At 32.1% G+C, this 70,015-nt stretch overlaps 9 protein-coding genes across 17 annotated transcripts in view; 4 read left to right on the plus strand and 5 right to left on the minus strand.

Moving 5' to 3' along the window:
• The first annotated feature begins 1,345 nt into the window (after positions 1 to 1,345).
• LOC114177143 lies at positions 1,346 to 4,006 on the plus strand. Its single transcript, XM_028062397.1, has 2 exons — positions 1,346 to 1,513; positions 2,062 to 4,006. Exon 2 carries the CDS (start codon positions 2,100 to 2,102, stop codon positions 3,774 to 3,776), a length of 1,677 nt encoding a protein of 558 aa, XP_027918198.1. The 5' UTR covers positions 1,346 to 1,513; positions 2,062 to 2,099; the 3' UTR covers positions 3,777 to 4,006.
• Positions 4,007 to 4,477: 471 nt separating this feature from the next.
• LOC114177008 lies at positions 4,478 to 6,303 on the minus strand. Of its 2 annotated transcripts, none has more exons than XM_028062224.1 (5): positions 5,802 to 6,303; positions 5,337 to 5,611; positions 5,048 to 5,258; positions 4,842 to 4,908; positions 4,478 to 4,756 (listed from the first exon to the last, which is right to left on the minus strand). In XM_028062224.1, exons 1-5 carry the CDS (start codon positions 5,825 to 5,827, stop codon positions 4,580 to 4,582), a joined length of 756 nt encoding a protein of 251 aa, XP_027918025.1. In that variant the 5' UTR covers positions 5,828 to 6,303; the 3' UTR covers positions 4,478 to 4,579. The 2 variants fall into 2 exon arrangements, with proteins under 2 accessions (XP_027918025.1, XP_027918024.1); XM_028062223.1 differs by having other exon boundaries at positions 5,048 to 5,261.
• Positions 6,304 to 6,428: 125 nt separating this feature from the next.
• LOC114177006 lies at positions 6,429 to 15,012 on the minus strand. 2 transcript variants are annotated; one of them, XM_028062222.1, is made up of 8 exons: positions 14,529 to 15,012; positions 12,874 to 14,169; positions 10,154 to 11,947; positions 8,538 to 9,635; positions 7,949 to 8,053; positions 7,712 to 7,801; positions 7,396 to 7,506; positions 6,429 to 7,312 (listed from the first exon to the last, which is right to left on the minus strand). In XM_028062222.1, the coding sequence occupies exons 1-8, from the start codon at positions 14,583 to 14,585 to the stop codon at positions 6,782 to 6,784; spliced, it is 5,082 nt and encodes a 1,693-aa protein (XP_027918023.1). In that variant the 5' UTR covers positions 14,586 to 15,012; the 3' UTR covers positions 6,429 to 6,781. The 2 variants fall into 2 exon arrangements, 1 of the variants encoding a protein (XP_027918023.1); XR_003603092.1 differs by having other exon boundaries at positions 7,283 to 7,312; positions 7,949 to 8,022.
• Positions 15,013 to 22,139: 7,127 nt separating this feature from the next.
• Positions 22,140 to 26,071, plus strand: LOC114176086 (heparanase-like protein 1). 3 transcript variants are annotated; one of them, XM_028060999.1, is made up of 11 exons: positions 22,140 to 22,392; positions 22,486 to 22,520; positions 23,181 to 23,422; positions 23,552 to 23,588; positions 23,743 to 23,926; positions 24,080 to 24,228; positions 24,306 to 24,539; positions 24,711 to 24,900; positions 25,016 to 25,141; positions 25,251 to 25,353; positions 25,489 to 26,071. In XM_028060999.1, the coding sequence occupies exons 3-11, from the start codon at positions 23,213 to 23,215 to the stop codon at positions 25,897 to 25,899; spliced, it is 1,644 nt and encodes a 547-aa protein (XP_027916800.1). In that variant the 5' UTR covers positions 22,140 to 22,392; positions 22,486 to 22,520; positions 23,181 to 23,212; the 3' UTR covers positions 25,900 to 26,071. The 3 variants fall into 3 exon arrangements, with proteins under 3 accessions (XP_027916800.1, XP_027916799.1, XP_027916801.1); XM_028060998.1 differs by having other exon boundaries at positions 22,141 to 22,520; XM_028061000.1 differs by lacking the exons at positions 22,140 to 22,392; positions 22,486 to 22,520 and adding an exon at positions 22,531 to 22,801.
• A 739-nt stretch (positions 26,072 to 26,810) lies between these two features.
• Positions 26,811 to 29,495, minus strand: LOC114175656 (SNAP25 homologous protein SNAP33-like). Of its 2 annotated transcripts, none has more exons than XM_028060430.1 (6): positions 29,309 to 29,495; positions 28,212 to 28,783; positions 27,999 to 28,092; positions 27,658 to 27,788; positions 27,238 to 27,335; positions 26,811 to 27,098 (listed from the first exon to the last, which is right to left on the minus strand). In XM_028060430.1, the coding sequence occupies exons 2-6, from the start codon at positions 28,689 to 28,691 to the stop codon at positions 26,999 to 27,001; spliced, it is 903 nt and encodes a 300-aa protein (XP_027916231.1). In that variant the 5' UTR covers positions 28,692 to 28,783; positions 29,309 to 29,495; the 3' UTR covers positions 26,811 to 26,998. The 2 variants fall into 2 exon arrangements, with proteins under 2 accessions (XP_027916231.1, XP_027916230.1); XM_028060429.1 differs by having other exon boundaries at positions 29,246 to 29,473.
• Positions 29,496 to 44,365: 14,870 nt separating this feature from the next.
• On the plus strand, positions 44,366 to 48,425 carry LOC114176263 (protein LTV1 homolog). Its single transcript, XM_028061244.1, has 5 exons — positions 44,366 to 44,936; positions 45,586 to 46,026; positions 46,241 to 46,858; positions 46,974 to 47,101; positions 47,971 to 48,425. Exons 1-5 carry the CDS (start codon positions 44,565 to 44,567, stop codon positions 47,972 to 47,974), a joined length of 1,563 nt encoding a protein of 520 aa, XP_027917045.1. The 5' UTR covers positions 44,366 to 44,564; the 3' UTR covers positions 47,975 to 48,425.
• Positions 48,426 to 49,297: 872 nt separating this feature from the next.
• Positions 49,298 to 50,369, plus strand: LOC114176264 (photosystem I reaction center subunit III, chloroplastic). 2 transcript variants are annotated; one of them, XM_028061246.1, is made up of 2 exons: positions 49,298 to 50,078; positions 50,178 to 50,369. In XM_028061246.1, the coding sequence occupies exon 1, from the start codon at positions 49,395 to 49,397 to the stop codon at positions 50,055 to 50,057; it is 663 nt and encodes a 220-aa protein (XP_027917047.1). In that variant the 5' UTR covers positions 49,298 to 49,394; the 3' UTR covers positions 50,058 to 50,078; positions 50,178 to 50,369. The 2 variants fall into 2 exon arrangements, with proteins under 2 accessions (XP_027917047.1, XP_027917046.1); XM_028061245.1 differs by having other exon boundaries at positions 50,173 to 50,352.
• An 854-nt stretch (positions 50,370 to 51,223) lies between these two features.
• Positions 51,224 to 56,695, minus strand: LOC114175003 (outer dense fiber protein 2). 3 transcript variants are annotated; one of them, XM_028059755.1, is made up of 9 exons: positions 56,425 to 56,695; positions 56,174 to 56,279; positions 55,911 to 55,970; positions 55,320 to 55,422; positions 54,471 to 55,068; positions 53,641 to 53,770; positions 53,340 to 53,507; positions 53,105 to 53,221; positions 51,224 to 51,585 (listed from the first exon to the last, which is right to left on the minus strand). In XM_028059755.1, the coding sequence occupies exons 2-8, from the start codon at positions 56,234 to 56,236 to the stop codon at positions 53,198 to 53,200; spliced, it is 1,146 nt and encodes a 381-aa protein (XP_027915556.1). In that variant the 5' UTR covers positions 56,237 to 56,279; positions 56,425 to 56,695; the 3' UTR covers positions 51,224 to 51,585; positions 53,105 to 53,197. The 3 variants fall into 3 exon arrangements, with proteins under 3 accessions (XP_027915556.1, XP_027915555.1, XP_027915558.1); XM_028059754.1 differs by having other exon boundaries at positions 51,226 to 51,585; positions 55,320 to 55,428; positions 56,425 to 56,694; XM_028059757.1 differs by lacking the exons at positions 51,224 to 51,585; positions 53,105 to 53,221 and having other exon boundaries at positions 53,352 to 53,503; positions 55,320 to 55,428.
• An 11,221-nt stretch (positions 56,696 to 67,916) lies between these two features.
• LOC114176104 overlaps positions 67,917 to 70,015 on the minus strand; it is a 2,373-nt gene continuing 274 nt past the window's right edge. Inside the window, exon 2 of the mRNA XM_028061036.1 lies at positions 67,917 to 69,942. Within this exon, the coding sequence (XP_027916837.1) occupies positions 68,039 to 69,733 (1,695 nt within the window). The 5' untranslated portion in view covers positions 69,734 to 69,942 and the 3' untranslated portion in view covers positions 67,917 to 68,038. The remainder of the gene's footprint in view (positions 69,943 to 70,015) is intronic.

A 70,015-nucleotide genomic window follows, 5' to 3' on the forward strand; every position in this document is an offset into this window, starting at 1 on the left:
GACAGTCACTGTTCATGGCCGTTAATGATTTAAACGGTGTTAGCAAAAAAGGACCTAATTGAACAAAATTGACGAAAATTAGGACCTATTTGAACTTAAAACCAAAATTATGACTTATACAACTTACGAAAATTGGGACCAAAAATGTATTTTAACCTTATTTATAAAAGGATAAAATTAAAAAAAGACTGTCTAGGTCTAAAAGATAAATCCTCTTCGTATAATTATAATAATATAGATAATGATATAGATTATGATCTAATTACAAAATCGCTTTTCTAGATAATGATATAGATTATTTATTTGGTAAACAGGTTTGAGAGTTAAATTTTAAATAATAAATAAAAAAAGTATAATTACTAATTTAGTCTCCTAATTTTTTGGTTTGGTTCAATTTAGTTTTTTTATTATCGGTTGGTTTAATCTAGTCTCCCAATTATTTAAAAGGGTTCCAATCTGAGACCAAATTAGTAAATAAATTTAATTACAACTTATATATACATGTTGCAATAAGTTTTTTTAATATACACATCAAATCACTATACCAAAATATTCAAATTATTCTATTTTTTACCATGGTAACCTAACCGGTGACAGTTTATAAATTTTTAAGAAGAGTCTTATATTTAACTATTTTTTTTTAATTTAGTACTCCTATTTTTTAAAACGAATCTAATTTTGTCCTCCCCAATTTGAGACCAAATTAATAAATAAGCTTAATTACAACTTATATATACATATTACAATAATTTTTTGAATATATACGATCACTCTACCTAAATATTTAAATTATTTTATTTTTTATAAAGATAATTTGACACAGTTTATAAACTTTTAGAAAAAAAATTAAAAAACTAAAAAAATAATATAAATTTCATGGCTTAACACGTGTTTTGTGTAGAGACAGTGTTAACTCTAACCTAAAGGAGAATACCAAATTGAACCTTTTAAATAATTTGAGGACTAAATTGAACCAACCAATAATAAAGAATCAAATAGAATCAAATAAAAAAATTATGGGACTAAATAACTATACCTACCAAAAAACTATTAATATTGAATAACTTAGTATATACTCGGTGTGCATGAGTGGTGCTTACTAAAAAAATATAAAGAAAATATTATATATATGACAGTTTGTAATGTCTTGTTTATGATTCATAACATTTGACAGAACTTATGGACATGAAACAATTATTAAAAAATGAATTAAAGTTATTGATTTACATAGATGGAGTAATATATATGTATATATAGTTGGAGGCGTATGATATATATAGATAATGTTCGGAATATTTAGATATAAAATGGTGAATGGTGATGGATGTTGACGTAGGTTCTTCCATTGATGGTCCCGTATGGCCATGCAATGATATTGCATGGTTAGGGTGGTTTGATTGACAGAGTATTGTTCCTCATGCTGGGACTCTCTCTTTTGGTTAAGGTTACTTTCTCTCAACAACGCTTTCTTTTGGTTCCAATTACAACCACTTGCAAACAATCACACACCAAGGTATGCCACCACTTGTTTTCTCATCACAAACAATTTTCCTATGGTCGTCTTTCTCTGTCTATTTTGTTTATTCTCTTTTTACTTTCCACGTTAAACGAAGGCCATGATGATCAATCACAAGGGCAATCCCATTCAGGATGCGTGGTCTGATGATGATCTTGATTTTCTTGAATGTGTCAAAGGATCCAACGTTTCAAGGGATTATTATATTCTCTCCTTTTATCAGATCATAAATCATGATGCTTAAGAGATAATCTTGTTCAGTTTATAATTAATTCTGTTTTCCTTCTGTTATGCTGTTTCGCTTTTGGTCGGAAAATCTGAATCAGTTTGTGATGTATTGTCGTGCTTTTGTAGAACACCTAGATTTTTCTTCCTTTCAAAACCAAATTTTTAATCTGTTCCCTGGTTTTGGACTTTCCTTCAAACTATCTTTAGCCTAACGTAATTGGTTGTGTATCAAAAGTGAAAATCATTTGAAACTTTTATGGAACTGAAAGATGGATATTATATTGTCTGCGGTCTAAATGGATTGTTGTTTATTGCAGGGGTCTCTGAAAGTGTTGGTCCATTCTGAATCAAAGTGATGGCAGAGGAAAGTAGTCTTAACCAGTTAGAGTCTGAGAAAATTGAGCCAGAAGATGTTGAAGAGAAAGCAAATCTTGATGAGATTTTAACCGTCAAAAAAGTTCCACCGAAGATTGTTTCGCGTTATCTTGGTGGTACAAAAAGTTCCTGCCATGATGTTTGCAAATATGGCATCCCACAGGTCGTTGAAGCCAAACCATGGATACTAACACTGAGAAGGGTTACCACAAAGGAATGGAAACCCAAAGTTTCAGAAGAGAATGTGAATACTTTGGCATGGAGAAAAAAATCAAGGCCTTCTCAAACACCAAAAATTGAGAGAACCAATAGTGCAGTTGACATCAAGGAAGTAGTAACCTATGAAGAAACAGTTACATCAGAGAAAAACTCACCACCTTTTGAAGAAACAGATGTTCCCTCGGAGCATAACAACATAAAGCAAGAACAGGAATGTTCCAAAAGTGAAACGAAAGGGGAAGTGGTAAAAAACAAAAGTCCTGGTTCAAACAGCAGAAGCAAACAGACCAGGAAACCTTCAACTGGAGGCAAGAAAAGATCAACAACCTCAACAAGTCTTGCATTGTCTTCAAAACGCAGTGGGAAGAAACCTCGAAGCATAAGTTCCAATGGACCCAAGAACATGACAAGAGAGTCTTCTATGAAACTTCCTGAGAATGTTGAAGCCAAACCTGAACTAGCCAGCGATGACAACGTACCAGAAAAGATCCTTCATGTCGCTGAACCTGTCTCTGCAAATTCATCTGAGGACCCTACCGTGGCTTGTGATGATGAAACTAAGTTATCTGAACCTTCACTTTCATCACCAGGGGACAGAACCTTGAATCACACCAATAAGAAAAATTGCAAGTCTCCTGCGTCGTCTGTATCTTCACGGAAGGGCCTTAGATCTGTGGCCGGGAACAAAGGGAAGGTAATTACGCAGCTCAAAAGGCGCAGTCTTCCACTATCACCATCACCACCTTCTTCGTCATCATCATCTATTTTCACTTCCAAATCTTTCCCTGTGAAACAAAATAATGCTGTATCAAGGTTCAACAAAAGACGATATGATCATCATCAAGGTGAAGATGTGAAGATGGGTTACAGAATCAGGCCAAAAATGAGCACAAAAGTTGGGTTCGCCAATAAAAATGGCGTTGCATCCCGGAAATTGAATTTTAGGAGAGGTAGAGTGATTGAACTTCAGCCTCAGATGAACAACGTTCCAAGGAGACTCAAATTCAGGCCAGCACGCATTCTTGATGATGACATGCGAAGAGATATAAATGGTGCAAGAAAAAGTATGATTGAGGATAATAAAGTAGGTGGTGGTGAGGTAAATGCTGCAAATACAAAAGCAGAGAAACTTAGAGGAAAACTCAGAAACGTGGAAGGAAGCAAAAGGAGAATTATTGTTGGGAGGAAGGTTGGTGGGGATAAGAGCAAGATAGGGGGTTCAAAATCAGGATCTGATGAGAACGTGGTTTTGAAGCATCAAGATGTGGAGGGGAAGAAACAAAATCCACGTTTGTATAATAATGTGATTGAAGAGACCGCAAGTATTCTTACTGAGCAGAGGAAGAGCAAAGTTAAGGCTCTAGTTGGTGCATTTGAAACCGTGATATCTCTTGATTCTCATAAAGATGCCACTGCAGCGGAAGTAAGCACAAGTTGAGTTACCTAAGGATTCTTGTGTATTCAACTTCAACATACATATAACTGTTTATTTGGTGCTTGGGTTTATTTGGCTAATGATGTTAATGGTGTTTTAATGTTTCCTTTGGTGTTGCTGATAAAAAAAAACTGTTTCCTTTGGTCTCATTAAGATTTGAGGAATAACACTATTTCTCTGGAGTGTGTTGAGTGGGATGTTGTTCCTTAATGATATAGCATTTCTGCTCTGAATTGTCAGGATATGTGATAACTCTTATGCTAATTCCATTATGTTTGTGTTGAGTGGCACAACTTTCCACCTTCATGGCCAAATTATGTATGATTTTTCCTTGTACCTGATTCTAGGACCTTTTTTTTTTCTCTCGCTTGGATAACGATTCTGTGAAAATTTTCTGCTGAAGTTGAAGAGAAGATGAGAGATATGGAAAGGAGGATATTGCACGTTATCTTTTAATCCGTGACTTATTACACTTCCAATATCTAAAGACGCAAAGAAAAAGAGATTTACGGTTAAGGATTTTATGTAAAACTCTTGTGTTTTTTTAAAAATAATTTTCAAATGCAACGTAAAAGGAATCCAAATATAAGAAAAAGAAACTTAAGATTCGATTATATGATTGGAAGGTTGTAATACAATGGAGTGGTGGAAAAATAAATAAAAAAGCACACCAACATCTAATTGATGAGTTAGTGCACGTTCGTTTATTTTGCAAGCATTTTTATTGATCAATAAAAATAGTTTAAGCACGAATTACATTTAGTCACTGATAGCTGCTTTTGTTTCCATGCCAGACAACAATGTCTCTAAGAATTGAAGCACAAACATTTCATGGGGACCTTGCTTGTTTTTCGATTTTTGATTGAGTTCTTTCTCGCCTCGAACTGTTCTCTTCTTCTGCGTTCTAACCCTGCTCTAGCTCCTTGCGCTATCATATCTTCCCTTTTTACCTTACTGTGGTAATTTTGCATTTTCCTTGCTCCCTGTTGTTCCAACACCAATGAGATTATTAAATTAACATTTAAAATACATCTCCAAGAAGTGAGGAAAACCTTCTTCACTTCCCACCTGAACGCTGGCCTGAATCGTTTTCACAAACTCCCAGGAAAGAATTTTGGACTTCATTATCTCATACCTGAAAAGTTACGCCTAAAATATAAGAGGAAACTAAATCCAGATTCCTATTTGACAACCATTTTGCATCATAGGCAACAGTTTTTCAGAAAAGGAAAATATATATATATTGAATGAGCAGCTCAAGAAATTAGCATTACTGCTTTTGAATAATTTTTTTCAGAGCCCTTTCACACGTTTCTGGTCTGGTTTTGGTATTTTTGTGTGGTAACGGAACCCCTTGCTTCCTCTGATACCCTACTGCAGGAGATACAGGTCTTGGAGATGATGTACTATTTGAACGTCTAACAGGAAAAGCTGTTTGTTTGGTCCGAGGGTCTTGTCCAAGTGATCTTTTCATGGAAGTTTCCCCTGCTACACAAAATATAGCAATTCTTCATAACAGCTAGTAGTGAAACTTTACAATGTTAGGTATAATGTTATAATTACCATTACTTAGCCGCTTTGATATGCCATCCTCTTCTCTTCTCATCGTTTGAGGCCTTGAAGATTTGGGGTGCTCTCTCATTTTTTGCGAGTCACGTAACTCTGCTTCTTCTAGAGAATGAATCGCAAATGCCGTAGCTGCAACTGAAGTTACGTACTCGTCGTCTCTTATATGGTCATCATGAGAAGTTATCCTTGGGAGCCAGTTCCAAGTCTTGTCACTTTTACTGTCACTTGACCCATGGTGCTTTGGAGAATGGGGATCAGAAAATGACACTCTAAAATAGAGACCAGAAATTTTTGGTTCCTATTCAGTGATATAATTGGCAGGAAACCAAAATGATGTTTTTGTATGTGAAACATAAACAGCTCACAACCAAGGAAATTAAGAAACAATTTAGAACGAAATTCAGAGCAAGATAAACAACAAATGGCATCATCACAACTTGCACTTACGAAACCAAGTACCTTCTTTGGTGGAGTCTATTTTCCATTCCTTGGTGGAGTCTATTTTCAGTATTGAACTTCTAATTTCCAACCTGCTTGATTGTATAAAGATGAACTGAGAGGAGGACTTATACGTAAGGCAGCCTCCAGCCATAGACCAGAGCTGCACGCAGACAAGTAAAGCAAAAATAAGCTTTACAAGCAGCCTCTAGATGATGCAAAGTATCGTCTCTTTCTCTTTTCCGTTTCCTTGAATTACACCCACATGCACATAAACCTTTACCATCAACTTGTTAATAGTTTTAGTATTTCTAGCTAAAAAGACGTACTTGTCACAAAATCAACTTTTGGTACATTGAAGATTATCAGATATCAGAACAGAAACTTCGCCCCTAAACTGAAGCTATTCCTTTTTTTCCTTGTAGTGGAAGGGTATAATGGCACGTTTACGGGCAGACACAAACGTGCATTATCTTGTAAATAAATAGAGTTGCATAAATACAAAAAGCCTAGCTCGCAAGCACATCTTTTCTTTACTCTTTATTTTTCGTCTGTGCCATCAAATTGGTAAAAACTATCGAATGTATTTTTCATAATTGCATACAAAATCCGTAACTCAGAAGGTAGGTTTGAACTTTACAAGACAAATAGATCGCCGAGGTTGTTACCCCCGAACCATATCAGCTATAAATGATTAATTACAGCAGTGGTAATTAGCGGTGGCTGTTATCAACCGCCACTTTTCTATAGTTTATATATTACAAAAATGCTCATCAACTCATAATACAAAATATATTACTTCTCAGAAAGTACAATATTTTTGGCATTGACTAAGAAACGACCTTTGGTTATAACTCGGACAGGTTAATCTTCAGAGACGTCAGCTTTTTGAATGTTGGTGTGGCTGTATTAGCAGTGTGAAACATGTATAAAGGACCATATTCAGTTAACGCGTGAAGATCCGTGCATTACCAACAAAAATGGGTTCACGATGTTTAACCTCAGAGTTCATCAAGCCCGTTAGCAATTTCAGCTGAAAAGAACTGCTCTACTTTATCGATGAAACTGGGAGGAAATCTACAGTGCAGCATTAAATACGAAGGCTCGCCGTGCCTAGGAGCCAGTTCTTCAGAATGCTTAGTTGTTTTGGCGTCCCGTTGGCTTCTTATTCTGCCATTTTTTAAGTTATTTCCCGAAGCACCACCACTCTTTCCAAAGGAAGCCCGAGGGCCTTTGCCATTGGAACGGACACATTTTACAGGAATTTCCACGTGCGGCTTTTTAATTTCGGTACCTAATGGATTGTATTCACTAGATTCATCTGTTGTGGAATTGTCTAAGGCAGAATTAAGCTGAGTTGCAGATGCAGCATTCCTACAAGACCTTAGCAAGGAAAGTAGCATGTCAACACTCAGTTCTTGCTGAACTACAAACTTGTTCTGCTCACACCCGTAGCAAGCAGCAACTAGTGTGCCAGCCAAGATCGGCATCAACTCTGGGTCACTGAAGAAAACGAATGGCAGATCGCAAACCTGACCTCTTATGGGTGAACGTTAGATTAACTCGATAAATAGAACAAATAAACCAAAATTAAATAATATTTAGAGTTTCAGACCTTGTGGAGGATGGTGGGACTCTTTCCCCATCGAAGGACGGCCTGATTTCCCGGATGAAACAAGGCAAAGTGACCAAGGAGAGATAGAGATTCAAGCACAAGAGAACCAACCTGAAAAAAAAATGCAAATTGTGTCATTTTAGTAACTCTGGCATTCTAGCAAAGGTACATCCGAATAACAACAATGCATGAAGACTTGAGGCAAGGGGTTCTTTCCTATTATGAATACTAGTTAGGAAAACTAGGTTTAGCAAGGTCAACATAAGTATTGTATCACTTAAGATTATGAAAGAATTTCCAGTTATTGGTGATTCACCTGATCAGTGGGAGATTTCCACTTGATGGCAGAATGAGAAAGAAGGAAGCTCATCAAATGGAAAATTTCCATTTTCAAATCAGGCCTAGCCTGGAAGTATAACAGCATAAGGAAAATAGGAATACATAAGCAAGAATCAGTACCAGGAAAAAGAGAAAATCAATCATATTAGCGATCTTAATTTAACATGCAGCTGCTTTAATAGATCATTATAACAAGGAAAATCAGCAAACTTACCAGCATTCGCTGCAAAAATACAAGATCCAAAAGAGCCACGTTGTTCAGCACCTTCAGTACTCCAGCTGCCACCTCTTCAAAATTAGATGGAAGGATATATGAGGCCTAGAAGAAAATGAAGTTATTCAACTTAGACATAGCACAACAAAAATAACAATAGCTACTTATTTACTTATTACAAGGACAGACGAGCAATTGAAGGTGTTAAACATATGATTTAATTACATTAAATAGGAAAATATATTATGATATGACTACGTCAAATAAGGAAATATTTTAAGAAATATCTCATAATTTTAATTATTGATTTTTTTTCCTTTATTACTGTAAATCCTTTTCATTATAAATAACAATACTTGTATATACAAAACAGACAATTACAAGCAATCCTTTCAATAGAAGGAAATAATTGGGCATGTGACAAATAGCTAACGGCAAAATTCTTCATAAAAACAAAGAAAACATTTGTTTACTGATAGGGAAGTTTAACAGGCCAATATCAGAAATCTACTGATTTTTCATAATAAAGATTTTCAAAATAAATCAATATAACTTCTGTGAACGAACTTGCAGGTTGTAGAAAACCTACCTGTTCTGAGGATGATCTATTGTTTGCCTGCAGAAGAACAGCAGTCAAAAGAGAAGGGAGACTGACAAGTCCTGTTTCAGAAATAGCTGAAAGAAGAAATACTACTGGCTGACCCAAATTTGATACTTTTTCGTTTTTCTGTACTGTAGCATTTACCCCTGTATGTTTCTCGTCCTTTGGGGGAATAGACAAATTAGTCAAATCCACACTCTGATTTTTCTTGGATTCATCTAGATCTATCTTTTCTATAACATCATTTTTCAATTTAACAGAACTATCATGCTCCAATTCAGAATCCTTCCCAATAGAAATAGATTCATTATTTTTGTTCACCTTAATCATTTCATCTAATGGTCTGTCCTCAGGGACGTCAGGTAAATGCACAACTGAGCTGCCATTGATCATTGATAAGGGAGTGTAATCTCCCCAGGAATTATTCACGACAAAATGTGCAGAATCAGTAAGCTTAGCCCCTTCACTACCAATTTCCTGCTCCATTGTCAAAGGGCAAGATTCCCAGTCAATATAACTCAATCTTCCAGATCTGGAGGTCAAAACTACCAAAAGTTGTATGCTTAAGAGAATAGGGCCAGGAAACGCTGACCCTTCCGTCTGTGGCCTATCATGAAGTGCAAAAAGATCTCTTAACCTGTGAATAACTTGGTAAGAGATCAGTAACTCCAATAAGCCATCCCGCATCTGAAGCTGTCTCTCTTCTGAGCTTATATGACCAAAAATAGCAGTAACAGTCCACAAAAAGTTATTTAATATTTCAGAAATTGATTCAAAGTTTTCAACTGATGCTTTACTTGATGGCAAACTGAAGTTACCAGGAACACCTAAAGATGCTGCAATCTTTATATAATTTTCAAGAGCTGCAGAAAGCATTGGGATAATTGGAGGCAGAAGATTCTGTGCAAGGAAATAACTTCTATTTGCAGGTGTAGACAGCACAACTCTCAGAAGTTTTAACAAGTGCAACATAACCTGGCATGCTTCAGGTTTTGAAGTGTGAGATGCAGGCAAGGCAGAAGCAATAAAATCAAGTAGTCCAGCTTGACGAGATGCTTGTAACTCGGGATCCTTTCCTTCCATATACTATAAAATAATAATCAATAGATAAATTAACATAAATGAAAAAATAGCAATTGAAAAAAATTACTAACCAAAAATTCCACAGTATAAAAGGAGAAATGCACTCGTTTAAACTGTAAATATTCCCGAGGGAAAGAAACTTGGTTCAACATTTAGTCAGGAACAAGGATTAGTTGGACAATTATCCATGCAAATTAAGTGATCTATGATTTCTGATTCAACAGTAAGAAGATTATATGCAAGCACCAACCAGATAAGACAAACTAAAAGCTAAGCAATAATTAAAACAAATACAGCATCAAGAATCACTAGTTTTTCCAGATTAATATTTATTCATTGACTAAACAAGAGCTCTCCAAAAAGTGCTATTTTAATTAGCACAGGATTCAGAAAACAGAACTGCAAATACAGAACATCTATCTATACAACCGGCAGAAACATTCTTAACTTTGAACAAGTTAAAAAACATACATCCGTTCATAAGGAGAGATATATAATTACCAGTGAACAAAAACCAATACCTTGATCATTTCAGAAATTATTAAACCTATACTTGCGGCACCTTCTTTTCTTGCTTGCCTAAGTCTTTGAAGTTCTTGAAGCCACCGGCCAACTTTTGCTCTAGCAGCACCAACTGCTACTCTATATCCCAGGCTAGCACTTTCACCACCAACAGGGGGTTCAAGGAAGTCGTACTTTAAAGCCATAAGCCTTTGTCGAATTCTCTTAATTCTTCTCTTTATTGAGTGCTGCAATGTGATATTGCCAATTCCAAGACTAGTAGAACCAACGCCAGAAACAACATTTGTGTGAGAATCATCGATGCTGTTTGTAGGGGTAGACCTACCTTGCCCTTCCTTATTTAATGATCTCCGCAGCAAAGGGGATGATTGATCCCTCAAATTTGCCCTCTCCCGAATTTGCTCCAGGTAAATCTTACGACGTTGTTCACTCTCATTAAGCCTCTCAGCCAATTTCTGGGCCAGAAGTTCAGCTTCCTCTTGTTGGGCTTTGGCTCTTTCTTCCTTTCTCCTAAGTTGTTCAATTGCCCTTGCTTCTCGAGCTGCACTTGATGCTTTTCTTTCCTCTTCCCGTCTTACTTGAGCCTCCTCCTTTCTCCGCTGAATCTCAGCAAGGCGCTGTAACTTCTCAGCTTCAATGAGTTTTCGACGCTCTATAACAGCTTCTTCTCTTGCCAAATCCTCCTTTTGCTTAGATTTTAGCACTTGAAGCTTTTCAGCTCTCCTCAACTCTGATTCATGAAGTTTCTGACGCAGAATTAATTTTTTATTCTCTTCATTTAAGGAAGTAATAAACCGAACCTCATTAACCTTGCTACTTTCATCACCAGCTCTCTTCACCACTTGAGCTAAGAAAGCTTCATGACGAGATTCACTGCGCTGATGGCGGGCATACATTCCCTCTCGTAACTTCATATGACGAACAGCATGCCATTCTGTGACACGATTTAATTTTTGTGATGTTCGTTGAAGCTTTTGGACTCTTTCATTCTCTAACTCACTTCTGATTCTCATAGCACGGGCATGTTTTTCTTCTGCTTCCCTTTTTAAGTCTGAAGTTGTTTTCTTCTTTTTGTCAGGAGACATTAGTTTATCATGCAGAGTGCGTACTCGCTCAGCACTTTTCCGGCCCAGGCTTGGTGAATATGGCATGCGGGAAGAGACACGAAATGGAGATGAAAGTATGTCCTCCCAGTTCCTCTTTTCCTTCCAAGCATTCAAAGACTTTCCTGGGGCAATACTCCTTTTCTCCTTATCTTTTTCTGGCAGTGGCATTTGCCTCCTAATGTTATCCATGGATCTGGGGGGTTTCTCATTAACACCTTCTGTTAGAGCTTTATCTTTCTTATAAAGCGTCTTGTCCGGTCCAAAACCAAGGTGATCTCTTTTACCCTTGGTGGTGGCAGAAGCAGAAGAATTTTCCAAGGGAGGTAATTTAGATAACTTAACTTCTGAAGTTAATATGTTTTCTGGAGGGTTACATCCATTTAGCATTGTGTTTGAGTCACAGGATTTTTCCCCTACAATAATATGCTTTTTTTCATTCAAGCTACCTTGTCTGTCATCTGAAGATCCAACATGCTTTCTTGACTTCGTCACCAAATATTTGGCAGCATCTGTCCCATTATTGACCCTGGACTTGTTTGTATTGCCAATAGATTCAGAAGTCAAAGACATGGAACTTTCTGTGGTACCTGATTGCAAGATAGCCCGCTCTTGTTGAATCTTTCTAAAAGCCTCAAGAGATGAAGATAGTATATCTGCCCTATGTGGTGAAGTTGTCATTCTTCGGACCTAGAATCCATAGAGCATCTAAACATCATGAACATAAGAAAGCCAGATTGCACAGATTTCTAACAGATAAACTCATATTGTGGACCAGCATCTTCAGAAACCAGAAATCAAACAAGTAAACAGGTATAGACCATAAGTGATTTCATGCTTAAATAAAAAAGAAAAATGTCATGCTTCATTTATATTTTTTTCTTAGTCCAAGACAAATAAACCAATAACTGTTGGTCTAAACTACAATAATGCTCAACACAAAATGTTAAGTGAATCCAGTTGGGATGACTTGAATTTCATCATGCAAAAGTTATAAAAGTACGATAAACAAATAATATCCAATGGTGGGGTTAGATCTTGTGACAGTGTTAGATGAGCAAGTTCATGCTTAGTTCATTTGATCCTAACATCTCTATCATACCCATCAGACAAAGTAGAAACTTCAGATAAACGTACAATCATCAAAATAGATGCATATTTATGCAGGAGTTACAGATACATATCAAGACTTCTAATTTCATTATGCCCTCATCACAATTGATAAAAGAAAAATAAGAGGAAATGAAAAGGGATGGTGTATATATAATGTCAGTAGCGAATAATTATTCCGCACTCTGCATAAATGCACATAATTACACTCACTTTGTCCCACGCAGTCAATGATAACAAGTGTAAGTATCTTTAGTATGCATCCATTCTAAGAATTGAAAACCCTACCATGTTATCATATGCATTTGCTTAAGACGGGGCAAAATATAGACATTATTCAAAAAAAAAATCATTATTAGTGAATAAAATTTATTTTCTTTGACAGAGGATCCATGGTTGTCATGCAAAACATATAAAATTTATGATTTATTATCTTGGAACCACAAAATATGAACTTAACCAAGGATGGGAGCAGATAAATAGCAACAATATGTGAACGCACATACCTCCCATGAGAGAGCATGTGGCCTGCGGTGATCACTCTTCAAAATGACAGGGACGCCATCCATTATTTGGGAAGATTTTTTAACCATTTCAAATTCCTCTACTCTAGTGATTAGCTCTCTAAAATCAGATGCAGACTCCTCAAGAACAAGAATTGCCTCTTTCATCTGCTCCAAATCACATTCTAGTTCACAAAGAAGATAAAGTTCATCCACAGACCTATTAAGATTCTCAAACAGAAAGCACCAAAGCCTCTGCCTAAACCTTTCTTTGCTTTCATTGGAATCACCTTCTTCAAGAGAACCCATATTTTGAGAAGTTGAAACAACATTTTCCACATTACCATCCAGTGAAACCCTAACCGCTTCAGTAGAAACCACAGAATCATTGACAATTTCAGGCACTTGTGACTCAGTACCGTGGGCAATAACTGCTTCACTTAAACTGCCATTTTGTTCTGGCACTTTAGAAATTTTTTTATCACTTACCAAATTGATAGAAGAGGCATGTGCATGATTTGTGACCTCGGCAGCATCTTCGGTGGACAGACTGTCATTATTTATGGCACCATGGGTTGTTGTTTTATTCGCTTCATCATTGTTCTCATCATCTGGACCAATCCTTTCCTCAACCAATTGTTGATTGTTAAAATGTTCCAAAGATACATTCTTAACATCTTTACCATTCTCCCCAAGTATTTCATCTTCATGTCTCATCAAAGGGATCTGATCAGAAGCAGACTCTCCATTGATAGCATTCACCATTAAGTCTTTTGCTTGAGCATGATATGAATCACAAGGTTCAGGAATATTCTCATTCTTTCTACAGCTAAGCAAATTATCATCTCCAATACTACCGAACTTGATCCCAACCCCAATCAAGTTTTCATGGGGCAGTGCCAAGCCCCCCTCCTCTATATCACCCCATCTTATTTTCTGGGCTAAGTCAGGTTTGTCGGTTTGCTGTAATTTCGGAACTTCTTCATGTTTACCTTGAGAATCCACAGTAATTAATGCAGTTGAGTTCTGACTTTCTGAATTATGTTTAACTACGCCTGTATTAAAACAGTTTGCGCTCTCTTTTTCATTTGATTCAGCAAGAGAACTCGAAACACTCCCAGAGGCAGGGTTCTGTGAAAAAATTCCCCCTGACCTTGAAAGATTATTTTTCTGCTGGCTACGTGAATTGTCATCGGTTTTAGTAATGCAATGCTGAGTGTGCAGAGAGTTAGAGGCATTTTTTCCCGAAAATCCTCCCACCCAACTTTGCAAAGAGAATTTCGAAGTATTTCTGTGCTTCTGGATAAGAAAGAAATGACAAAATTAGAACATGTAAGTAACACTTGTACAATAAGCTACGCAGAAAAGGAAGAAAATAATCTTCCGTGCGAGGTTCAGATATAACCAAAGGAGATGAATGATGATATTCAAGAATTAGCACAATCAAACTGAAAAATAAGATTAAAGGTTACACCAAATATATGAATACTAAATGACTGATCCATCCACTGTGAATGCATTAATTAGTAAATAACTATACACTAGGTCTACAGATTTCCTTATTGTGTCTTCAATTTGATCTCTCATCAAGTACAAATCAAAATGTCATAGTAAATTACATCTCAAACGAGTTAAAATATTTGAAAAAAAAAAAAAACCTTTTTAACTTGGAACCACCCTGAGTTCTGATCATCAACGACTTCATTATCCTCCATCACGAAACGACCAATGCAATTAAGTGATTACGTGAAAGAAGTTAACAACATTTCACAGAAACTCCCATAGGGATGATGAAACAAGACACTGTCGAAATCGAGAATCATTGAAGCACGGAGGGGAGAATGTCGATTGAGAAGGAATTTCAAAGCTAAACTGAAATACTGTATCAAAAAAGAGTGCGAGTAAAGCAATTGCTCTTGAAAATTAGAGTGGAAAAGAAAACAGAGAGAAGAATCGGAAGGGTAACGTGGAAGAAGGGGATTGTGCAGTTGTGGTTAGGGTTTTGAGGAAAATTTGGAAAAGGAATGAACAGAGAGTGTTGAAAAGGAGGGAATGAGGTTTATAGGTGGGTTGAGAAACAGCATGCATTGCAGACACCACACAAGCATTGCGTTCTCTCTTTCCCTTTCTTTATTTTCTCTTGTTGGTTGGGTCGGTGCAGTACAGATACTTTACCATAAAACAGATTTCTTTTTTTTTTTTTCTGTTCTATTAACTATTTTAAAGAATCTCTTCAAAACATAAAACAACAAATTATGATTAAACTAATCAATGTGATGTGAGAAGCTTTTTATCATTAAAAAAAATTAAAGGATTACCTAATAAAACATTAAATAAGCTATTTTAGGATTGAATTTGATATGTCTGGTTTTTTTTTTTCTTAGAGTACATACTTCATAATTGATAAAGACTAGTTATTATATTTTTCAATTAAAAAAATTATGAATAAATGAGGATTAAAAATCCAGATTAAAATAGCATTGGATTTTTCCATCCTACTATTAACCCTAATTCATTGTCGTTTCCCTTATTTTTGTTCATGCATTTTCAGAGAATAGAAAAAAAAAAAGTTATATTTGATTATTGCGTTAGGTTGCTTAGATGAATTTGCACAAAAATGAAAGAATAGAAAGTTCTCATATCAAGTCTTATTTTTTCCATATATGAGATCTGAGAATACTACTTTGAATTATTTGTTTTTGCTTAAAATGTTTTGTGCAATTTAAACACTTATACACGTAGTCATTCATGACTTGCTTTTCATATTTTCTAGTTTGAGATTCAAATTTTCATTGTTGTGATCGTTAAAGAATAAAAAGAACTAAAAACATCTCAATTCATTGTTGAAGTCTGAGACATCAAAAATCAACTATAAATCTAGTTGTAATTGTTGACTTTCGTGAAGCCTCTTAGATATTTCTTAAAACCAATACCATTTTCAATTTGTGAGGTAAGGTTCATGACATGTAATGAGATCATTGTTACAATGTGATTGGTGTTTTTTTTGTTTTAGGTATAAGAAGAATATGTCATTAATCTACTATATTTACCAACGTGTTTACATTTTGTATGGGAATAAAAAGTAATAAAACTATTATTATTGTTGTGGTTACTGTTATAATCATAAAATTAAAATAATTTTTTGTAACTTTGTAATTAGGTTTTATTTGTTTTGTAATAAATGGTTAAGTTTAAAAAATTAGTCAAATTGAAAAAAAATGTTAAATGTAAAGAAACGATCAGTTAAAAAGTAAAATTGATAAAATAATTATTTTAATTTTGAAAAATATATTTATTTAAAGGATAAATTAAAAAAATGGACACACAAATGGGGAATCTCCTTTAAATATACAATATTATATTACTCTTTTTCTTTGATGTTTAATCTTTATGTTTGTCAATTGTCGTGACATGATGAACTATAAATTAGTTGAAGTTGTAAAAGGTTGGAAAATCTTTATAAGTTATTGATCTATGATAAGACAATCAATAAATCATTTATTTGGAAGAGAGTATTGATCATTTTTAGATCTTTGAACTTAATGTGAATTTATTTTATTGGAATAGGAAATTGTAATTCAATAGGATATATCTATAGTGTTGGAGTCTAACTTTTCGTGTAAGGATCGATAACAATGAAGAAAATAAAAATATTTATTCATGAGTTTAATGAAATAAGAGACTGATGTGGTAAAATCTACTCTTAACATATACAAATCATATATTTGTATTTCACTAACTTTCTCATTTCAAAAATACCAAAAATATTGTAGCATTTAATTTTAACTTCTATTTTAAGTTTTTGTTATTTAATCTCACTTCACGTTTTATTGTTTATTGTAGACCTAATAGTAATAAAGTTAATATAATTCTTAGTATTAAACCAAGTCTTTGTGGGTTCAAACTCTTACTTTCAAAACTACACAACAATATTGTGCTTGCCATAAAGTCAACAACTATAAAAAACAAATAAACTAAAAGGATATGATAACAAATCGAATGTGGTATAATTATCAAGATAAGTAATTCTGGGCTTTGTATGTGAACTTTAAATTTTTTGTAACATGATGGATTTTTATGTATTTTCCACCTAAATGTCATATTATTATTGTATGATACCTCATACTTCCAAAGCTTTAACTTGGATATATAATTTTTCAAATTTAGGCTCTTCTCCAATTTTATATGATTTTTAAAAGTGGTTCCAAATTTATTGAAAATTTGTAAACTAAGCCTATGAATTTGACATTTCTTATTAGGTTGTTTTTTATAATTGAGCTTATAGGCTTGACTAGAGCTCGAATTACACCCAATTGAGCTTTAGATTTCAGACCTTATATAAGGTCTTTGTGTTAAAACATATGTTTTGTACAATATTTAAAAATTATACATTGCAATAGAGGATCATCTATGTATCTAATATTTCATGAGGATATTAATATAAGTTACCATGACTCATTATAAAAAAGATCTCCCACAAAAAAGCTCAAACAAATCTTATTAAGTAGGTTCTTCTTATACTCATTTAGTAGATACATACAAAAGAAAAATACAAAAATGGGAATTTTTGTAAGTCTTAAATATCAATCTTAGTAAACATACGATTCACACAATGGGGTCTTAAGATTTGACCTACAACCATAAGACTCAATATCATTTGATCATACATATAAATCCATATTCAATTTCTAATGATACACTATGAACATTAAAAAGTTATTTTGGGAAGTAATTATGTAGTTGGGTATTTTTCATTGAAAGCATTGGTACGATCACAATAATAATTATTTTTTTCTCGTGAATAACAGTCATTTATTGACCTAGGAAAGACATGTATACTCATTATCTAACCTTAGCGATGTTGTATCGGATAGTCTTAAGTTTGGCATCTGAATATACTAATCCAAGATGTTATTTTAAATTATTCAAATGTTCACATGCTTGATAATTACTTCCTTAAACCTTCTAATGATCATTTTTTTCATCTTGCAGTGTCTACACTGTGACTTTCCAAATATATACTTTTTTGTTGGTTTGATCTCAACTCATTGCAACCAAACATAAGACTCATTCTCAATTGACATACTCTAAACATTTTCCAGGATGACAATAATATGATGTCTATCAAAATGTATTTTTTGTTGTCTAATAATCTATACATCATCCAATTAAAAAGATAAAAATAAATATAGAGGAATAGAGTATGTAGGAAACTTTCTTTAATTCAAATTCATTGGATAAAAAAAATCTTTTTTTGCTTTATTTTATTGTTTTATATATATTTATTTGAATTATAAAATAATAGTGTTTAACATAATACAAAATAACATAACAACCAAAACCTTAACTTTAAATAATAAACTAGATATGAATCGGCATGTGATAAATAATAATAATAACAAATATGTAAATTGATACAAAGAAAAAAATTCATACATAATTAAAAATAAATTAATTAACATACTCATAATTTTAATAAAGAAGACTAATCTATAATAGTAATAAATTAAATAATATAATTAAATAAATAAACATGACAGATAACTAAACTGAGATAAATATTAAATAGAAATAGTTTAACTTCACTCCTCCTCTTACCCTGTAAATAAGTTTAGATGATTAAAATTTGTAGACAACCTTCCTCGAAATTATCTTTCTCTTCTCCCTCTCCTTCATGTTCCATTTCTCTATTCCTACTATCTTACCTTTCATTCATTGTTTCACATTTTCTCTTTCACTCAATCTATTTGTAGGTTTTTTTTTAAGTCATGATTGCATGAATGTAATTATCTTATCTTCTTTTTTTTTCTCTTTCCTTTTTTTCTTCTTGTCTCTTAGAAGGTTACTAAAATAATAAATTTTTAATATATATATATATATATATATATATATATATATATATATATTAATTAACCCTTTGTTTGTTTCTTTTGTTATTATTTTCATTTTACTTCACCATACTATTTTTGAAACTAACTTGATTTTTTTTAATGTAGAGACTTTATGTAAATAAAATAGGAAACATTTTTAATATAATATGATTTTTTATTTTTTAAATAAGTATGAAATAAATTATATAATCATTTAAAAGTAGGGATATACATTCTTCATTTTAAGTTTTTTCTTCTCATCTTTAATTTCTAATTTCAAATTTTGTGGTTGTGATATCAAATTAATTTTCTGAAATTAAAATTTATAGGAATCAATTGAACATTCAATTGATAATTGAATTTAATAATATTAAGATTTGACTTAATAACCGATTTAGTACGTGTTTGGATTTAAGATGAAGAAGTTAAGATGGATTGAATTTAACTTTAGTTCTGTTGAATTATCATTCAATGAAAAAGCAACTATGAGATTGCTTTGAGTGCAACGAGTATTTTGGATCTTTTAGCATTGATCGAAATACACAACAAATTTAGCAAACACGTGGGTTTAACTTTCAAAATTATTTAACTCAAACGTTAAAACACGTACACCCCTAATCTTTCTAATTTTTCCATTTGATATCTTTTTTATTGTTTTGTTCAATTTTTATTTTATTTTTTCAGTTGCTAGATCTTTAATTTAATTTATACAAAAACAATACTAAACATTAAATATAATCAATATAGTTGTTGTATTTTATATTTACAAAATTTGAGAACCTTACTATCTTACCAAATTAAAATCTTGTAATTTCTAAAACTTTATAATCAAGATATAATATTATTATCATGATTAGACCATAAATATTAGTTTAAGTATAGAGGAGAAATAATTACATTTATTTATATTCATATTCTAATTTCTCAGAATAACAATTCTGCATAATTGATATAAAAAGACATTTCATATTTTTAAAAATAAAACAAAATATTTAAATTAATTACTCACATATTGTTATGCAGCATTTGAAAAAAAAACAAAAATATGTGAGTGTTCCTCTTCTGTAGTATTAACTTTGGAATATCCTAACTTTTATATGATTGTAAAAGAATATTAGATAACCATATTACAAATATACCTATTATGACTAGCAAAAAAAAAAACATCCTATGTTATTACTACTTTAACTTCTCGTCGCTCATTTATTTTATTTTATTTACCTTTCATTTATATTAGAGTTCTGAAATTTCAAAATTATTTTCTTCTAATTGCTTTCATTTCATGATATTTAGATTTTAATTTTAATTTTCGTTCATTTACTTTTCAAATAATTTTAAAGATTCCCATCATTTACTTTCATCTGTATACAACTGTGTAAACTTTTTATGCAATTTACCGTTCTTCGACTTGATTTTTAGTTTTCTTGTTAAATTTCCTTAAATTTACATATGCTATTTGGAGTTATTGTTTTTCAAATTAAGTCATTTTAATTCATCTTTATCATTTGTGTACAATTACAATAAACATAAAATAATTTAATTAGACTAATATAATGAAATTGTGATAATCGTGAATATAAGTTTTAATCTTTACAATAAAGACGGAAATTGATTACCTTTATTAAATCTGAAAAATTTAAAGAAAAATTATTATTTACATTGAAATTTGTAGAATTTGCAGCCCTAAATAAAAATAACCTACAATTATATTTGTTTTTAGTTATAAGGTATTTTATTTATATATTTTCACGAAGATACATACATAGAAAAACATTAATATTTGATTGCAAAGTTATATATATTTATGTTTTATATTAGATATATTTACCTAGTTAGAGTTAATAGTGTAAAATTAACTGTATCGTCTTTTCACTAAACTATTTAAAAGAAAATAAATTACTGAGTAAAATAAAAGAAAGTTATGATAATGACCAATTCATTGAAATTTTCAGAGATTTAAACATTTTATTCACATTGATGCAGACGAACGATAACGTCCACCATAAAAGAAAGAGACGTTGGGCTTAAAATGGCCACACCGAACTTTTGTCTTAGATTAATGTGCACCTATTTAACATAAACTACAATAAAGATTAGTTTATGTTTTATTAATTAACACATTATTACATTTGTTAGGTTATATTAACTAATATTGAGTTATACTTGTCCAAAACACTAGTAGCTTCATTTTTTGTGTATAGATAATTAGTATATTTAATAAAAAAGTGTATGCAATATTACATATACTTTTTATTTTTTAAGTACATTATGATTAGTTAATAAATAAATAATTTTTTTAAAGAGAACTTGTTTCATATAAGTTAATATGTGAAAAAAAAATGAAAGTATGTATGAAAATTGGAGAGTATAACATACTTAAATATGAATACATAGAGGTAGCATTCGTGTATTTAAAGTTGTAAACAAAATTGAACAAAACAAATTGTTTTTTGTTTTGTTCCATTTCAGTCAACTCTAATATTTTAGTAAGATTGAAATTTATAATATGCATAAAATATAAATATAAAGTAAAACGTGTTTGTATATTATTTTAATTAGTTTATCAAATGTTATCAAAAGCTATACTTATTTGAGATCATTGTTAAGAAAATAATCGCAAATTGTTAAAATAAATAAATGAAAAAAATAGATTATTTTTTAAAAAAATAAACTGAAACAGCAAGGACTAAGACACCGTGATTAGCGATTTCAATTATAATATTACAGTCAAAGTTTTTTGTGCAATTTTAATTTCGACAAATAGTTGACCTAAACCTCAAATGTACAATTTTTTTTTTTAAAGTGTGAGACACACATATTCTTCTGTCTCACGAACCTACAACCGTAAGATAGCCACATATTTGTTGGAAAAAGCTCAACCAAAATATAGATTCAATTTCCATTTGCGTTTACTTCTAAATAAGTAAAAACCAACGGGCAATTTCAGGATATTGAAACCAACTCCAAAAATCAAAACAATCATTATATTTAAAAAAAAAAAGTGCTTTGAAGTTTAAAACCATTTTTTTCTATAGAGAAAAGAATTAAATTTATTTAAAAAAAACATCATTGAAATGATCAAAAGGGGCATAATTGTTTTAAAATAATAATAATAAAAAAAAAAAGTCTCCCCTTAAGATGGTACATTGATTTGGTGGAAGAAGGTATAGCTTCTCCACTAGGCAAGAGAAGACAGAGACGACTTGCAATATGAGCAAATTGCAAATTTTGTATTCCATTCTGGTTTTATCAGAAACACAATTGTTACTTTTTTTTCCTAGTCCAACTAAGCAAGAGGGAAAGAATTGACCCTTGCTTTGCTTGCACCCGTTATCTGAGTTAGTTTCTTTTCCTAAAACGATGCATACCTTCAACCAATCTACCACAAAGACACCTAAGTTTGGAGGCAACAATGACCTCATGAGAAAACCACTTCAGCTAAAAAATAATATTAATGTAGCATAGCAGCAGTGCATGTGAGTTGTGCCACGACCCTTCTCAGACAGGCCTCTTCTATCCAACCAACTAACTACTACCAATCTAACATTACATCACGACAATCTTGTCCTTCATCATGGCTGCTTCCTTTTCTTAAACCTTTCCTTATTCCTCTGGGGCAGTACGAGGCAAGGAAAGTGCTCCTTCTTTGGCAGTTACGTGAGACATCATTGTTATTAGTGTTGTTCTTGTTCTTGTTGTTTTTACACCTCTTGCCTTACACTCGAGCCTCACTTTCGTTTTAAAGGTTGTGCTGGATCAAAAAGTCAATACAAGGTTCAGGTTGGTGTTGTGTTTATGTTTTTTTTATAGTTTTTCACTGTTTCTCTATCTGGGTGTTCTTCAAGTTTGATTCTTTTCTTCTGGGTTCGTCCTGTCTTGTGGGAATACCAGTTTTCCTTGCTGGTTATGGTGTGGTGTTGTATTTTGATCCATAGGCTAATGCTTCCGAGTTCTGAGATCTGTCATTGTGATTAACGATTTCCTTGTTGTAAAAATAGGGATATTGAATAGAATATGTATATATAAAGAGCTCGTTGTGATTGGCGTTCATTCAACGTCAGGTACCTTGTTTAAAATATTGGTAATGGAGAAATAGTCAAAGCAAATGATTTATTGGTTCTTGACTAGAATTTGAATTCGACAGTAAAAAAAATCGTTCTTCTTGTATGCATTTGTTTGTTTATTGTTGTTGTCTTAAGTTTTTAACCACGGGCTAATCATTAAAAGATTATATAGAAACAGCTATTAGATAAAGAAAATGTCAATTATGCAGCTTCAAAGGATTTGTCTCTAAATTATAGTGTTTGATTTGTTTTTTCGTTTACTGCTTATATAGTTATAATTATAAAAAAAAAATGTTTTTTTTAACCTTCACAAAATCATGAAATGGGAAAAACCAAATAGAAACTAACTTTTTTCTTTTTCCTTTTTTAACTGCAGTTAATTTGGATTCTGTGGTAATTGATCTACTAATGGGAATCCACCTGGTCTTGTTTCTCTTTCTGGCTTCTCTGCGACTGGCTTTATCTCAAGATGTTGAACATGGTTTGATTCTAGTAGAAGGAACTCAAGCAATTGCTGAGACTGATGATAACTTCATCTGTGCAACTATTGATTGGTGGCCTCATGACAAGTGTGATTACAACAATTGCCCCTGGGGTAATTCATCTGCTGCAAATTTGGTGAGTATTTTGGACTTATGTGTATACAACATGGCTTATGTATTCTTCCTATTTCATATCATTCATTTAGAAGTCTACAAAGCTTTGCAGAAGTTTTAGTCATTGGTCAATGTGGATTGGTTTTTTCAGGACTTGTCTCATCCTTTCCTCGTGAAGGCAATCCAAGGTATTTTATATTGTAGAAAATTAGTCACTGTGATGAATTTCTACTGTTCTTTTCTGTGCCTTCCTGATGCTGAATATACTTTTATTGCCGGTAACATGTTTGGAATATTTACTTCAAGTGTGATATCATTCTTTCCATAATGGTTGCTTGATAGCTCTCAAGCCTTTGAGGATAAGAGTTGGAGGTTCTTTGCAAGATCAGTTGCTGTATGAGGTAGGAAGTTTGAAGTCCCCTTGTCATCCATTTCAAAAGATGAAAGGTGGATTGTTTGGATTTTCAAGGGGGTGTTTGCAAATGAAAAGATGGGATGAGCTGAATCATTTTTTCAATAACACAGGGTGAGAATTTAGCATTCAGAGATCCTTGTTTTATTCACCATCTCCCTCCCCTTTTCCTTCCTGCTAAGGAAAAAACGTTGTAGGGTTCCACAACTTAAGTAAAGCACTAACAAGTGTTTTTGGTGTAACATAACTTGAGTTTGACATTTGCAGGGCCATGGTGACATTTGGTTTGAATGCACTCCAGGGGAGGCACCCGAGTGGCCATAGTGTTTGGCGAGGAGACTGGGACTCTTCCAATGCTTATGATTTAATCAATTACACTGTTTCAAAAGGGTACAAGATTGATTCATGGGAATTTGGTAGGACATAAGACAAAGGTATTTGTTATGTTCAATTTTTGCTTCACTGGAACTGATTCTTGTCTGTGCTGTCATAGGTAACGAGTTGAGTGGGAAGGGCATTGCAGCAAGTGTGAGTGCTGTGCAGTACGGGAAAGACTTGATAAAGCTTAAAGAAGTTTTGAACTCATTATACAATAACTCCGATCTCAAACCTTTGCTTGTAGCACCTGGAGGGTTCTATTATAAGGACTGGTATGATAAGCTTCTTCAGGTTACAGGTCCAGGCATAGTCAATGCGCTCACTCATCACGTCTATAATTTGGGTCCAGGTTTGCTTCTCAGTTACCTTACTATTTCTACTATACTCATCCTTAGAGAATATTTTAAATTCTAACATAACTAGATGATGGATGTGAAAGAAAACAGTTATACGGAAAGTGTTTTAGTCTAATCCTTTCTGGTTAGTGTGTTAAGTAAATTTCTCTTTTTTTTTTTTTCAGGTAGTGATGAGCATCTTGACAGGAAGATTCTAGATCCCGAACACTTGAGCAAGGTGGAAGCAATTTTTAGAAGTCTTTCAGAAACCATTCAAAAATATGGCCATTGGTCTTCTGCATGGGTAGGAGAAGCTGGTGGGGCATTCAACAGTGGTGGTCGTCAAATTTCTAACACATTTGTAGATAGCTTTTGGTAATCTTGGTTCTTTCTTGCATAATTTTCTGTTCCTCTTTAATTATAGTATTTTGTTTTACAAAAAACATCATTAAAATTAATCAAGAAGTTCTAAGATTTAGGTAACTTACAGGTACTTAGATCAACTTGGAATGGCATCCAGATACAACACTAAGGTTTACTGCAGACAAACTTTAATTGGAGGAAACTATGGTCTTCTCGATACCACTACTTTCGTTCCTAATCCTGACTACTACAGGTAATTGTAAAGTAAAAACTGTGAATGAAGAGATTGAGGAGTTATAATAATGTAAAACATAGTGTTTTACATATCTAATCTATGTATGTGGTGATGATGTTTTGAGCAGTGCACTTTTGTGGCATCAGCTAATGGGGAAGACTGTTCTTGCAGCCAGTAGTGATGTTTTTTCACCATCTTTACGCACTTATGCACATTGTTCAAAAGGCAGAGTAAGTGTCCTATCATCTTATACAAGCATAAATTGGTTCTTCTATATCAGATCTTAGGTTACCATACCAACTTCTAAAATTGTTTTAACTGCACGATAAACATTCCTATAATTTTGTTTTAACTTGGTTATACAGGATGGTATAACATTACTGCTGATCAATTTAAGCAACGAGACTCGTTTCACGCTGATGGTTCGTGACCGTGTGCCTGTGAGTAGTGGAGGGCATGAAAATGCTACAAAGATCCATGTAGAAAATTCATTCTTAAGTCATCTGAAGAGGGCATTTTCTTGGATTGGAAGAAAAGGATCAGATGTGACATTCAGGGAGGAGTACCACTTAAATGCAAAAGATAATTACCTTAGAAGCCAAACCATGTTGCTGAATGGTGTTCCCCTAGAGTTCACAAATGATGGAGAAATTCCGACATTGGATCCACTACTCATCAGTGTGCACTCTCCTATACACTTAGCTCCTTTATCCATTGCATTTGTTGTATTCCCCTACTTTGATGCTCCAGCTTGTGCTGCCCAAACAAAACTCTAACCCAAACCCTCCTTAAATGAATCTTGTAGACTAGGAATTATTAGGACTAGAGAATGTGAGTTGTCATTATAATTGTATTTAATAGGCTATATATACTTGTGTCAAAGTTGTAATCACCTTTACAATAATTTAATATTTAATATGAACCACACTTGATTCGAGTTATTTAAAATTTATCTCTAGTCCATGAAAAAGTTCAACCACTTAATTTTGTTAGATAAAATTTATATTAGAGGGAAACTCTATTGTAAAAATGTTATGACTTTATTAAGTGGTTGACTGAGTTTGTTTGTTTTTTTTATTGAGCACATCTTTTGCTTAATTATGTTGGTTATCAATAAAATTATCTTGTTTAAATAAGAAAGTTTGAGGTGTTGGTCTTTTACAAATTCTGTTGATAAAATGAGCAATGATATTGCAGCTAAATTTTATCTAATTTTTTTTAACACTTTTTAATCATTAATAAAAGCAATATACTTCTTATTGACTGAAGTTTATGCAATTACTGAAATTATAAGTTTGACATAAATAGAGTGAATTTTGGCTTAATTAATATCAACTACTGAAATTACAAGTTTGACATTAATAGAGTGAATTTTGGCTTAATTAATATCAAGTACTGATATTATAAGTTTAACATAAATAGAGTGAAGTTTGGCTTAATTAATATATCAACTATGTGATTATAGTTTTACACAATTCAACTGCCAAAAAGAGTTGATAATAGTTCACTTCTAGTTAATTTAAATGGATTACTTGTTTGGAAACAGAAAAACCATTCGAACCAAGTTTAAGGCACTGAAATAGTTTTTATTTTTATCCAACAGTAAATTTGTGCGAGGTCAATTCTACTAAATTTGTCGATAGAGAGGACTTTAGGGGATCCACCCATAAAAAAGCAGGGTGAGAAATGAACAAATTGAATGTAGTATTGCAAAAAGAATAGTTAAATCTGTTGCAAATTGAATACAATGCAACACAGATGTAAACTAATGAAAAGATTGTTTTATTATTTATAACAAGTGATGGATCCAAAGAAAAAACAATGATGAGAGAAGGTAGGGCAGGTAATAAAATTTAGCAAGAGTGGAAATCATTCTTATTTTCCGAGTAAGCGACGGCCACGTTGATTAGCACCTTTCATTCGGAAATTCAACTCATCCACATCATCGTACAGATGATTCAATGCTTTGTTATGCCTGCAAGTGCAACGGCATTCATGAAAATGTTAGTTAAAAACTACAACCTTGTTTTACAAGTATATGAAAATCTAGTGTTCATGAATCACTCGAGAAGCAATGGTTATGAATGCGATACAAGACAATGTGATTCACTAACCTCTCAATCTCGGATCCCATGTCAACAGCCATGCCTTTAAGCTCTCCCAGCAGATCACTTAAATCTGATAGTGCATCATCTTGCTTATTCTTTTCAATCTGTTTCAGGACATTTTATTTAGTACCTCACAATTCAATATTAAAAATAAACATAATGTGTCCGTCCAACAGTGACCACAGTCTAATGTTTGTGGCAGAATGATGAAGATAAAGTTAAGAAAATTGGTAACGATTGTAAATGAAACTGGCTTGTTGTAAAAACTTGTGATCTGGTCATGAGCTGAAACTATTGTAACTAATCATCAAAACTACTTCACTACATCAAAATCAGATACAATAGAAAATAACCGGTACCATAACAGTACCTAACACATAAAACTTTACACAACAATTTAATCTTCAACCACTAGTTGATACAAACCTCAACTTTTTCAAGTGCATTGGTTGGTTCTTGAGGTGGGGTCCGCAGCTTGGACTGCCCTTTGGGGGCAGATGTCAGTCCTAACTTCTCTCTCTGCTCCAGATGATTGCCCTTGCTCCGTACTGGGTCATCTGCAGATCATAAACCACATTATGTCAATGATACAACAATAATAATAACAACAACAAAGGCTTGTTCCGTTACATGGATCACACACGCCATTTGATTTGATTAAAAAACCAAAAGGTTTCAGAGATGCCAATTATCTTGAGATTATGTCTATGATACAACCTAAAAAAATTGAAAATGCAAAAAGCAAACTATGCAGAGAAGACATTAACCTCCAACAATAACTGGGCCTGTTATTGCTCGTGTCTTCTTTGGTTTCCAAGTTTTGGAGAAGAGTCCACCAAGGCTTCCCAAGAGCTTTTCCCCCTGGAAGCAGAATTAGTCAAAATTTAGTCAGATTTAGAGCAGAATACTATTTGAATTCAAAAAGGGTTTCATAACATCACAATATTTTCAGCAAGGTAAAACAGCAAGAAGATTGATACCCGACTTAAATCGTGGTCAATGTCAGCAGCAACATGGTGACTCCTGGTAATTTGCTCACCCTGTTGATGAAGGGTGACTAGTGTCTTGGTGGCATCCTCTCTTATATTCTCTGCAATCTTCAAACAATTGTTGACTGAATTTGTGGTCTCTTCAGCCTTGTAAACAGCATAACTCTCCAGTTCTTGAACCGATTGATTCTCTAATCCTCCTGAATCACGAAAATCATTCTTGTACCTGTTCCGGTTGGCCGATTGAAGGGCATACGATGTCAATGATGATTTCTTAGTGGCATCAACGTCATCATTAAAGGGGTTGGTGTTAACTTCCAGCGTAACAAGTGCGCGATCCGAAGATGTCTTTCTTGAGGAACTATACTTTTTGGTATTCTTTTCCTCATCATCAGAATCAAATGGATTAGTCCAAGATTCAAGAGAACTAGGTTTAGCATCCTTCAAATGAGATTTCTTTGCACCGGACATTATCTCTCTTCTTGCAAAATTGATTCAGAGACAGATTAAGAAGTAAATTTCTCAAAATCCGGTTGGACCTAAAAAGATAAGCTAATTTTTCCCTGCAAAGACAAGCGAGTGCTATTCAATCACTGTATGTGTTCCACAACAAGCAAAAGAAACCCAAATATCAAATTCTTAAATCACTTATCACAAAAGCACTAATTTTGTCAAGAAAACCTTATTCATAACTTGACTAAAACTACAGGTTAACAAAAGAGCCAAAAAATCGGACCAAAGCGATTAAGTGTAAAGCAACATACTAAAAAACGGAATCAACAACCCCTAACAATGACAGGGAAAGGGATTTAAAGAATAAAAAAAGTACACAAATTCCCAACAGAAGATGAAATAGCATTTTCTTTTTCAGAAGCCTGTGTAAAAAGATCAAGAAACACGAGATTTCCGAGAATAGAGCAAGACACAAGAAAGCAAAAAACAGAAGACCCAGATGGATTAAGAGGCTTCTCCAAGCAACAGAATCATAAAAATAAAAACTAGTACAAGAGAAAGCAAGATGGTACCAGAGAGAGGAAAAGGAATGTTCAGAAAGACTCGTAAAGAAGCACGGATTTTGAGAGGTCTACCTAAACAACGGAGTAAGAAGAAGGGTTTCGATAAGAAGTTGGTAAAGCCAAAATCGCGTCAAGAAAAATGTCAGAATTGGAGGGTGGAAACTGCAAAGAAATCGCAGTGCGCAAGGCAAAATCGAGAGTGAAAGTTTTCTCTTGGGGGTTTGGTGATGCGCTCTTGCACTGTTCTTTCGTTTATTTAATTAAAATATTATTATTTATTTGTTAGTTTATGTTTATTCGAGGCGTCGTTTGAATTGAGACGTTGAATGGATCAAGTGGGGACCTTTTGAGATGTGCTATTCCAAACAGGAAAAAAAAAATTGAAAAGGACTTTTTCAAACTTTTTCAAACGCGAAAATTAAAGTTTTTTTTTTTTTGGGGGTTTTAGGGTACCAATTATTCCAATGAAAGGGAAAGGAAGAGGATTCTACCTTCATTTGTGAAGGAAGGGAGGGATACTAGAAGAAGAATATTTGGATTCTCACTTACACTTATGAATATTTTTACAAAACTAGAAAACTATTCCTTTATATTGAATAATACCAAACACATTATTAAGAGATAATAACTTTGTTAGTGTTTTAGAATATTTACTGTACTAGAAAAATATTTACGTATATATAATTATAATATAATATTAAAAATTAATGATAAATAAATATTTAAAATATGGAAATATTTTTATTTTTACTGATAATTTAAATTGTAATATAATTTTTGGTAGAGTTAAGTATATTTTTAATCCTTGAATTTTCATCAAAATTGAAATTTGTCTATTTCTGAAACTTCAATAAATATTAGAAATAAATAAATATTTTTACATTTTGATTTCTAAATTTTAAAAATAAAAAATATAATCATTTTAATCCAATTATATTATTATTTTTTATGTGTTTCATGTTAATATTAGAGTTATTTACAACTTTTGGCAAATTTCTCGTTAAATATATGTTAAAAAATAAGTTTGACACGTAAAAAAAAATAACGTAATTGAATTAAGAGGACTATATTTATTCATTTTTAAAAGAATCAAAATATATCAAAGTTTTGTACAGAAACAAATTTTAATTTTGAAAATTCAAGGACTAAAAAAATACTTAATTTTTTTAATTAAAATATGTAGGTGATTAAAAATTTAAAAGATAAATACAAAATGCATTTTTAGTTTGAGATAATTGTGTGGAACCTTTTTCATTAGTTACCTAGTTCCGTGCCAAATGCAATTCTGAAAAATAGGAATTAAAATTACTTCATAATTGTTTGCAAAAGATATCTTTATAATTATAAGTTATGATAAGATAAAAAGAAAATATCTACTCACATAGTTTAATAAGAGGGGGTATAAGTACCCTAATGTCCAATTCATATGTATTTACTGGGTATAAAATAATTAAATTAAAATATCTTTTTTCATTTCTATTGATCGAAAAAATTTGATTTTACAATAATTACTTTGTACATTATTGGGTCTTCGGCTTCCATGAATTTAAATCTTAGATAATGTTGCAGAAAGTTGGTCTGTTTATTATATTTATGATGCTTTTTTTTCCTAATTGGGGTGCATTATTAGGGTTTTCTTATTTCCCTTTTTTTACTGAAGAAGTAATAAATTCTGGCCGGCCATTGACCTAGTATTGTGTTGGGTCAGTCCAAGCAAGTGGCACCCCAAAGATGTCACTAAAACTCATCAACTGTTATTTATTATAATTAAATGAAACAAGGATTGTAACTATATCATCCTCCTATAATTTATAAGTTTTAATTTTCATTTTTTATTAGGTTTTTTTAATTTTCAATTCTTATAAATAAATTTGAGTATTTTCTATTTGTATTTCTATTAAAAAAATTTAATTTATTAGGTATTTTAATTTTTTATATTTGTTAATTCAATTTGTGTTGTTTAATTCTTTTATTAACTTAATGACGTAATTGGTTAATTGCAAGTGAGTACATGAAAGTTAGAAAATATCTTTATCCATTATATTTTCAACTAAAACAATAAAAATTACTTTGCAATATAATTTTATTAAAAACTTATTTTCATATTTGTTAAACAATAGGTAATAGGTAAGATGAGTGGACAAAATAATAGTTTAAAAAAAGCTGAATGATAAAAATTCAGTTAAAAGATTAAATACTTAATAAATAAAAAATTAATTAATTATATATATATATATAAGTAAATTATATCCTTAAAAACATAATGACATTGTTTTATGTAGTCTCCTTAAATTTTATATTTCATGAGTTTATATACTTAATTACTCGATTAATATAATTTGAAATTATTATCTATTTTATTTTATACTAAATGGAATGTTTTAAAATTATATCGTAATAAAGATTAGTGTATTCAGTGAAGATTCTTTTAATGTATGTTATTATTCGTTTATATTATTATACTTGCTATTAGGGTTTATGTTGGATTAGTTTGTAACAGAAAATATTCGTCAACGAAACCAATACGAGTTTTAGATTTATTCAGGAGCGATCCTTGCATTATTATTATGGACTGTATTCAAGATTAAAAATGTGACAGTACAGTCTTTTGATTTAAATACTGTATTAATTAAATATAACACAAATTTTATTAAGTTTTATATATATATATATATATATATATATATATATATATTTAAATGGATCACCTCTCACATCATTAATTATTTTAAGGAAGAATATTATTATATAAAAATCAAAAATCAAGGTTGTGTATTTTTTCATAGATTGATTTGAAGAAGATGGAAATAGTGGAAGAGAGTGGAAGGATTATAGGGTGAAATTTGTGTTGTTTATTCTAAAAGATTTAGAAGTGATTTTAGAATGAATTAGAAAATAAAGTTTATAACTCAATTGATTGATGTGACATATTAAAAAAAACTTGTAATAAATATAAAAGTTAGATTATCAAAATGTTTTTGATGTTAAAAGTAATATAAAATGATATATAAATAATTTAGAATTATTTTTATAAATTTTATTAAATGATTGAAATTATAAAAATAATCAATAATACAATATATTTGGTATGAAAATAAATTTAACATTACATATTGATGTAAAAAATGATTTATTTACATAGATATCTTTTTTAATTACAACAAGGATAATTTAGTAATTTTATTCTTACATCATCCTATAATCTAAATCTGTATAGCAGGATAGTATTCATAGGAATCCTATTAATCCTCTCTCATCATCCCCATCAATCACCCTAAAAGGAAGACATAAAATACCTCTTATTCCTCTCTTCCCAATCCTTTTGCACAATAAATATTTTAAAAATATTTAAATTTTTTTCTTTTTCACACCAAATAGTTTGGATTATTTTCTTATGAATTTTCTAATAAAAAAAATATAAATCTTACTTACACATCATACTTACAACTTTGTTATGTATCTTCTTGAAATTCTTCATTATCGAAAGAAAAACATAATAACCAAGTATGTACTCATTCACATTGAAACCAATAATCAATGGGAAAATTATCATGGATGAAGTTGGTAAAATTCACAAGTTCTACTTTTACATCAAAGTTTTCTCTGAAGTGTCACTGTGAAAAAAAGACAAACAAAGTTAGATAATTGTAACAAAAATAATCGAAGTTATGGTACATCTAAAAGTATACTTTGACAATGTTATCAAATAAATATATATAAAAAAACCCTTAGATTGATATGTGATTCTCACGATGATGACAACATAAAAAATAGGAAGAAAACATGGATACTTATAAGGAAGAAGAGATAGATAATGGGGTAAGGTGATGGATTAAAATGGTGATAGTAAGGAGTGTGGAATGTCAGCATAAACGCAGAATATGATCCTAATATTGATTCTAATAATCAATCATAAACTCAAACAATATCTCATACCCATAATGATAATCATGTTGTAAATAGTAAACAGAAGCGTACCTGAATTGGCCATAACGATAATATTATAACACTCCTATATGAGCAGTGATCCTCCTGTAGAGCACCTTGATTTCCTTTTGGTTTTCTCTCTTGATGGGGATAGGGAGAAAGGAACAGGAAAAGTACGTTATGACTTTCTGTGTGCTCTCAGAAGGGGACCACGACCATTTATAATCTGAATTACTTAAGTTTTAGTATTTCTAATTTGGCCCCTCATCAAATTAAAAATTACTAATTGGTCTCTACACAATATTTATTTTCATGACATATGCCTTTAGCCAAATCTTTAATTTAGTCAGATCACTTTATTATTTAACTTTATAAATAATAACCCTAACACATTTAATTATGTGTCATATATATGCATGACCCAAAATTACTAACATGGAATCAATAATGTGCTCGTTATTTCAGGTAAGGATCCATATTTGAGTATTTTGAAATTCTCTTCATGAAATCCGTTCGTATACCTAATCACCTGCATGTCTCTTTCGTCGACATTTTATCTCCACTTCAACAATAATGTCATGCTTTTTGTGCGCATGTCAAATATTTATATAAACAATGAGCAGTTATCAAAGACAAAAACAATCATGTCAATGACAATTTTGTTTTAATGTGACATTATGATAAACGAAAACTCACATAATAAATTTTGCTTAAGTATCTGCCTAGAACCCCAACTATGTATGCTATGTCTGGACGCGTACATACTTGGGCATACATTAAACTCCCTACAGCTGACACATAAGGAATCTTCTGCATTTCCTCAATTTCCAAAATTCCCTTTGGGCACTGATTGAGACTGAATTTGTCTCCCTTATCAACTGGAGTATCCCCGGATTTACATTCATGCATGCTAAACCTTTTAAGAACTTTATCGATATAGCTCCTTTGTGATAATCCTAGAATACCCCGAGATCGATCTCGATGTATCTGAATTCCTAATACAAAGGAGGCGTCACCAAGATCTTTCATTTCAAAATTCTTTGACAGAAATTTCTTAGTTTCGAGCAATATGCCTATATCATTAGTGGCAAGCAGAATGTCATCAACATACAAGATCAGGAAAATAAATTTGCTCCCCTTAAACTTGTGATACACACAGTCATCAACAAGATTCATCTCGAAGCCAAATGAGAGAATTACTTGATGAAATTTATGGTACAATTGACGGGATGCTTGTTTTAGTCCATAAATGGATTTAGTCAATTTGCAAACCATATTCTTTGGGTCTCCCGACACAAAATTTTCTGGTTGCACCATATAGATCGTCTCGTCAATGTCACCATTGAGAAACGCCGTTTTGACATCCATTTGATGAAGCTCCAAATCATAATGCGCAACAAGAGTCATAATTGTCCTAAAAGATTCTTTTGATGAAACTGGAGAAAAAGTCTCTTTAAAGTCAATCTCTTCTTTTTAAGTAAATCTCTTAGCTACAAGACGAGCCTTATACCTCTCCACATTACCGTTAGAATCACGTTTGGTCTTAAATAACCATTTACAACCAATGGGTTTCACACCTTCTGGTAATAGGACAAGTTCCCAAACCTTATTGTCTTGCATGGATTTATACTCTTCCCCCATTGCTTCAATCCATTTTTTTGAATTAGGATCCTGTATGGCTTGACGGACGGTGATTGGATCATCTTCCATCACACCATTGTTAGGATCTTCATTTTCTTGGAGAAATACAACATAATCATCTGAAATGGCACTTCTCCTTTCTCTCATGGATCTCTGCAACGGTGATGGCTCATGAAGCATAGGTTGTTGAGGATCTTGAGTTTATTCTTCACGAACAACCAAATCATCTTGAGTATGGGGTTCATCAGCAATGTTTTGTGGAGGTTCCGAACTTACTTCATCAAAAGTAATTGTTTGAATCTGTTCTGGAATTATTACCGATTCTTCCTCCAAAACAAATTTCCTAATCTGATTCTTCCCCCCAAACTCAATATCCTCAAAGAATGTATCAGTCCTTGTCTCAAAAATTGTCTTTAATATGGGATCATAAAATTTATATCCCCTGGATCTCTCAGAATAACCAATAAAGTAACTACTTACTGTTCGGGAGTCCAATTTCTTTTCATTTGGCTTATAAGGCCTTGCCTCAGCTGGACAACCCCACACATGGAAATGCTTTAGACTAGGCTTTCGCCCAATCCAAAGCTCATAAGGTGTTTTAGTAGCTGCTTTAGTTGGTACTCTGGTCAGAATATAAGCTGTCGTCTTTAGTGCCTCTCCCCATAGTGACTTTGGTAAGGTGGAATGACAAATCATACTCCTTACCATATCCTAAAGAGTTCGGTTTCGTCTCTCAGCTACACCATTCATACTGGGTGATCCCGGCATGGTGTATTGTGGGACAATTCCACACTCCTCTAGGTACCTGGCAAAAGGTCCTGGACGTTGTTCACCTGATCGATCATATCTGCCATAGTACTCACCACCACGGTCAGATCTAACAGACTTAATTCTTTTGTTAAGTTGATTTTCAACTCCAGCTTTAAAAGATTTGAACACATCCAAAGACTGTGACTTTTCATGAATAAGAAATAAGTATGCATATCTTGAGTAATTGTCTATGAATGATATAAAGTATTGTTGATCATTCCAAGAAAGTGTAGGAAATGGCCCACAAATATCCGTATGAATCAACTCTAAGACGTCTGAAGCTCTATATGCACCTAATCTCTTCGCTTTGGTCTGTTTGCCCTTAATGCATTCAACACAAACATCAAAGTTTGTGAAGTCAATGGACTCTAAGATTCCATTTGACACAAGTCATTCAACTCTATTTTTAGAGATGTGGCCTAAGCGTTTGTGTCATAATGCTCCTGATTGAGTATTGTCAATTTTACGTTTAGTACCATGAGATTCTGTATTGAGGGTTTCATTATAGGTGGTCACAATATCAAGCAAATATAGATTATCATAAGCCAAAAGTGAACCAGTTCCAACAATATTTGAATTAAAAGACAAACTAAATTCATTGTTTCCAAATGAACAAGAATAACTGAATTTGTCCAAATAAGAAACTGAAATTAAGTTCCGTCTAAATGACGGCACAACAAAAGTGTCTTTCAAATCCAAATAAAAACCAGTACATAATAATAATCTAAAATGCCCAATAGCCTCCACCTCCACCGATTTGCCATCTCCAACATATATCCATCTTTCAGAATCAGTCGGCTTCCGGTAGTTCAGGCAACCCTTCATAGAAACACGGATGTTAGTAGTTGCACCTGAGTCTAACCACCAAGTGTTACTAGGTACTAACGCTAAATTGACCTCAGAACAGACCAAAGTAAGAAACATACCTTTCTTTGCACGCCAAGCATGATATTTGTCACATTTCTTTTTTTATGTGTCCAGTCTTATTGTAAAAGAAACATTTATTTTCCTGAGACTGTTTCTTTTGTTCTGAACCCTTAGCAGCTTCCTTCTTGGGATCCTCCGATCTCTTTCTTTTGCCCTTAGTCTTTGAGGTGCTTGCAAAAATGAGCACTTTCTGTCTTGTCTTGCTTTTGTCTTTCCTCTTCTTGCACACAATATGAAATGAGCTCATTAAGAGACCATTTATCCTTTTGACAGTTATAAGATACTTTAAACTGATTAAATTGTGCAGGAAGAGAAATCAACACCAAATGAATAAGTAAGTCTTCTGAGATTTCAAGCTTTAGTGCCTTGAGTTTGAAGACAATATTAGGCATGCTCATAATATATTCCCTGATATTTCTTTTGCCTTGATATTTCATGGAGATCAAGTTCTGAAGAAGAGTACTTGCCTCCGCCTTATCGCTTTTTGCAAAGCGCTTCTCAATTTCAGCAAGGAATTCTTTGGCAGTAGTAACGTGTCAGAAACAGTGCCCTTAAACACCTATGGGATGTCGCGCCTAATGATCATTATGCTCATGCGGTTTGAGCGATCCCACTTCTCATGATCCCTCCTCTCTTCAAGAGTACTCTCCACCGTAGGAGTAGGGGGTTCCTCAGTCCTTAACGCAAGATCCAGATCCATGCAGCCAAGAATAATTTCAATATTCTCCTTCCAGTCCTTAAAATTTGTTCCATTGAGGATCAGAACATAATTCACACATTGGCAGATACAGAAGCAACTGAAGCTATATATATAAAACTAGAGGAATAACTTATTATGCTCACATAATAAAATAAATCATTATAAAAATATTCAAATAATGGTTTAACCCATCCCAAAACACCCAATGCACCATTAATATTAACTGGACAGTAATATTAACTGCTAGAGGTATCTGGTTGTAATGATCAAACATTGATAATAAAGCACGTCCAACAACAAACTAATCTTTGGATTAATTTATCATCGACAAAGTAAATCCTTATAATTATCACATGTTTATCATCACATGTGTGTATGCAATTCGGCCAAATATTAATCTTCCTTTGGGCCGATTAATACCCGCATGAACGTACATAAACACCAATATTTAACATTTTTCATGAACTATCTACTCAAGAGAGGTCACTTTGGTGACTTCTTGATTCAATTAATTCATTTAAAATATTAAACAAAACCAAAATTTGATAATATATTTATTCCAAAACCAAATATATTTATTTTATATATTAAACAACCAAAAAAATATATAAAATAAATAAAATTATTTATATTCTAAAATATAAATCCTTATGTTCAAATGTCTTGAACCCAAAATTCAAAATTAATTAATTAAAATAAATTTACTTCAATTAGGGTTTTAAGAAATCCTAGGATTTTCAATTTGGGGTTTTTCTCCCAAAAACAAAATTGGGATTAAGCGTGTTTCAGAATTAGGGATTTAGGGTTCTGAATAGAAATTAATTAAATTAACCAAAGACAAACATGAATCAAGTATGAGTGACTCTGAAACCACATGTCAGCATAAACGCAAAATATGATCCTAATATATTGTAATAATCAATCATAAACTCATAAACAATATCTCATAGCCATATTGATAATCATAGTAAACGGAAGCGTACCTGAATTGGCCATAAGGATAATATTAGAGCACTCCTATATGAGCAGTGATCTTCTTCCTGTAGAGCACCTTGATTTCCCTTTGATTTTCTCTCTTGATGGGGATAAGAAGAAAGGAACAGGAAAAGTACGTTATGACTCTCTGTGCGCTCTCAGAAGGGGACCACGACCATTTATAATCTGAATTACTTAAGTTTTAGTAAGTTTTAGTATTTATAATTTGGCCCCTCATCAAATTAAAAATTACTAACTGGTCTCTACACAATATTTATTTTCATGACATATGTCTTTAGCCAAATATTTAATTTAGTCAGATCACTTTATTATTTAACTTTATAAATAATAGTCCTAACACATTTAGTTATGTGTCATATATATGCATGACCCAAAATTACTAACATAGAATCAATAATGTGCTCGTTATATCGGGTAAGGATCCATATTTGAGTATTTTGAAATTCTCTTCATGAAACCCGTTCGTATACCTAATCACCTGCATGTCTCTTTCGTCGACATTTTATCTCCAATTCAACAATAATGTCATGCTTTTTGTGCGCATGTCAAATATTTATATAAACAATGAGCAATTATCAAAGACAAAAACAATCATGTCAATGACAATTTTGTTTTAATATGACATTATGATAAACGAAAACTCACATAATAAATTATTATATTGTTAATTTCTTATGTGTGTCCACTTGCATCATTATTTTTGATAGCCTCTCTTGACAAACACAACATCATAGTATTTTTGTTTTCTTCTTTATTAAGTATTTGATTATTTAAACGAGTTCAATTTAAATCTATGTATATAATTTGTTATTCATCATTGTTGTTTATTTTATTTCATTATAAGAAAAAATGTCATTAACGATAGAGAAGATGATCATAAATCATGATAATTGTTGAAGGAAGAAATTGACATATGGAAACCATTGCTAATGTGGTGTTAAAATAATTTATAGGTAGTTAATTCATAGATAAATAAATATCTCTGTGAGTAAATTGTTTACAGTACATAAGTTTGTCAATTCACGTACACATTCGTTTAAGTAATTTAGACACACAAAAAATCTTAATAACTCATTTACATAATAATCCATTGATAAATAACATAAAAATAAACTTTTGAATAAGTCATTATTAGAAAACTATGTCAACAATTTTGGAAATCATCTAAAAAATCATATAATTGAATAGCAATGTGCAACATATAGTTATGTATAATATATATATATATATATATATATATATATATATATATTACGTAAATTACTATATTAAATATGAATTAAATTGAACTCAATTAACCTATCTTAAGCATTCAAACAACACCTTAAAGAAATAAAAAATATTAAATGTTAAAAAAAAATCATAGTAAGATAAATAAGAAATGAAAACTGATCTAATAATCTTTAACCCAATATTATAATAATATAATAATTGAATAATTTAGAGTTTTGAAATATTTATCAGGAAAGTCACTTGCATTATTTTAAATAATATGAAAATAAGGTAAGATTTAGATGAAAAAAGGAAGTAAATATTTTTATCCAATAATATAATAATTGAATAATTTAGAGTTTTTAAATATTTATCTGGAAAGTCACTTGCATAATTTTAAATAATATGAAAATAAGGTAAGATTTTAGATGAAAGAAGGAAGCAAATTTTTTTACACGTGAGACATGAGAAGTTATAAAAATATTACATCATTTGTATATTCTTAAAATTGACTATATCACAAAATATATTAGTGGTGAAAAAACTTTCAATTTAATTAACTTGACAATAAAAGACAATCCATTAAAATAAAAAATCGTAATTACAAACTATGTTAAAATTTGAGTTATAGTTTTTTTTTTTTTTATATCAAGGTCATAGTCAAACAATCATTAAAGACTTAAATAAAGCAGTGTAGAAAATAATAATATCTTCAATATGTTGGAATTGTTTTATTAAGATAAATTAGGGGGAAATTGATCATGTATGAATTGCCTGCCTATATAAGAAGTTTGATACAAAACCTTAAAAATTTACATTTGTATATATTATTTTTCTTATAAATCACTTAATTTTTTACTTTTACTCGATGTAGATTTTATAGATTACCCTTAAATTTCTAAAACAATATGCAATTTATAATAATTCACAATAGGTATGATTTAAAATTCCATAGATTATACTTTAAATACACAACGAATAAGTGAGATTCAATTTAATGACAAAGATGAAAATATACTAGGATGAAATAAATATAGATGATTTAAAAAATATATAATTACTCATATAGTACCCAGTTTGGGGCTAGTGTGTCAAATAGGTACCCAGTTTAAAAAAAATGTCAATTGCATCCCAACTTTTGAAAAAAGTACTTCAATCAGGTCCTTTTCAAACAGAATTGACTAACGCCGTTAGCCAATGTGCCACGTGTCAGTCTGTGATTTTTTTAATTTTTTTAATTTCTTTTTATTTTTTTAAAATGTTTTTGAAAAAAAATAAAAATGCCACGTGTCAACATGTCAAGTCCATGTGTGTGACATGTGGCATTGTACGTGGCATTGCAATGCCACGTGTCAGTATCATTATGAGATGTCATTGTTGATTTCAATTTAGTCCCCATATATGTTTTGTGTTTCAATTTAGTACCTACTTATATGTATCTGATTCAATTTTGACCTAATATTTTTTAATAATTAAAATTCATTTTTTATAAAATTAAAAGTAATTAATTATAAAAGTTTTACAAAAATGAAGTATTTGATATTTATATTAAAATTTAGTGCTAAAGTCATTTTTAATAAAAAAAATTAGTATAACATTCATACCAATAGAAATTTTGGTTTAAAATTAGTAAGAGACAATATTGTTCTATTTTGAAAAAAAAAATTAACAAAACATGAGTACTTAATAAAAAAGTAATTAATAAAGTAATATGTTAAAAAGTCGTTTTTAATGAAAAAAATTAGTATAACATTTATACAAATAATAAATTTGGTCTGAAATTAAGAGGAACAATATAAATATTAGTACTTAATTTTGTAAAAATATTTATACTTAATTATTTTTAATCTTATAAAAAATGGATTACAAAAATATTTTAATTTTTAAAAAAATTTGGGATAAAATTGAATCAGATTAACATACTTAGGTAATAAATTGAAAGACTTAATTCATATTTTGGTGGTCCTCTAATTAAGATGTATGGTTCATTTTGGTCCCTTAATTTTTGTGAGGTTCAATTTAGTCCTCCAGTTTTTTAAAACAATTTAATTTGGTCCCTTCCGTTATCTTTGGTTAAACGGCGTCAGAATAGTGCAGCTGTGTCACTTTGGAACAAAAAACGTGGCAGGTTTTTTGATAGCTGGAGGGAGAATTGGTCAACCCTAATTTCACAATTCATCTTCTTTGTGCAGGAGTTCTTCAACATTTGGTGTACAATGTCGAGGGGACACTCTTCTTCTTCTTCGTAGTGTACTTCACGGATAATGCAAAATCCAAGCTCATCTAGTCATGGTGGTGGCTTTTCCTCTCACGGTGGTGGCTTTTCTTCTCACAATGGAGCACCATATTACAACTGTGGGCAGCAAACACTTCCTCTTCAAATCCACAGCCAAGACGACAATGAACACTTCACCTTCGAATCCTTCTTCTTCGTTTGGTTTTTCCGGGATTGATTATGCTTCTCCACCAAACCCCCCAATTTGATCTTCAATTCCCTATTTTCAAAGAACCCTAACCCTAATAGATTTACCCCTTTCAAAACAAAGTTAATTTTTTTAACTCAAGTCCACATCACCCAATCTCAATACACTGCCACCTAATGAATAGATGGCACACTATCACATTAAAACAATTTGCCGTTAATTTTTTTAACGATGTTAACGTCGAGGACTAAATTGAACCTCTTTCAAAAACTGAAGGACTAAATTGAACCTCAAAAAAATTAGAGGACCAAAATGAACCCCACATCATAATTAGAGGACCAAAAGATGAATTAAACCTAGATTGAAAAAAAAGACATATATGAGGACTAAATCGAGATCAATACAATGACATCTGACTGACAATGCCACGTGTCACACACAAGGACTTGACACGTGGCATTTTTTTTTCAAAAAAATTTTAAAAAAATTTAAAACAAAAATTAAAAAAATTTAAAAAAATTTAAAAAAATCAAAAAGTCACAAACTGACACATGGCACGTTGACTAACGATGTTAGTCAACTCCGTTTAAAATTGACCTAATTGAAGCACTTTTTCAAAAGTTGGGATGCAATTGACACTATTTTTAAACCGGGTACCTATTTGACACACTAGCCCCAAAGTGAGTATTATACGAACAATATACCTTTTAAAAAAAAACAAGTGCATTGACAAATATAAAATGAGAGAAGTTTAATATAAAGAACGAGTTTAATTTAGACAAAATAATTAATAGAGTTTTTATCTCTCACCATTTATACATGTTTCTTCATTTTCCTAAATATGCTTTAATTTAGTAACGATTAATAATTATTGAGAATAATAAATTAAGATATTATTGAATATTTTTTTTACAAAAAGCAAATATCGTTAATCTAGAAAACAAAAATAGTTATAAAAAAATATGGTCAAATATGTTTTTGGTCCCTTAACTTTCCGTGAAAATTGAAATTAGTCTCTCTTCAAAGTTTTGTTCCTAATTAATCTCTAACTTTAAAACTGCATGAAATTAGTCATTTTAACCAAATTTGGTTAAGTTTATTTATTGGGTTAAATATGTTTTTGGTCCCTCAAGTTTCAGTGAATTTTGGAATTAGTCTCTCATCAAAATTTTATACCAATTTAGTCCTTCATCTTTTAAAATGCATGAATTTAGTCCTTTTAACCAAATTTTGTTAAGTTTATCTGACGTTTCTCATTTCATGATAGTATTTAAGTTAACATTGAAGCAATAATGTGTCAAACAATGTAAATAATTTAAATACTACCATGAAATGCGCTTAAAACCTCATATAAACTTAACAAAATTTGGTTAAAAGAACTAAATTCACGCATTTTGAAAGATGAAAGACTAAATTGGTCAAAAGTTTTGATGAAGGATTAATTCCAAATTTCGCTGAAACTTAAGGGACCAAAAACATATTTAACCCTTATTTATTTGACGTTTCAGATGTGTTTCATGATAGTTTATTGACTAACATTGAAACAATAATATATCATACGATGTAAACAACTCAAATGATATAGTGAGATGTGTTTAAAACGTTAAATAAATAAACTTAATAAAATTTGGTTGAAATGATTAAATCCATACGATTCTAAATTTTGGGAGTTAAATTGAATAAAATTTTAAAAATAAACTAATTTAAATTTTCACTAAGAGTAAGAGAAAAGTATATATTTAACCTTAAAAAAATAACGAATATGATGTAATAAACGTACACATAATCTAAAATGTATTTATTTGACATAGAATAATCAACGATCGAAATTTAATAGATTTGATTTGAATGAAATACTTAAATTATCCCTTTCCACTTAAATTTATGATTGAATTCGTTAAACCATTTTATTTGTTTAAAACTTTTTTATTTCCGAAGGTATTCTTACAAAAATAATATTTAAAAAAATCATGATTATATATAAATGAAAAGCAACATAACACATTTGACGAATAATTTTTAAATTTTATATAAATGTTCGTAATTTTCTCCACATGTATTTTAAAATCAATTATGTATGTATAAACTATTCTATGTTGAAAAGTAGATTAAAAAATAAAAATAAAAATGAATGATTTGTTTATTATATTTTAATTTTTTAATAAAAAAGCTTTACTTTTTATATTTCGACAATTCGTTTTAAAAATTAAAGTTTTTATCGATAAATCATTTTAAATAAAGTAAGGAAAATGAATATCAAGTTATTAAAAAATAATAAAATAAACATTATTTAATAAAAATAAAAGGAAAATAAATATTTATACAACGTTAAAGAAAAATATTATTATCTTTATAAAAAATATAAAATAATTTTTTTTAAACTACGGAAATATTAATATTATTCCACTTTCTTGGAAGAGAAGAGGAGGTATTGTATTTTTTTTTAATTTTCACTTAGATCAAATAAAAACTAATGATTTGTTATTTTCTTATAAAAAAATCCCAAAGCTTAGGGTTTCCGTTCTTCTTCTGGTAGTACCCACCACTGTTCCAAATCGCAAAGTTAACACCTAAAGCTTGAGAGCAGCACTTTTCGAAACACAACAAACACTGCCGCCCAACCGTTACCGAAACTCTGACGCACCTTGTAATTGTTACTGTCTTTCCTTTCGTCGAACACTTGGAAGGCAGAATGGGAGGGAGGAAGAAGAAGTTCATCGACAAGAAGAACTCTGCCACTTTCCAGCTCATCGCTCGCGACTCCTCCGACCCTTCTTTTTCCCAATCCGACCGCGTCTTTGTCCGCGTCGACAACAACCCCGTTTCCTTCCCCGACGCTGAAGACGCCGGCTTCGACGATGCTACCGATGACTACGACGACTACGACGGAGTTAACGGTGGCCCGTTGCCAGAGGACGTCAGGAAGGAGATTCTGGAGCTAGGGTTTCCGGATGATGGCTATAACTACTTGAGTCACTTGAGAGAAATCAAGAATACCGGCGCCGGTGCTGCTTTCTTTCACAACCCCAAGTTCAAGCTTCAGCACCTCCCTCGTGATATTAAGGTGCTCCCACCTTTCTCGTTTTTTTTATATCTGAAATTTGGTGACTCTTACACTGGTTTGTGTCTTTGATTTTCGTTCTCGGTTCATAGGATAGGTGCAAATAAGAAAGGAAGTGTTTGTTTTAGGGTGTGATTTTTGGCTCCAAGGAATATTATACCCAGTGATGTATTCCCGTAAACATGCTAGGTTTGAATATTTAATAATTTTAGAAAAAAAAGTTGAAAATTCGCAAATAAATTAATGGAAGAAAGATAACCTAGCAGGAACAGGCCCAGTTACATTCCTGTTTAACACGATACTCACCCTTTCTCATTATAGAAACGGTTCAAATTGTGAAGGTGTACTTCTTTGATAACAAATGTAGGACTATTTTTTCTCGTCTCCACATTCCCTGGAATAATCAAAGATGTCATCAAACGAACATTCCCACCCAAAGTTATAATTCTATTTGTAGTTGTGCGCATGAAGTTATGGATGCGTTTGGCATTTTGCAAACTCAAACGCGGCCTTAGTGATTTTTGTTTCGTTTACAATTTAAATTGAGGTCTATGATGTTAATATGAGTTTCAATTGAAGGGATGGATTACTAGGTTGTTTGTTGAAGTGGAAACTGATTGGTTGCGTTTTTCTTTTTTGCTGGTGAGTGTAGGCATATGATGCTTCGAAATTGCAAATTTCTGAGTCCCATGGAGAGCCCGAGGAGAATTCTTTGTACAGTGTTGCATCCAAGACTACCAGCGTAAGGGTGCAGAAGGCGGTTGATCCTGAAGTGGCTGCATTGCTTGATGACAGTGATGTGTCACGGTTGGGATCTGATATTGAGGATTTGGAAGAAGACTTTGTTGTTCAGGCAAATCTCCTAGAAGATGAAGATGAAGAAAAAAATCATATTTGTAATAAAACGAGTTTTTCTGAGGAATCTCTGGTAAATAGAAACCCAAACAGTGCACATGTACTGCAAGTCTCTACCCATTCCAGAGATACAGACGATTCTGGACCTTTTCATGGGGTAACAGATGGTGTACCAGGGGTGGACTGTGTTGGTGAGAAGCCAAGAGCTCGTCGTTTGCTGGATGAGCAATTTGATTTGGTGAGTTTTGCTATACATAACATTTTGTTCTGTGTGTCAATATTTCGGTTTGCCGTTGTTTTCCCTTTAGGAGTTATAGTATTTAATGAGGCATGTCGAGCCTCTCTGTTTCTGGTATCTGAGGTGCATTTACCAGATTTTGCCTTTGCTACAATTGCAAGTATTATGTCTTTTAACCTATGTTTCTCATTCTCTGTTTATTTCTGTCACATAGCTTGAACGTCAAGAATATGGAACTGATAATGATGAAGATGATGGTGATTACTATGAAAATTATCACGCCGATGAAGATGAGTCCCTTGCTTTGAAGCTCAAACACTCTCTTAAGAACCATGGGATGGATGATCTAGAACTTGATGATGACAAGTATAAGGTTCCTGCAGATTTATTGAAGAATAAAGAGGCCCCACATGAGGAACAAGACGATTCTGCTGCTGATGTGATCCGTCGTTGCAAGGAATATGCTGAGGGGTATGAAGTTGAAGATGAGAACAAGGATGTTGTACTTGTACAAGAAAGTAGTGATGAATCAGAAGTTTGGGATTGTGAGACTATTGTTTCAACGTACTCTAATTTAGATAATCACCCTGCAAAGATTGAAGCACCTGGAGTCTCTAGGAAAAAGAAATTGGCTCAAACTGTGTCTGCAGTCTTGGGTTCCTCTAATCAAATAATATCCCTTAGAGGAAAAGAGAAACTTCCTGTAGACTTCCTTCCTGGCGGTAGGAAAGATTCCACTGAAAAGTCTAAAGGCCAGAGCATTCCAAAAACTGAACAGAACAAGAGAAAACAACATGGCCTTGAGACAAAGGAGGAGAAGAAAGAACGGAAGGTATCTATATTGCCAACTTGATTCTATGGTACCTATGTTTATGTTTTCCTTTTATACACTATTGTTGTTATTGCCATTTACATTGACAGGAATGGTTGGTTGTGTTGTTTTGTAGGCTGCTGTGAAGGAGGAACGTCGCGAGGCACGTCGCACTAAAAAAGAAACAAAGGAGCTTTATAGATTTGAAGCACATCGGGCACAGAGGGCTGCTGCTGTGTCTGGTCCTTCTTCCATTCATCTTCTGTAAGTCTTCAAATTTTCAATTGGCTTATGACTTTATACAAAAATGGAATGCATTGGTTCCTACATGTATGTTTACATTATATGAAACCTTCAGTTAAAAGGTGAAAGTAGATCAATATCATCAGATGAGGCCACAGGTACTGTGATGATATGCCCCAATACCGTAGAAGCAGATATCACAGTACAGGGATATGACAGATAGAGTTACAGAAAAAAGACATTATGGTAGTACAGTGGGATTTATTAAATGTTGTATTTATTAAATATACACAATTATTGTGTATATATTAATATTCAAAGCTATCAAACTCCAACAAATTTGACTTTTATGGAGGGATTGGCTTTTTAGTAAGTTTAGACATTTCTCGGTGGCTTGAATTGTTTCAACTTGTGTCAAGTTCCTTCACTTTATTTTGAAATGTGTTTCAGGGGTATCGAATTATCAATCATGATTTAAATTGATAATTTCGATTGCATTAGCCTGAATCCTATGTTTATGATGGTTTCACATGTTTTGTTTTAGATGTATTATTGTTTGAGTGTTGTATCTTTCCTGGAAAGAAAAATAGTTTTCTATCTGATAAATAAAACTTATTTTTTTTATATGCTGGTCTTGGCTCGCAGACCTCGTTAACATGTATTGGTTCAGTAAAAATATATTCGAATCTTGTAATTGACTTGTAGTGTGCCCAGTGCTCACGTTATATGGTTGACTAGGATAGGGATGATTACAAACTTTGAATTTCAAAAAATGCGATGAAATGAAGGCATAATTTGTGTTTATTCTCACTTTAAATGCGTGTGTCCAGATGCTGTGGCTTATGTGTTTTTGTAAGTGTTGACTTTGTTTTCCTATGTATCTCTTGTAGGTAAGTTAACAGTTAGAAGTACTGGCTTGTCACTCGTGCGTGTGTCTGCTGTTCGTCCTTTTTAAAGCTTTTGAGGTTCTATGAGGATGCTGTCGCACATGGCTGTTGAATCTTTTTACACAAGCAAGAATGTGCTCAGGAAGTTTATTTGCTATTTTTATTCATAAGGTTTACCAATAATCATTATTTTGTTATTGGTGAAAAAGTTTTGTGGCTTTTTGTTTTTAAAATCAAAAGTACGGCAACCATATGTACGATTTTTGTTTTGGCCTTAATTATACAGGAGGATACGCAAATAGTTCTGATTATTTTTCTGAGTTGAGTTAAGAAAAATATGTTATGCCTTTGGTGCAATATACTATGATATATGTAAAAGCCTACATTATGACTTAGAAAATTTGGAACTTTGGAGTTCTGTTCCAAATTTTGAATTTCAGGTTCCATTATGTGATAAACAGGTTTGGTGGAGTTTAGAATCGATACAATTGTACTTGGCCGAATCCCGTAGTTATTGCACAGAATTCGGACAATGAACAATTGAGTCTATTGCTGTAATGCTGGATAGACACCCCAAAATTCCGCTTAATATGAAGAAGCTTTTCCTTCAGCAAGTGAGCCAAGTTATAACTAGCAAAACTTAACATGTTATTTGATGACTAAAAGTAATACTGAACATAAACACGAATGATCACATTTTCAATGTACATGTTCCTTAATATATTAAACCACACATTTATGAGGTATAACGAGCTCTATGGGGCGTTTGTGCAAGTATCGGATGCTTGGAAGTCTGCAATAATAAATGCCAATTATTTAGTTTTGAACTAATTTTAACTCTAAGCTGTCAGAAGTCAATATTAGCATTTCTGCATGTAATCTCACTTCGTTCATGCAGTAGAGTAACATTCTAAACTAGTACTCCTACAAATTTTAGGAAGGAAAGTTCTATATGAACACCATTAAATTTTTATCCCTATCTAATATCTAATAAAAATTAATACTTTTACACTTTTATTTAATTCTTCTTAAACTATATTATATTTAAAAAAAAATTATTGATGTTGTGTAGGTATAAAGTAGAAATGGAAGTATCCACTGTGAATTAAAGATGAAACTTGACGTGGAAAATATGAATAGGAATGCTAAGATGTAAGAAAGGGAGGTGCGTGTTAATTAAAGTATTATGAGGCATGAGGCGGGCACATGACGTTCGCTTATCCCACCCAAAGTAGATAACAGATGAGAGAGTGGCACAACCAATAAAGAGAATCCAAGTCAGCTTCTTCACTCTCCTCACCTTATCCACAATCCACAACTATCTCCTTAGTTAACAACCACCAATCTGCCTCTATCAGAATCTAAAAACCTTCCCTTCTTACTTCTCTTACAACCCTTCACTCCATTCTCTTCTCACACAACCAACCATGTCGCTCACAATTCCCACCAATCTATCCAAGCCCGCCGCCCTCCGCCCCAAACTAGGCGCCAAACTGCGTCCCACCATTGTCTGCAGTGCCACTCCCAACAACTCCGACAACAACATATCCTCCGATCTGAAGGCCTTCTCCGCCGCCCTCGCCCTCTCCTCCATCCTGCTCTCGGCGCCGCTCCCCGCCGTCGCGGACATCTCCGGTCTGACCCCGTGCAAGGAGTCGAAGCAGTTCGCGAAGCGCGAGAAGCAGTCGATAAAGAAGCTGGAGTCGTCGCTGAAGCTGTACGAGCCGGACAGCGCTCCCGCCCTGGCGATAAAGGCGTCGGTGGAGAAGACGAAGCGGCGGTTCGACAACTACGCGAAGCAGGGGCTTCTGTGCGGTGCCGACGGGCTTCCGCACCTGATCGTTAGCGGTGATCAGAGGCACTGGGGCGAGTTCATCACTCCTGGGTTCCTCTTCCTGTACATCGCCGGGTGGATCGGGTGGGTGGGTCGGAGCTACCTTATTGCCATCAGGGATGAGAAAAAACCCACCATGAAAGAGATCATCATTGACGTTCCTCTCGCCTCTCGCTTGCTCTTCCGGGGCTTCAGCTGGCCCGTTGCTGCCTACAGAGAGCTCATCAACGGTGACCTCATTGCCAAGGATGTTTAGCCCAATTCATTCCTTCCCAAGGTCCCTTCTTCACTCTCTCTCTCACTTTCTATTTCTGTGTTTTTTTTTTCATCTCTCATTATTATTCACTTTGCCTTTTTTCTTCTCTTCTCAGATCAGATAGAGGAAGCCAGGGTGGGATGTTTATGCGCTCACTTTGTATCATTTTTTAATCCATGTAATGTAATGTAATCTAATGCATCTCAACCTTTTCGCTTCTTTTCTCTTCTCATTCTCTTCCATTATATAACACTTCACTATCTGTATGCTCAATTTCTTCACTATTACTCAATCACTCAATGCCTATACTCACCTTCTATCTCACCACAAAATTATTCATTCTTAAATTTAAATACAACACCTTTTTCTATACAACTTTTGCTACATCTCTAGGATTTACTATTGCTGGGAAGATTCATTTTACAGAAATAATTGCATTTTCTTCTTAAATAGTTAATAAAACTAAATCGATCATAGCAAAAAACTATAAACTATACCAAGGTATTAAAGTAAAGCAAACGTCCGTGTTTCGTAGATGGAGTGCTGGTTTTTGATTTATAAAAATATATTATTGTATTGATTATGACCATTACAGTCTGTACATATTATAATTAAAATCAAGGTAATAAAATTATTTTAAATTAAATTAAATTATTTCAAAATTTATAATTAATCATCAATAATTGTTATAAATATTTAAACTACATAATTAAAGCAATTAAATTAATTATCACGTTAAGAAACATAAGATTGTATTTTCGGAATTCAAGGAAAGACATGCAATTTGAGATCAAAATTTGGTAGTTGGTGTACAACTATCTTGAAAATTTAATATATTTAGGCACTGTCCGAACTTTCAGATGTCATAATTCTATATATAAGTACGGTGTCCCGTCTGTTTTAGATTTATATTCCAAAGCTAAGAATATCAATCCGAGATTATTTTATAACTTTTGGTGAAACGTGTACTCGTGGAGGGACCAATTTTTCTATCTTTAACTTCCTCTTCTGGAGATGTGCATATTTTGGAAGGAGAAAATATTCCTCATTGATAAAACTCCGTTGACATTTGTGAGAGAAAGTAAAATTACGGAAAGAGGTTGGCAGAACATGCTGAAAGTCATCTTATTTTTAACGTGCATTTGCTATTTAAAAACATAATCGTTTATTTTTATCAATTTGAAATGAATTATGCCAAGAATCATTCAATAAAAAAATTGTATACCAACTAAATTCATACGTTGATCACGCACAATTCCTACAATCCTATCTTCTCCCCTCCCTGCCCCCCTAAACAACGCAAAAAGGAAAAAAAAAAAAAAAAAGTAAAAATCTCCCGGCATCCTTAGTCACTTCTGCCAGGTCGTTCCCTGTTCTTCTATGCTATCTACTTTGGTTCTTTCAGATTCAATAGAAACCATAAGAAGACGTCTTAAAGAAATCTTACTTCACAAGAAGGTAGAGGGACTGTGCTGTTGTCCAGAATAAAGCAATTTTCTGGCCAGGACGCTCTCCTTAACCATAAGCCCTGAGAAACAATGGAAAATCAAATTAGTGGACTTGATTTTGTAAGACGCTGAAGTAAGACACTGAAAAGAGTCAGAAATGGAAGAGGAAAATTGACACTACATGAATGTTGTAGAAACTGCCAAGAAGCAAACTTCAATACTTCATGATTGAGAAATGAAGTAAACTTCAATTTTTAAAGATTCAAACAAAGGGGAGGGAGAATCACTACATTTTCATTCTATTCTGTTCTTCCACAATTAAAATTTTCTATTATTTCATTTCCTCCGTAAATTAGATATAAAATTATTCCTCAATTGATTTCTGGCCACAGTATGTGAACTATGCGGCTATAATGCCTGAAAACTACCAAATTGTCTTCAGGACGTACACAAGTCAGTTTGGTCAAAGGTTATACAGATGCAAGATACAATGATTATGGGCTGGACTTTCCATCCAACCAGCATTTTGAATTCGATACTTGTAATGACAAAAGTATTTAGTAAACTACTTTTATGTTCAAATAGCGGTTGAAATAAAATTAGTAAAAATCAAGATTTAAACGTCGTATAGTAACATAGTATTATTGTTATACAAAATCGTAAAATTATATAAATTTACATTTTCTTTTTAAGTTTTTGTTGCAATGCCTCTTCACCTTCTTCATACACAAATGAATTTAGTTTAAATCAAATCTAAACAACTAAAAGTTAAAAGAAATTATTTTCAAGTGTGTAGTCATCGCATTTCATCAAATTATACATTAATATAATTGTTGTTAAAATTCATTTCCAGTTAAAAATTAATATAAAATTGCAACATTACACCACCACCCCAAACTAAAAATTAATATAATTTTTTTTCACCACTAATTTTGGATGCACATGAACATTTATTTTTCCTCTATGATTTATTTCAATTATCTTGGTACTTGCATTCACAAAGTAAAAAAACTTTACGATAGTTCCTTATCCTTCCTTACAAGAACATTCACCCACGTACTAAATGTCCTAATAACACAATAACACCATGACACAATTTTTTTTTTCTGCCTCCATTATTTTATCTCTTTGTTTTCATATTTATCCCTATGTTTATACATTTAATATTCATATTATTTACAAAACATTTATATATTCATAATATTTATAAAACAAAATGATGCAAAGCATTATTAATAATAAATTGAAAAAACATCATTAATATTGTAATGGTTTGAGTGCTTCTAACTCTCCGACTGATAGTGTTTTTAGTAGTGTAATGAATATTATAATGACTTAATATTGTAATGGCTGAGTGCTTCTAATATTTGAAGGGTATATTTCCTATCATAAGTGTGTGTAAAAATGGTAGATTTTGATTATAAGTCAAAGTCAATCTAGTTTTAAAGGGAAGAATGAACTTAGTTAGGTCAAACCTAAGGGGATGGGGAGGAAGACTATGTTCTTGATATCCCACCAGTAATATATAATTTATTTCTATAAAAAGTATCTACGATTCCATAATTTATGATTATATGATTGGGATACATTGATACAAACCTTTGAGGTCATTCTCAACTGCTGAATCTGGACGAATTAGAACAGTCTCAGCCTACATTTGAGGAAGGAGACAGGCAACACACATATGGGGTTTTAATTTTTATGCTTTCTCTGAAGCTGAAATAAAAACAAAATACGAAAACGTAAGCAAGTTACACTTTCAATGAACTCTAATGAATTAGCAAGAGAAAGAAAAATATATATAAAATATAGATTTCAACGTGTAAATTCATACCTGAGCCTCTAACTCGGAAATTCTTTGCAAGGATGCATGTTCAATGCAAGCACGACGCTTACATTCTTCCTCCAGCAAACTAGTCATTTGGTATCTTAGTTCTGCCATTTCCTGAACTAAGTCCTCTGCTTCTTCTTTAGCCCTCGACTTTTCCTCTCTTAATTCTTCCTAGCAGAGGAGTTCAAAATACCATATAAATCTCATAGCTAAATAAATCATTTGCGTGGAGTTACGAAACTTAGTGTCATTAACAAATTCACATAGACCACTTCAATGATTAGGTTTGGATGGATGAACATACCTTAAGCCTCTTGATAACACATTCATATTCTTGGATCTGTTGTGAACTCTCCATCTCCCATTTTGAATCTGCAGCTGGATCTAAGAAGATTACAGATCTTCTAACATGCGGACCATGTACTTCAGAAGTGCTGAGGAAATATTAAGAAAAACATTGCATGAAAATTTAGTGGAAACGTATGAATCATTTTTAAAAATCCAATCCAAATTGATACGAACTTGGGTATGTTAAGATTTCGAAGAAAGAACTAAGAGAATAACAATATGGATGGGATAATTTCAGTATTATTACTCAAAAAGTATCAGAAATTCAATAGGGTTAATGATCCTACTGACACAGAGCAAGCTCCTTTAAGGAATACAGCATTCATCCCTCTTAACAGATTTTTCTTCCTCCCCCCACTGTCTCTTATTTACTCCCTTATATTCTCCTTATCCCTTTCTCTCTCACTCCTTAGTTGATTCTGTTACATCTTTTGCCACCTCAACACACTACTCTTGACACCTTTTTTTTTTTCTCCTCTAATACACCCTCCAAACCTTGGGCCCACATTCCTTGTCCTATCAGGTTATGTGTGATACCTAAGTTCCACATTGAATAGTGAAATACTTAAGTGGCTTGGTTCTCCCTCTTCATATCCTAAATCTTAAACACTAAAACGTTAACTGATAAGTCCCCAGTATGAAACTATCAATTGAAGGTCAAGCCCGAAAGATAACAGCAGATCCCAATGAAAACATCTTCATCCTCCTTCCAAAACTATATGCAACTAACATAACACACTTAAGGTCCCATCTTGAAAATAATTATTCAAACATCTAAATATGTACCTTGTGTCCTTCGCTATGGTAGAGTTGTTGCCTTGTTCACTCAAGGAAGATTGAGTCTTGAGTAGTGGTCTGTCCTTATTTTCGAGCCAGTATTCATCCTTTTGAGAAGAAATTTTAGAGGTTTTGTTGGCAGTATCAAGCTTCTCTTTAAGTTCTCTATTCTCTTCATTTAAAGAGATAATTATTTTTTGGGCATCCTGCAATGCAACCTGGAGCTCCTCAATTGATTTACTCAATTTATTATTTTCATCCAGAGTTTCTTCCTGGATTTTCTTGGCCTCAAAAAGACTCTGTTCCAAGGCCATCATGTCAAGCTTCATGCTCTCTACTTCAAATTGAGACTCTAACGCTATGGATGAAATCGAGTCCTCTAGTTTCTCCATGGACAAAGTGGACTTCTCTAATTCTATTTCTTTATAACCTAGTTCCTGGATCAAGGAAAATTGCTTTGAACTGAATCGTTTCAGCTCTTCCCTCAAGCTGAAAACCTCCTCTTGTAAGACTTCCATCCCCTCTAATTTCAATTCAAGGCTGTGAGCACGCTCTCCCAGATAGTTCACCTCTGCATTCCTAGCACTGAGTTGATCCTGAAGATAATCTGTATAAAGTGCAGACAGATTAGGCCGGTGAAAGAGTGCTAAAAACCTCAAAAATTTTAAGCAGCATTTCATAAATGCATTCCATATAAACAACTATTACAAAGTAATTTTGAGGTAAAAGAGACATGTAAGAAGGGGGTAAAGAAGGACTTCTCTTTCAATGACAACGATCTCTGTCACCAAATTTGTTTACCCATGGAAGTTAAAATGTATGTCACAAAAATAAAAATAAGTGAAAAAAACAAACTACCTATTTCTTGAGAACAGTTCAGCAGCTCTTTTTCCAACCTCTGAATGTGTTTCTTATCTCCTGCCCGAGCTTCTGCTAATGACTTCTCACATTGTTCTAGTATCTGCATCTACATCATAAATCAAAACTGAGTTTGTTAATTTTAGTGATAAACTAGTAGATGCATTTACTAAATCATTACAGGGACTTAGAATTGATTATATTTGTAACAATCTTGATACGCACTATTTGTATGCACCAACTTGAGGGGAGTATTAGATGTAATGGATTTAGGCCCTTCTCTCTGTATTTTCCAATTTATAACTCTATGTGCTCTGTACACATTAGGAATTCAGCCTATGTATCTCTCTTTTATTTCAACATATACCACTACAGCAAGATTTACCGAACTAAGTTCAAACGGATCTATGCAAGGGTCGACTTCATTCTGTATTGTTCCTTTACCAAGTGTTTTCTCTCCCTCTTTAACTAATGTCTACTTGAGTGATGTTAACATTTAAGCATGCTTTATTTTGACTTTGAAGTTCAGCAAGAAGAGTGTGCAGTAAAATTTGACACTGGCCTCAACAACCTACCAACCACGTAACATACCTGGACTGCTTGAATGCTTAGGGACTGAGAACTTTGTAAAACGCGCTTCTCTTTTCCGTGCTGCAAATCATAGACCAAACATATAGTGGTTAAAGAAAACGAGATGGTGCATAACTTCACTCGCAAACTGCGTGGAAAAGCCAATCAATATTTGAAAATTACAACATTGAAATACAAAAAATACTCCATTCTATTCAGACCTCGTAATATAAAATTAGGAATTCAACAAGAAGTAGATAGGTTTAAAAGGAAGGGATCACTACCTGGTTTCTAAGTTCCTCCACGTTTAAGGGAAAACGATTATCACTTCTGAAACTATTTGACATTTATGTAAAGAAATTCGACACAAACACATAGGAAGAACAGTACCTGTTTAAAGTTCATTACAGATAAAACATGTCAAAATTCCATGACAATAGAGAAACCCTAACAATTTCGCTAAAAGCATGTCAAAATTTCCTAAACACTGAATAAGAAAAACTATAATAAAATAAGCAAAACTGAGAAGGCTTACACTTTTTCAACGAACATTAGATTTTAGAGGAATTAGTGGGAAGAGTGAAGAAAGTAATTGAAATGGAAATTCGAAATTGAAGACGGTAATTGAAATGGAATTTCGAAATTGGAGTGAAACAAAAAGATCGTAGAAGTGATCGGAACAGCAACGGAGGTGGTGGAAGAGACTAGAGGCCCACAGCCGCGCCGCCGAATAGCATTCCCGTGTTTTCGTTCTCCTCCTTTTAAACGCACTGTTTGCCGAATAACAAGTACTTTTAATATGTATCCAGGAGCGGAACTATTAACTCTTACATGTTATATTCTCTACATAATACGGCATAGAATAAATGTTTATAATAGTCAGATATAAAATTGAGAACAATTAAAAAAAAAATATGAATAACATCACGTCTATGATAAATTATGTATTAATTATTTCATTTTTTTATGGATATAGTTACGTCATACTTGTCCTTCTAATGTTATGTTATTAGTATATTCAAATCATCACAAAAAAAAAAACAGTAAACTATTGCCATGTAATTGTTCATGTGAAAAAGTTACTCAAAAACATAATCAAAATTGTTGTAATCAGATAAAAATTCTCTATTTTAATTATTGTCTTGTTTCAAATAATTAAATTCAAAAATTTGTGAAATAAGTCATTGTAACATCAGATAATGAAAAAAGGCTAATTTTATAAAAGAATTATAAGATTTTATAAGAATAAGACAAATATTAAATGTTACATATTAAATTTGTATATTCATGTACAAATATTATAATATCTAAAATAAAAGTTAGGAAGGAAAATCATTTATTTGAAAATGTAATAAATAAATTGCAATCTTTCCTTTTATTTTTCTTGATCTATTTCAAATTTTAAAAAATACTTAAAATAAGATTAACACATAAACAAGTCATTTAAAAAAAATAGAAAAATGTAAAACAAAGTATAAGAAAAAAAATAATTTCAACGTATGATTTTCAAATTTCACTTGTTTTCTTACTTTATTATCAAATATTAAACAAAATATAACGAATTATTTTTTATTTTCTATTTTATTAAACGTCAATTTACAATTATAATATTCATAAAAAATATAAAAATTTAAACTTTTGTCCAGACATGTAAATTTTCTAAATTCACAACTCCAATTAAATTAACTTGGGTTTTTTAATAAACTAGATTTTTAAAAAAATAAAATAAAATTAAAATAAATACTTATGGTATATATATATATATATATATATATATATATATTGTAAATAATCAGTTCAGTACAATATATACTATCATAATTTATTTTTAGAACAATAAAAAAATACAATTTTAAAACAAATACTTTAATTTCATATATTTTTGTTTGAAATCGGTTGATGATTGAAGTAATTGAAGACATGTTTGGGAATCTTTAGTAATTGTTACATGTTTTTGTTAAGAGAGAATGAATTAATGTTAGTACAGAGAGAGTTTTTTACACTTTATTTCTTTTTTCTTTTTTATAAATTTAAAATTCGTAGTGATTTCTTTTAAGATTAAAAATAACATATTAACCTTAAATTTTTCTTTAATAAACATATATGACAATTATTGAAGAGCAAACACATTTTTAATCATATTAACCATTAACGAAGTTGAAATAAAATTAACCGAATAAAATTTATCATTCAAAGGTGCAATTGTTTTTTTTTTACTCAAAACAGAATATATAAATACTTATATATTGAATCCACAATTTGTCTTACTTTTAATTAAATAAACTTAGTATTGCTCATAATGGTATAACCAGGATAAATCATTTGTATTTTATTTTTTCCAAAACTTGTTACAATAAAGGGATTGATTCAATGTCATTAATAACATCATGTGCAATTTAAACCCAAAAAAAAAAAAAAAAAAAAAACTAAACTCAAGATTGGGTAGGCAGATACGCACCAAAAATTAATATTTGTCTAACTTTTGTTAAGGAAGTAGATAATACAATTGGTTTCTCCTTCTCCACAATGAATATACTTTATGTTACGTGTTATTTTTGTCAACAAATCAACTTTGACTCATGAGATAATTTATTGTTCATACCATATGTTATTGTTCCAGTAGTATTGTTTAACCAAATTTGTATTATACTACTAATTATACAGTTGTCATTGTTTAGTATTAAATTAAGAAGAGATTTATACAAATTGCCGATTGAAATTCAATTAGATTGTATACTTTGTTTAGTGTTATAACACAAAAAATCAATGCATTGTATTAAAGATTATATTGTAATGATGTGATTGGATCCACATGAGTTTAAAAGAAGCACATATGTAAAACGTTACAAGAGTATGAGAGATAATTTTGTATAAAAAATTGCACTAAAGGTTTAAAAACACGATTGTGTCTACAACCATATATAAAAGATGCATTAATAAAAAAAAAATTGTTATAGAGGTTTTACAACAATGTTACAACTACATTACATAAGTGTAGTAGACATACTCATTTATAAAATTAGATAGATGTTTGATCATAGTATTGTGGTTGCCTTCACATGGATATGAGAAACATATCCATATAGAAAATTGCATTAGAGGTTAGATAATTATATTGCGAGTACATTTATATGTATGACAAATATACTCATATAAATTACACTAGAGGTTCATCGCTTGATTACAATTACAAACATACAATATACTCACATGGATGTAAGAGACACACTCATATGGAAATTTGAGCAAAAGGTTCAACCATAAAGTGTACATCTAGTGTGAAAAACAAGTCAGTATAGAAAAGTTGCACTGAAGATTGATCAAATAGTTATAATGCATCTATAAGGATATGATTGTTCTAAGAGGAGTGTGGGAGATGCACTGTGACAAAAAATTACAACATAGGTGCAACCACATGGATATCAAAATAAAATTCTTGAACAATTTGTTAAAAAAGTGAGACACTTATTGTTCAAATGTTTGGAAAATGAAATCTTTACATAAATACGTAGACTACGAAAAATTAAATCTTAAATAAAATCGTCTAAGTAAAAAGAAATACTTATAAAACATTTAATGACACTTAAATCTTAAAAAAATATATTATATGAATAATATTATATTTGATAAAAATAATAATACAAACTTTAATTATTAATATGTTAAAATATATTTTTTAGAATTTATTATTATTTATATTATATTATTAATATAGTAGATATAAAAAATAATATTTTATAATTTATTATGATTTATATTATATTAAAATTTAAAAGAGAAAAAAAAGATTGAGTTATTATTGTCTGTTCTCTTGAGTGAATATCACTGTTAAACCAAATTTGGGAGCGTAGATTCATTTTTAAAACATGTTCCATTGCACTGATTAGAAGGGATAAGCGAGCGCCGATTTGAGGGATTCAATAATTTTTTCATCCACGATAGATGTAGAAGATTAGCGAGTATTACTGAACACTTTACTATATTGCCCTCATTTCTTTGTTCCCACGCAGCACTTCGTCTGCCAATATTCTTCCTCTGCCAACCTGAAAGATTCCTGAGCAGATTCTTCTCCACAGCTCATTTTAAAATGCTGCAAGCACCAGTGTTTCTTTGGTTGTTTGGTTTTGTGAAGCAGAAGGTCATCCGTGAGAGGTGAGTTATGGTGTGTCATTGTTGAACGCAGAGGGGAAAGAAGATGAGTTTGTTTGGGGTGTGATGGTGGTCGTGAGAGGTGTTGCGGTGGTGTCGTGAGTGGTGTGCGGTGGTGCCGTGTTGGAGGTGTTGCAGGGTTGTGATAAGGACTGGGATGGCATCGGTGTACATGGTTGGCACCGGTGCTGTGATTTTGAGAGAGAGGTATGACATCAATTACGTAACCGGTGCCTTGTTTTTAAAGTAGCGACACCGGTTACGACACCGGTGTCATGGTTATATATATATATATATATATATATATATATATATATATATATATATATATTTTCATGCATATACTGAGTTTGGAGGTGCGGTTCCTCAAAGACCTGCTGAGGACTTGGCATTTTCAATTGCGAGGTTTATACAGAAAGGGGGATCATATGTCAACTATTATATGGTAAATTGAACCTTTATTGATTTCATTGTTTGAATTTAATTCACCCTTGAATAGTTAATTAATCCCTTTTGTTTTGTTCATTCCAGTATAACAGGGGAACAAATTTTGGTCAAACTGCTGGTGGTCCCTTTATTGCTACGAGCTATGATTATGATGCACCTCTTGATGAATATGATGTGCATGAAGAGGAAAAGAGAGTTGTCATATATATATATATATATATATATATATATATATATATTTCACGAATGGTTTTTTAGTTATTTATTATGTTCTATGTAGGATTGGCCATACAGCCAAAGTGAGGTCATCTGAAAGATTTACATTGAGCAATAAAACTTACATTTTCTTCTACTATATCTTTTCTGACATTAATCTAAATTCAATTTTTTTTTTTAAGTTTTCAAAAAAATTATTTTAGTTTTTAAGACTAAAAATTACTAATTTATAAATTATTTTAATAACATCAATTAAAAAATTCATTTCTTTTTACACAAGGATATTATATAGTAACTTCATAAATATATCTATTTTAACAATTAATTTTATTTATCACATCAATCAAATCTTTCATTAAAATTATCTCTCCAAATCCATTCACTTTACTCTCTAAATCCTCTCAAAAAAACACAAATATTCATCTACATAAATCTATATAAATCTATCTCCACACTCTCTTATCCATCGATACAAAGAAACACGCCGTAAAGGTCTACCATATCGTAAACGATGTGACATGAGTGAGAACTAACCGATATTCTACACATCTAAAACGATAACAAATGTTCTTGTTGCTCTTTTCCTCCCGCGTTTCTTCTGCGCTACAATTTTGTCGTGAAGGAGTAGGATAAAATGTTACTGTATCAACATGTTTCAATGCTCAAATATTGGTCTTCGATTAATCCCTGCCGTCCATTTTACGTCTAAGCTTTATCAGGTAGCATTGTTTAACCTTTCTTTCGAAAATAACATGGGAAAAGATACATAAGTAAGAACGTTAGAATTTATAAATTATACTTCCAAAGACAGAAAAATATTACAAAGTATTTAATTGAAATAATATAATATAGAAATATATTGTATAAAAACCAGTTTTTATTTTTGCCTTTTTCTGTTAACGCTTTGTTCAGTTTTTATTTTTTAGACTGATTTAACAGTTTGGATTTTGTTTTTAAAAAGTGTCCATAGTTGTTGCATCCAATTCTGTCACTTCATTATGCTATCTGACGTATGCTACTAGGGTTACCTAGATTCTTTCATCTCTGCTTCCTTCTTTGTTTCTTCCTACTAATAAAAAAATGTTCTTAAATTAGTTTAAATAACAATGTTTACAATAACATTTAACTTACGCGCTCTTAAATTAACAATTTAACACATTGTATATTGATGTTTGAATTTCAGTATATTCATAATTTAATGAAACTTCACACACACACACACACCCGTTTTTATATTATTTTTAAATCAGTAATCTATTTTAATGTAAAAAAAATGATGGTACATAAACAAGGATCTAAACCTTACTTTATTAAAGAATAAAAATCCGAAATGGTTGAATCTGATCGTAATTAGTGATTCATCTTTTGAATTAGCGTGTGATAGAAGTCACCCCTATAATAATATTTTAGGTAGTTTTGTGTTGGATAGTAAGGTTTATTCAAAGTTTAAAACATCTTAACATAAAAACTGCATCTCTTTAATTTTTTTTATAGAAAGTCAATTTCAATAAAATCCAATTTATTCAATTTTATGATACATTTTCATAAATATTTTTGATAATTTACTAAAGTATTTCTTGAAAAAAATAGTTTGATATAATTTAAAATATTAAACTCATTTTTATTTGAGTAAAATCAATAGAAAGAAAATGTAAACACATAAATTAATAAACATTTAATGGAAGTAAAAATTACTATGTTTAATAAAAAATATATTTATTTAATTCATTGATTCTTAATGCATACAGAACTAATAATGACTATTAAATAAAACATATTCGAGAAAGAAATATTAATTAGATTTTTAAACTTTTAAAACACAAATTATTAAAAAAAGGGTTAAATATGTGTTTGGTCCCTTAACTTCCAGGGAATTTTGAAATTAGTCCATTTCGAAGTTTTGAACCAATTTAGTCCTTCAACTTTCGAAATACGTGAATTTAGTCATTGTAATCAAATTTTGTTAAGTTTATTTGACATTTCAAGCGCGTTTCAAAACAATATTTGACTTGACATTAAAGCAAAAATGTGTCAAACAGTATAAACAAATTAAATACAATCCTGAAATGCATACAAAATATCAAATAAACCTAATAAAATTTGATTAAAAGAACTAATTTCACGTATTTTGAAAGATGAAAGACTAAATTGGTTTAAAATTTTGAAATGGATTAACTCCAAAATTTACTGAAAGTTAAGGGATCAAAAATATATTTAACCCTTAAAAAAAAAAGGTTAAAACGACTAAAGAGGCGTGAAGAGAAATATGACAAACGATTTTTTTTTTTTAATTATACCTTTCCTTACATGGAAGGAATGTTCAGGAATAATTTTTTACCCCTACTTTCCATGTTCAACCACCCAATTAATACACACCCCGGTTCCAATTTCTTAACCCACCCCAACCTAAATAGACCCTAAAGCATTGGCTTAAATTACAAAAATCCAGAGAAAGTGGTCCATAATTAAATGTTGTTTAAGCTAAGCTAAGCATGGTGTAGGTCTAAGTTGGTTTCATGCACCTTTTAGCATTTTGCTTTTCTTTTTAGCTGAAAGTTTCCCCCACTTGGACAATAGAATTAAATTAAAGAGGGAAAAGATAATAAATTCTTGAAAATGGAAGCCACATGATAATAAAGATAGTTGCTTAAAGATTTAGTAAATTTTATTCATTGATTGCTTTGAATTTTAATGGATAATTAATCATGTATCTCCCAACCATTTTATTAGGCATAATAGCCTACTGTCACACTACTTTGAATCTCAGAAAATAGATATTGATATATATAAGTTGGAAGTGGAACACAAGAAATTAGTTTATGCATGAGCAAATTCCTCATAGCTAAATAATGAAGATGGAGGAAATAATGTTGTTTCCAACATCAAGAACTGAAAAGTGAGTCCACTAATAAGGCAAGAATAGCTCAAATAGAAGGACTTTTGTGCATGCTTTCAGTTACCATGTCCATGGATTTAATTAGACATAATAAATCATACTTTATAAGTACTTCATCAGAGTGGGGAATCACGGCGTAGTTGTGTTGTTGTCCCTGTTAGGTGTAGGTACGATGTCATGGAAACTAACATTGACCAGAACTTAGCCGTGACATTCATCACCTACATTTTCAATAACCCAGTTTTGTTTTTGTCAAACATGAGTTGGGAATGGCATTGCAAATTTACAATATCCAACTACATAAACTGCTTTAATGATTTAACAATTCTTCTACATAAAAAATCCTTGAGAGAAGAAGTGTACTTTAAATTTCGTTCAACTTTACAATATTGAATTAGAAGGTGATGTTTGTATTCACTTATATTTTAAATTGATCATATCTCTTAGTCGACATGAGATTTTCAACACACCCTCACATCGAGATATGTATATCTCGAGCGTGAATGTAATAATATACCCAACAAACATTAGGATAGTTATAATCAATAACTCTAATACCATGTTAAGAAGTAAAATTTTATGTCTAGCTCAACCTTACCAAACTGACTTATAAGATGAATTTTGCACTTACTTATATATATTTTAAATTGATCTTATCTTTAATCAATGTAAGACTTTCAAAAATAAGTACCATACAAGAATACCGATTTTTAGTTATACAAATCTTTTTTGTGGATGAATTTTCTGTGCTTCATTGGTACATATAATGATTTAGAATTAAGTTACTTTAAATTTCATATTGTATAAATAAAAAAGTTGACTAATTTATAAAAAGAAAAATTTAGAAACTCGTTATTTTAAGATTTTTGAATTAAAAATAATGTCATGTTAAACTTACAATAACGTTGTGATATCTTTATAACAAATCTCCCAATAATATTAGAGTCAATAATTCTTCATATCAGTAAAAAGTGTTTGTCACATAAAATAGAACTCAACGACAAATTTAAGTAAGGACAATAATATTTTAATCCACTTCTTTGATTTACTTTTAATCCACCACTTCAATCACCATTAGATCATTACATCACATCACTAAAAAAATTAAAAAAAGATGATCTAATAATAATTAAAATAATAGGTTAAAAGTGGGTAAAAAAAATAGGTTAAAATATTATTTTCCTAGGTAAAACCAACGTAGAAAAAAAATATTACCAACACAACTATCATTATTTTTAACCCGAAATATAGAGAGAGTCGTTTAAATTTCCAACTATAATAAACTACTAAGGATACAGAATAATTTCATTGGGCAATGATGACATTGTTTTAAGATAATAAAACAACATTGTTGAGACACAAATACAATCCGAAGCAAGGCGAAGAAAGTATTTTTAATGATGAACAGCGCATATTCTAGAGTTTTAGCTCAGACTTTTCTCTCTCAGTTTTTTGTGACCCTTAATAAAGTAATAGAAATTGAAAACTCAAGATCCAATAAAAGCTGAACTAATCATTTGTTGTTTATTTTCACGACACCTACCACAGTGTGATCAAGAGTGCATCTGATCTTAACCTTCATTTTGATTATTTGTTAAACCTTAATGATATTATTAAATATTACCACTAATGATGTTCTCAGGAATCAAACTATTCCAAACCAATCCCATTGACTCTATAAATAAACTAAGTTGACGAGGTGGCAACTATTTTAGCCCTTCTCGATCCAAAACTGACTTTTATCTTCTTTATTTTCAAATCACTTTTAAGTTTTCCCTTAAGCCAGTTTGGGTGATGTAAGGCTCTGCTACGTGGATACAACAATTTAATAATGTAACACTATTAAGTTTCTTCTCAAACTTTCTTTCAGACATGCTTTTTCTTAATTTCAACTTTAATCGTAGCTATGACAATTGCACATTCAAAAACTGAACTACCAGTATGTACTTTCTTCATATATATTATTCACTCCTTTTCAAAATAATTCACTTTAAAATGTTTTTATTTTTCACTAATTAATGATTATTTTGAAACCAAAAAATATTAGTTAAATGTTGTTCAATTTATCTTGTGAATAGTACTTTTTTTTAAAGTTAAACCAGTTTTAAGGAGAACAAAATAAGTAGTTGTTGACAGATTAAATTATTTATTTTATTTTTACTCATTTCATAGAAGTCAAATCCAAACAAGAGCAAGGCAAATGACTTCTTAAAGACTTTGATTTAAAAAATAAACAACAACTGTCATTACCAAATTTTATTTAGTAAATGTCATACTGACTTTTTTATTTTACTACTAGGCTAATACCACCTAATCAACATTTGAATGAACAGATAAAAAGATAAATATGTAAGCCCTTAATCTTATATAAGTAAAATTATATAAAGCTTTTGATGTCAGAGTGCATTTCTTTTCAGGATCCTAGTATTCTAACACCCAATCAACTTTTACACATATTTTATATTTACTATTTTACCATTCAATTTATTTTTTTATAAATAAAAAAATATTTTTTAATAACTATATTATCTTTGACAATGAGTCGTGAAAATAGTATTTTTAGTGTTCCAAAATATATTTTTTCTTGTATTTGTACATTAAGATTAAATATATTTGTGATCTTTTACCTCTTAGTGAAAATTGAGATTAGTTTCTCTTTGAAATTTTGGACTAATTTAATTTTTGATATTTAGAAATGTTTAGATTTAATCTTTTTAACTAAAGTTTGTTAGAGTTATTTGTCGTTTTCAAAGACGTTTCTCAATTAATATTGAAGCAAAAATATGTCAAACAGTTAAGTAATTCAAATGTTAGTGTAAAACACGTTTAAAATGTCAAATAAACTTTACAAAATTTGGTTAAAAATGACTAAATTCATACGTTTTTAAAGTTAAATGACTAAATTTAGTCAAAGTTTGGAAGAGACTAATTCCAATTTTCACTAAAAATTAAGGGACAAAAGAATATTTAACCCTATAAAATAATCAATATTACCTTGTCAAAAAAATTTTATACCCACTTTAGATTTATTACTTTATCTTTCAATTTTTTTTAAAAAACGTAAAAGTTTTTTAATAACTATTTTAACCTTCGTTTATAAGAGTACCTATGCCACAGATTGAAGTAGTCAAGAGACATTTTACTGCAATAATATAATCCTTAAACGGTCTTTGTTTATATATATAAACGTAATTAATTTTGTTTAATCATTAAAATATAAACTTTTTATTGATAAGCAATCTTTCCTTGTTTGAAGAAATGTGCTTGCAATGCTTTTTTAAGTTTAAAACAAAACCAACTCCATTAGAGTTGCTGTACCTAAGAACCAAATTTGCACTGTTCAGATTGCATAGCTTTCCTTTCGGTCTATTAGCCATAGTTGACAAAACAGTAAACAGAATCATGTGGCAGATACTGAAACCGAGTAAACACAAGATTTCCGCCATACAGTGCAAGTGACCAAACGCTATGTTCTTGCCAACAAAGACCGTTTACATAATAAAATCAATAATCAAATCAATTAAAAATAAAATAAATTTCAAATAGACTAAAAATGAAATAAATTTAGATTATACAAACCATATTAATCGTTGCTAGCATCGGATCTAAAATTGATTATGTTTAAATGGCCATTATATTAACACATTCCATGACCAAAATACAAGAAATTTGAGCTGATTCTACAAGAAAAGAGTGTTTGGTTGAATTTTTTAGTAAGCTAGGTAGAGAGAGCTGCACTTTGCGTCAAGTTTGTGGCGTTGTAATTTGAGTTTGTTGCACAGTAGTGGTCCAGCTTGATGAATTATTATGATTTTTGCTACTGAGTGTACATAGTGATTAGTGAGAAGGATTTATTAGCACACACCACTTGTGTGCCAAGAAAGAGAAGGAAACAACAGATAGATGGGTGGTCAGGTTTTATGGTAGGTGACTAAACAACCACCTTGTGCTCACATGCCTTCTTTATGTGTATTATAAAATCTACCTTTCTATCTCTTCATGTGTAATGCCTTCGGCTACCTATCCCAATTTTTCAACACCTCATTCATTTCTCTTTGATGCCAAGATAAATAATTACCCCACAAACATCTCACCTTCCCAGTTTATCATTATATAATTAACTCTCTCAAATGCATCAGTTAGAATTCTTGAACTTTCAAAAACAACCAAAACAGTGAGCTTGAACTTTTCTGAACTGAAAATTGTTCTACCAATAACATATGGCACCAGGAAAATAAAATTAAGAGAACAGTGTGTTATGAGCTACTTGAAAAATCTGAACAAAAACAGAATACCCTGAAGAAGAATAAGAAGAAGAAGAAGAAGAAGAAGACACATATCCTGTAAAGAATTAATGAAATGAATGCAGAAACATCTCTATACAGTTTGAATCTTCACTCTGAAGTAGCAGCACCGATAGAATACACTATGTCACCTTTGGCTATAAGATCAGGCCTACCAGTGCCTCCTGCTTGTGGTTGTGGTTGTGGTTGTCTTGTACTACCCACCAGGGTCTGTTAGAGTCAGCATGACTATTGCTTTCTTCCTCAGTAGCAGCAGGGAGATTAAGATCAAGGAAGTCCCTGATTTCTGCCACTGGTTCCTGAACTACAACTGTTTGAAAGTTTCTACTCTCAGACCCACCAGTCATATGAGATCTCTTATGCCCACCCAAGGCTTGGCCTGATGGAAAAACTTTGAGGCAAATTGGGCACTCATGCCCCTTGCTCTTCTTGGACTCAGTAACTCTTTCCACCTCATCATGAAAACCAGCACCCTGTTGGTGTTCCCCCAGATACTCACGGTCAGTGTTGTTCATGAGCTTGCGTTCGGTTGTTATTGGATCAGGAGAGAGATCAGTTTCAATGCTGTTTTCGCTGCTCTCATTTCTCGAAGCAAAGCAGCCCTTGATCTTCTTGTGGCTAGCTCTGTGGCCTCCGAGAGCTTGGTATGAGTGGAAGGTTTTATTGCAAGTGGTACACTCAAACTTGCCTCTCTTGTGAGAGTTCTTGCTTGATTCAGGTTCTGAAGCCTTGTCGACACAGTTCTTATTTGACTTCAATTCAGAACCGAGAAACTTTGTCTTGATCGAATTGTACTTGTTGCCGGTAGTAGCGGACTTTGATAAAATTGATTCTGGTTCATTGACTCTGCTCCTCCCATGTTCCCCTTCTGAATCCTCCAATGCAGACACATACTGAAGCTCAGAGTTGTTGACCTTTTCATATCCTTTACTGGAAACTCCGCTTTTGTTCGCTCCAAATCCATTTTCAGTAGTCTCCACAGTAGTAGTCAAACGCTGTGAACTCTTTCCTCTGATTGAGTTGGGATTTTCCGAATTGCCAACCTCCCACTTATCATGACTTTGCTTGATCATTGTTGCTGTGTTAGGCGTGAAGTTAGTGGTGCCATCAAATTTGGCAACCAGATTAGTTCGAGCTGAAGATCGAGCTTCGAAATAAGCAGAGTTGTTGTCAGAGGATTCGGCAACAGAATGAGGACCACTCCAAGGACTCACGTCCCTACTGAGCATCATCAAGCTCATAGCAACCTCTTCTTGCTCCTGCTCAACCTCAGAGAGAGAAGAGGAAGGATTGGCGAAAGACACAACCGAAGAAGTTGCTGCAGCAGAAGCAACGGTGTACCTTGTTCTTCTCTTGGACCTTCTTCTCTTATTCGGAGCAGTTGCTTCGTTATCAGACTGACTATCCATGACCACCTTAGCATTAGTCCACGAATCTTGATCTTCCAAGCTGTTAGAAACTCTCTCTTTCTCGGAGTGGCATTTCATGTGGCCAAACAAGGCCTTCCAAGAGTGGAAGGCTTTGCCACACTCTTTGCAGAACTTGTCAAACACCAAAGCGTCTTCGCTCGAATGATCCGAGATTCTCCAAGTCTTCTTGGGGTTCTCTCGGAGGCCATAGCCAGCGTTGGTTGCAGCAGCTTCGGAATCTTTGTCTCCATCATTGTTGAGAGACGACGAAAAAAGCTTCCTCGCCGGCAGCTTTTCTTTTTCCTCCGACGACAAGTTGGTGATATGAGACCTCATGTGACCCCCCAAGGATCTGCCACAAGGGAAGCACTTGCCGCAGAACTTGCACGCGTGTTTGAATTCTTGAATTTGATCTGCTTCCATTGAATTCGGTGACGGATCAGTGAAGCAAAAGGGTTGGTTGGGTGTTGATTGGAGGCGGAATCAGAGAGTGTCCAGGAATGCTGAATTCATCGATCTCGTGACGCCAATCAGAGAAGAAGAAAAGTACAAGTAACGAGACCCAGATCAGATTATTGATGTGAAAGTGCGAAAAGCTGCATCTTGTTGGAGTTCCCACAAAATTTGCAAATCTAAGGCAGAAAAAGAGGAGAAGTGAAGCAAAGGAAAGCAAAGTAGTAGAAGAAGAAGAAGCAGGGTTTTGTT

This window comes from Vigna unguiculata, chromosome 3 (genome assembly GCF_004118075.2).
Source record: "Vigna unguiculata cultivar IT97K-499-35 chromosome 3, ASM411807v1, whole genome shotgun sequence".
Classification (NCBI taxonomy): domain Eukaryota; kingdom Viridiplantae; phylum Streptophyta; class Magnoliopsida; order Fabales; family Fabaceae; genus Vigna; species Vigna unguiculata.

Coding starts and splice junctions, on each gene's coding strand:
- LOC114176263 (XM_028061244.1), top strand. CDS start 44,565: ATGGGAGGGAGGAAGAAGAAGTTCATCGACAAGAAGAACTCTGCCACT. Junction 44,937..45,585: donor ACCTCCCTCGTGATATTAAG/GTGCTCCCACCT, acceptor TGGTGAGTGTAG/GCATATGATGCTTCGAAATT. Junction 46,859..46,973: donor AGGAGAAGAAAGAACGGAAG/GTATCTATATTG, acceptor GTTGTTTTGTAG/GCTGCTGTGAAGGAGGAACG.
- LOC114177006 (XM_028062222.1), bottom strand. CDS start 14,585: ATGGAGGATAATGAAGTCGTTGATGATCAGAACTCAGGGTGGTTCCAA. Junction 8,054..8,537: donor ATAGATCATCCTCAGAACAG/GTAGGTTTTCTA, acceptor ATTTTCTTCTAG/GCCTCATATATCCTTCCATC. Junction 7,313..7,395: donor GTCCCACCATCCTCCACAAG/GTCTGAAACTCT, acceptor ATAAGAGGTCAG/GTTTGCGATCTGCCATTCGT.
- LOC114176086 (XM_028060999.1), top strand. CDS start 23,213: ATGGGAATCCACCTGGTCTTGTTTCTCTTTCTGGCTTCTCTGCGACTG. Junction 23,927..24,079: donor CATTTTTTCAATAACACAGG/GTGAGAATTTAG, acceptor TGACATTTGCAG/GGCCATGGTGACATTTGGTT. Junction 24,229..24,305: donor GATTGATTCATGGGAATTTG/GTAGGACATAAG, acceptor GTGCTGTCATAG/GTAACGAGTTGAGTGGGAAG.
- LOC114177143 (XM_028062397.1), top strand. CDS start 2,100: ATGGCAGAGGAAAGTAGTCTTAACCAGTTAGAGTCTGAGAAAATTGAG.
- LOC114175656 (XM_028060430.1), bottom strand. CDS start 28,691: ATGTCCGGTGCAAAGAAATCTCATTTGAAGGATGCTAAACCTAGTTCT. Junction 27,789..27,998: donor AGGCCCAGTTATTGTTGGAG/GTTAATGTCTTC, acceptor TATGATCTGCAG/ATGACCCAGTACGGAGCAAG. Junction 27,336..27,657: donor ATGCACTTGAAAAAGTTGAG/GTTTGTATCAAC, acceptor GTCCTGAAACAG/ATTGAAAAGAATAAGCAAGA.
- LOC114175003 (XM_028059754.1), bottom strand. CDS start 56,236: ATGTCAAATAGTTTCAGAAGTGATAATCGTTTTCCCTTAAACGTGGAG. Junction 55,429..55,910: donor TAAGCATTCAAGCAGTCCAG/GTATGTTACGTG, acceptor TTTATGATGTAG/ATGCAGATACTAGAACAATG. Junction 55,069..55,319: donor GAACTGTTCTCAAGAAATAG/GTAGTTTGTTTT, acceptor CACTTTATACAG/ATTATCTTCAGGATCAACTC.
- LOC114176264 (XM_028061246.1), top strand. CDS start 49,395: ATGTCGCTCACAATTCCCACCAATCTATCCAAGCCCGCCGCCCTCCGC.
- LOC114177008 (XM_028062223.1), bottom strand. CDS start 5,827: ATGGAAAATAGACTCCACCAAAGAAG. Junction 5,612..5,801: donor AATAGACTCCACCAAAGAAG/GTACTTGGTTTC, acceptor TCTCTATTTTAG/AGTGTCATTTTCTGATCCCC. Junction 4,909..5,047: donor AAAAAAATTATTCAAAAGCA/GTAATGCTAATT, acceptor GTAACTTTTCAG/GTATGAGATAATGAAGTCCA.